General features: G+C 43.3%; 7 non-coding genes across 7 annotated transcripts; all 7 read left to right on the top strand.

Annotated features, from left to right (window-relative positions):
• The first annotated feature begins 29,016 nt into the window (after positions 1–29,016).
• TRNAF-GAA (transfer RNA phenylalanine (anticodon GAA)) lies at positions 29,017–29,089 on the top strand. Its single transcript has one exon. It is a non-coding gene; the product is annotated as a tRNA-Phe (tRNA).
• Positions 29,090–31,291: 2,202 nt separating this feature from the next.
• Positions 31,292–31,364, top strand: TRNAF-GAA (transfer RNA phenylalanine (anticodon GAA)). The gene has a single exon. It is a non-coding gene; the product is annotated as a tRNA-Phe (tRNA).
• Positions 31,365–32,548: 1,184 nt separating this feature from the next.
• Positions 32,549–32,631, top strand: TRNAL-CAG (transfer RNA leucine (anticodon CAG)). Its single transcript has one exon. It is a non-coding gene; the product is annotated as a tRNA-Leu (tRNA).
• Positions 32,632–35,833: 3,202 nt separating this feature from the next.
• On the top strand, positions 35,834–35,906 carry TRNAF-GAA (transfer RNA phenylalanine (anticodon GAA)). Its single transcript has one exon. It is a non-coding gene; the product is annotated as a tRNA-Phe (tRNA).
• A 1,177-nt stretch (positions 35,907–37,083) lies between these two features.
• Positions 37,084–37,166, top strand: TRNAL-CAG (transfer RNA leucine (anticodon CAG)). Its single transcript has one exon. It is a non-coding gene; the product is annotated as a tRNA-Leu (tRNA).
• A 25,873-nt stretch (positions 37,167–63,039) lies between these two features.
• On the top strand, positions 63,040–63,112 carry TRNAF-GAA (transfer RNA phenylalanine (anticodon GAA)). The gene has a single exon. It is a non-coding gene; the product is annotated as a tRNA-Phe (tRNA).
• A 1,184-nt stretch (positions 63,113–64,296) lies between these two features.
• TRNAL-CAG (transfer RNA leucine (anticodon CAG)) lies at positions 64,297–64,379 on the top strand. Its single transcript has one exon. It is a non-coding gene; the product is annotated as a tRNA-Leu (tRNA).
• Positions 64,380–72,089: the final 7,710 nt, after the last annotated feature.

The following is a 72,089-nucleotide window of genomic DNA, read 5'->3' as shown; positions in this document are numbered from 1 at the left end:
GCTTTTTTAAACAGAGTGTCTTCTGAGCAGTTTGTCAGCTTTTGGACACCTTTGCAGGTGTTTTCTATGTGTTTCTATGTGTTTTTGTTTGCCTGCCATTGGTTTTAACGGTGTTCGACGGTGTTCTAAGGTGTTCGACGAACAGTTCGACGAACAGTTCCTCGAACATCCCGGTGTTGGACGAACCGAACCGAACCCGAACACTACGGGGGTGGCTCAACACTAGTCATGTTGCAGGTAGTGCAGCAAGAAGGCACTTATGTGTCTTGCGCATCTCGGAGCCCCAAAATTATTTTCCGGGCTAGATGCAGCTAAAAATTATTATTAATTTTAAATCTGGTGGAGCTTAGTATAGATGGCCTAACAGGATCAGTGCTGCACACTGCTACAAAGCCCAAATTATTTTCCAGCCAAGATACAGATAAACATGATTAGTAATTTTAAATCTGGTGGAGCTTATTATAGATGGCCTAATAGAATCAGTGCTGCACACTGCTACAAAGCCCAAATTATTTTCCAGCCAAGATACAGATAAACATGATTAGTAATTTGAAAGCTTAAAACGGTTGGTAGGGTGATTTTAACCAATCATCAAGCTTTTACTCTCCCCAGGATGACACAGGGGTAGAAAAGTCGTTTCGGATCCATGATTTGTTCATCTTTATGAACGTGAGTCTGTCTACATTATCAGTGGAGAGCCGCGTGCGCTTATCTGTCAGCACACCACCAGCAGCGCTGAACACACGTTCAGACAGAACGCTGGCTGTGGGGCATGACAAGATCTCCAAGGCGTAAGTGGCTAGCTCCGGCCATTTATCCAGATTGGAAGCCCAAAAAGAGCAAGGGTCCAGTGACACAGTCATGGCTTCAATGTTTACTTGGAGATACTCCTGTACCATCGTCTCTAGGCGTTGAATATGTGTCAGACTTCTTGTCTCCTGTGGCCTTGCAAAGGATGGGCTAAAAAAGTGCTGAAATGATTCCGCAAAATTGATGTTACCAGCAGATACTGTGGTTCTGTTACGGTTTGAGTGCTGAACACTTGACGGTCCCACGGTTGGCAAGTTGGAACTGTGAGATTCACTACGTGCACCACTGGTGTTTTGTGGAAAAGCACATGTAAGATTCTGCAACAGTCTCTGCTGATACTCCTGCATGCGTGCATCCCTTTCTATGGCAGGAATAATTTCGGCAAATTTACTTTTGTACCGGGGATCTAACAGTGTGGCAAACCAGTAGTCAGGATTATTTCTAATTCTCACAATTCGAGGGTCATGTTGCAGGTAGTGCAGCAAGAAGGCACTCATGTGTGTTGCAATCCAGGAGCACCAAGTCCCTGTTGTGTTGGTGGCGAGGTAACAATCATGCTTCCTTCCTCTGTCCTCTCCCCCCAACCTCGCACAACAGAAATGTGATCAAGGTCTCCCTCATCTGATGAGTCTTCCATCAGTTCGTCCTCCACTTCTTCCTGGGCTCCTGCACCTTCCTCACTAGTTTGGCTGCTACCATGCACCCTGGTAAAACCATCTCCCCCACCCTCACATGCCTGCCGCCTTGGTGCTGCCGACCGTCTGGACCTTGCAGATGTTAGCCCTTCCGCATACAACTCCTCCTCTTCTACTTCCTCCACCTTCTCTTGTGCCACCACCTGACTCCGAATTCTGTTTAACATGTGCTCCAGCATGTAAATCACCGGAATAGTCATGCTGATAATGGCATCGTCAGCACTAAACATCTTCATCGCCATTTCAAAACTGTACAGAAGGGTGCATAGGTCCCTGATCTGAGACCACTCCTCCAGCGTGATTTGCCCCAACTCTGGATCTCGTTGGCTCAGGCTATACGTCAGAACGTAGTGCACCAGGGCTTGTCGGTGCTGCCACAGTCGCTGCAACATGTGCAGAGTTGAATTCCACCGGGTAGGCACATCGCATTTTAGCCGGTGAAGTGGCAGGCCCAACGACTTCTGTAGAGATGTAAGTCGCTGAGCTGCGGGATGCAAACGGCGGAAGTGAGCACACAGCGACCGTGCCCTCTGCAGAAGGCCATCTAGTCTGGGATAGTGGGCTAAAAATTGCTGGACCACCAGGTTCAACACGTGAGCCATACAAGGCACGTGTGTGACATTTCCGCGGCGAAGGGCCGCACCCAGGTTTGCAGCATTGTCGCACAGGGCCTTCCCTGGTTTCAGGTCCAGTAGAGACAACCATTCATGAAATTGGTTCTCCAGAGCTGACCACAACTCCTCAGCTGTGTGACTCACATTTCCCAGACATTTCAAAGTAAAAACCGCCTGATGACGTTGAGCCCTACTGCCAGCATAGTAAGGAGGTGTGCAGGATCCCTTCTGCGCAGTTAGAAAGCTTGTGGCATGACCAGACAGGCTTTGGGTGCAGGTGGAAGACCGAGAGGAGGTTGAGGAGGCAGAAGCAGTGGAGGAACTTTGACATAAAGAGGATCGACGCACAACTCGTGGGGATGGCAAGACTTGGACAGCAGCCCCTTGTCCTGCTGTCACCATATTTACCCAGTGCCCAGTCAGCGACATGTAACGCCCCTGTCCATGCCTACTCGTCCAAGTGTCTGTGGTGAAATGCACCCTGTCACACACAGAGTTTCTCAAAGAAGCGGTGATGTTGTGTGCGACATGCTGGTGGAGCGCAGGCACACCTTTCTTTGAGAAGTAGTGCCGACTGGGCATCCGGTACTGGGGCACTGCGACGGACATAAGGTCTCGAAAATCCTCTGTGTCCACCAGGCGGAAAGGCAGCATTTCTGTAGCCAAGAGCTTGCAGATGGTGAAATTCAACCTCTTAGCTTTCTCATGGCTAGAAGGAAATGGTCTTTTACTTGTCCACATCTGAGGGACCGAGGGCTGGCTATTGTGCTTAGACGGGGTTGATAAGGGTGTCCCCGGCAAACTGCCGGTCTGTGAGGAAGATGCAGGCGGTCATGTTAGGTTGCCTTGATCCAAAGGTGGTGCTATCGATGTCGGACAGCGCTCAACACCAGCTGGTGTTACCACCTCCAAAGAAAATGATGACCTGCCAATCACGCTGGCTGTTGCGGGTAAAGAGGTGGCAGGTCTGCACCCCAAAACAGGTTTGACTGCTGTCCCCCCAGTCACAGAGGATGAAGAGGCCGCGGATGCACAAGATATGGCAGACGGTGGTTGGCCCGGCCAGCTAGGCCGCATTGTAGCACACTGAGCTTCCCACTGCAACTTATGCTTCATGTCCATGTGCCGGTTCATGCATGAAGTACTCAAACTATGTATTTTTTGGCCTCTACTTAGCTTTTGCTGACAAATGTTACAGATAACACGAGTTTGGTCATCTTTATCGATCTGAAAAAATGCCCAGGCTATGCAAGGCTTAGCACCCATGCGACCTGAAGAGCCACCACGACTTGTGGTGAGAGGCAGAGTTGTGTTTGAGGATGCAGTTGTTGACGTGCTTCCAGTACTACGTCTCTGTCCAGGAAGGCACAACCTGACCTCGTCGTCACTAGCATCTTCCTCCACCTCCTCTGCTGACCTCATCTCTTGGCTGACTGTGGGTTGACAGTAAGTGGGATCTCCAATCTCATCATCATCACCCTGTGCGTTATCACACCCGTCGTCCTCAGAGCCAACCTGTTCCTGCCCTGACAAAAAACTAAAGTTGTCGCTCCAATCAGGTATTTGAGTCTCATCATCGTCTTCCTCATTGTCTCCACCAACAGGAGTTACAGTTTGGGAATGAGGGTCTACATTATGGTCAGAACCTTCTGCGTCTGGTCCTGGATCCGACTCATAAAGATTCTGGGCATCAGTGCAGATCATTTCCTCGTCTGGATTCACAGAAGCGCTGGAGTCGACCTCTGATTCCCAGGCTCTAGTATGAGTAAACAGCTCTGCAGACTCAACCATCTGTTCTACCTCATACTCAGACGGGCAGCTGGAGATTTGGGAGCTGTGAGGAAGCAAGTGCGATTGGAGTGACACCTTTGAGGACTGGAGTATTTGTGATGTTGAAGTTGATGTGGAGGAGAGCCCACTTAAAGGAGCACTTGATATCCGTTGAAGCACCTGCTGTTTTTGTGCATCATCTGGAATTTGTAGCGATTGGCGTGGCCGTAAGAAAGGGATCTTATCACATTGTCCGCTAAAAGAAGTAGACATTTTAGTTTGGCTGGAAGATGGTCTTTCTTCTGCAGATGTTACTGTTGCTTTAACACCTACCCCACGGACACAACTTTTTTCCCCTTCCCAACACGCCTATTCCCCTTTCCACCAGCAGCAGGCCTTTTTCCACTCATTTTGGTGGTTAACTAATTCACAACTCTGGAGTTGTTTGCACAAAAAAACAATGGATGGGAACCGAGCAGAGCTGAGTGGCCAAACTGTGGTATTAGGCCAAAACTATTGGCTGGGTTAGATGGAGAAAAAAATTATATTCGATTTGCAACCTGATGGAGGTCAGTATAGATGGACTAATAGAGAAAGTCCCACACACTGCTAGAAGGCAAAATATTTTTTCAGAGCTAGATGCAGATAAAAATTATATTCAATTTGCAGCCTGATGGAGGTCAGTATAGATGGACTAATAGAGAAAGTCCCACACACTGCTAGAAGGCCAAATATTTTTTCAGAGCTAGATGCAGACAACAAATTATTTTGAATTTGCAACCTGATGGAGGTCAGTATAGGTGGACTAATAGATCAAGTCCCACACACTGCTAGAAGGCCAAATATTTTTTCAGAGCTAGATGCAGAAAAAAATTATATTCAGTTTGCAACCTGATGGAGGTCAGTATAGATGGACTAATAGAACAAGTCCCACACACAGATAGAAGCCCAAATATTTTTTCAGAGGTAGATGCAGAAAAAAATTATATTCAGTTTGCAACCTGATGGAGGTCTGTATAGATGGATTAATAGAACAAGTCCCACACACAGCTAGAAGCCCAATATTTTTTCAGAGGTAGATGCAGATAAAAATTATTTTTAATTTGCAACCTGATGTAGGTCAGTATAGATGGACTAATAGAGAAAGTCCCACACACTGCTAGAAGGCCAAATATTTTTTCAGAGCTAGATGCAGATAAAAATTATTTTTAATTTGCAACCTGATGGAGGTCAGTATAGATGGACTAATAGAGAAAGTCCCACACACTGCTAGAAGGCCAAATATTTTTTCAGAGCTAGATGCAGATAAAAATTATTTTTAATTTGCAACCTGATGGAGGTCAGTATAGATGGACTAATAGAGAAAGTCCCACACACTGCTAGAAGGCCAAATATATTTTCAGAGCTAGATGCAGAAAAAAATTATATTCAGTTTGCAACCTGATAGAGGTCAGTATAGATGGACTAATAGAACAAGTCCCACACACAGCTAGAAGCCCAAATATTTTTTCAGAGGTAGATGCAAATAAAAATTATTTTTAATTTGCAACCTGATGGAGGTCAGTATAGATGGACTAATAGAGAAAGTCCCACACACTGCTAGAAGGCCAAATATTTTTTCAGAGCTAGATGCAGAAAAAAAATTATTTTTAATTTGCAACCTGATGGAGGTCAGTATAGATGGACTAATAGAGAAAGTCCCACACACTACTAGAAGTCAAAATATTTTTTCAGAGCTAGATGCAGAAAAAAATTATATTCAGTTTGCAACCTGATGGAGGTCAGTATAGATGGACTAATAGAACAAGTCCCACACACAGCTAGAAGCCCAATATTTTTTCAGAGGTAGATGCAGATAAAAATTACTTTTAATTTGCAACCTGATGGAGGTCAGTATAGATGGACTAATAGAGAAAGTCCCACACACTGCTAGAAGGCCAAATATTTTTTCAGAGCTAGATGCAGATAAAAATTATTTTTAATTTGCAACCTGATGGAGGTCAGTATAGATGGACTAATAGAGAAAGTCCCACACACTGCTAGAAGGCCAACTATTACTCAGAGCTAGATGCAGAAAAAAATTATATTCAGTTTGCAACCTGATGGAGGTCTGTATAGATGGATTAATAGAACAAGTCCCACACACAGCTAGAAGCCCAATATTTTTTCAGAGGTAGATGCAGAAAAAAATATATATTCAGTTTGCAACCTGATGGAGGTCAGTATAGATGGACTAATAGAGAAAGTCCCACACACTGCTAGAAGGCCAAATATTTTTTCATAGCTAGATGCAGAAAAAAATTATATTCAGTTTGCAACCTGATGGAGGTCAGTATAGATGGACTAATAGAAAAAAGTCCCACATACTGCTAGAAGGCCAACTATTTTTTCAGAGCTAGATGCAGATAAAAATTATTTTTAATTTGCAACCTGATGGAGGTCAGTATAGATGGACTAATAGAGAAAGTCCCACACACTACTAGAAGGCCAAATATTTTTTCAGAGCTAGATGCAGAAAAAAATTATATTCAGTTTGCAACCTGATGGAGGTCAGTATAGATGGACTAATAGAACAAGTCCCACACACAGCTAGAAGCCCAAATATTTTTTCAGAGGTAGATGCAGATAAAAATTATTTTTAATTTGCAACCTGATGGAGGTCAGTATAGATGGACTAATAGAGAAAGTCCCACACACTACTAGAAGGCCAAATATTTTTTCAGAGCTAGATGCAGAAAAAAATTATATTCAGTTTGCAACCTGATGGAGGTCAGTATAGATGGACTAATAGAACCAGTCCCACACACAGCTAGAAGCCCAAATATTTTTTCAGAGGTAGATGCAGATAAAAATTATTTTTAATTTGCAACCTGATGGAGGTCAGTATGGATGGACTAATAGAGAAAGTCCCACACACTGCTAGAAGGCCAAATATTTTTTCAGAGCTAGATGCAGATAAAAATTATTTTTAATTTGCAACCTGATGGAGGTCAGTATAGATGGACTAATAGAGAAAGTCCCACACACTGCTAGAAGGCCAACTATTTTTTCAGAGCTAGATGCAGAAAAAAATTATATTCAGTTTGCAACCTGATGGAGGTCTGTATAGATGGATTAATAGAACAAGTCCCACACACAGCTAGAAGCCCAATATTTTTTCAGAGGTAGATGCAGAAAAAAAATATATTCAGTTTGCAACCTGATGGAGGTCTGTATAGATGGATTAATAGAACAAGTCCCACACACAGCTAGAAGCCCAATATTTTTTCAGAGGTAGATGCAGAAAAAAAATATATTCAGTTTGCAACCTGATGGAGGTCAGTATAGATGGACTAATAGAGAAAGTCCCACACACTGCTAGAAGGCCAAATATTTTTTCAGAGCTAGATGCAGAAAAAAATTATATTCAGTTTGCAACCTGATGGAGGTCAGTATAGATGGACTAATAGAACAAGTCCTACACACTGCTAGAAGCCCAAATATTTTTTCAGAGCTAGATGCAGAAAAAAATTGTATTCAATTTGCAACCTGATGGAGGTCAGTATAGATGGACTAATAGAATGATGCTATGCCCAAAAGATTTTACTTCACTAGGTGCAGTAAAAAAAATTGGTATTCTATACACAGGTGGTATATCTTGCAACACAGATAGGCTACTCCACTGACTAACACACTCTGCAATAGGCCAAAAAGGATTAGCTTTGCTAGATTCAGCCAAATGCTGTGAAAAAAACTTGCACAGCACTGGCACAGACCTGCCTAGCAAAAACTGATAGGAACTGATGTAACCTAGTCGTGAAAAGGACTGCAATTACAATTAGTCTTTACTCCCATAATCTATCTATTTAAGAGCACAGACCTGCCTGATAAAAGTCGTAGGAAATGCTGTAACCTAGTCCTTAAAAGGACTGCAATTACAACTATTCCCTACTCCCAAGCTATCTGTAGATTTGTGCGAAAATTGGCTTGAAATTAGCAAGGTATAGCGCACACAGCAACAGCGGTGCCGTCTAACACGCAGCTGCAGCAGTGAGAAAATGGTGGCGACGGGGAAAATGGCTTGGTCTTATAAGGCAAGGACATGTGACATACACTGCCAATGACACATGCCCTTGCTTGTGTGAAAAACAGCAGTTCGCTCCATGTGTGCGCTGCTGATAGGCTGACAGACTGCACCTCCCCACTGCAAATGCGGGAAAGAGAAAAAAAAATGGAGATCTTCATTATTCCTGCAGAGATCCATCCCCTGCCCCTCCCCCCACCCCGCTGTACACTCAAACTGCGTATTAACATTAATTTTCATCATTACTGAGAAAAAATCCAGTTATGATTTTGGTGCACGAACAGTTATCGAACATAACCTCGAACAGCCGAATTTTTCTCAAATCGTTCGTGTTCGCCGAACGGCTCGAACACCGCCCAAAACAGCTCGAATTTGAGATTGGCGAACAGTTCGAGTAGAACAACGCTCATCTCTAGTTCCTATTCCTTAAACCTATCTGTCTATTTAAGAGCAAATTCGCTTGCAATTCACACAGTTACAAAATATAGCACCCACAGCAGCAGCGGTGCCGTCTAACACTCAGCTGCAGCAGTGAGAAAATGGTGGCGATGGGGAAAATGGCTGGGTCTTATAGGGCAAGGACATGTGACATACACAGCCAATGAGACATGCCCTTGCTTGTGTGAAAAAAAGCATTGATAGGCTGACAGACTGCAGCTCCCCACTGTAAATGCGGGAAAGAGAAAAAAAATGAAGATCTTCATTATTTCTGCAGAGATCCATCCCATGCCCCTCCCTCCGCACCGCTGTACGCTCAAACTGTGTATTAACATTTATTATCAGCATTACTGTGAAAAAATCCAGTTACGATTTTGGTGCACTAACAGTTATCGAACATAACCTCGAACAGCCTGATTTTTTTCAAATCGTTCGGGTTCGTTGAACGGCTCGAACACCGCCCAAAACAACTCGAATTTGAGATTGGCAAACAGTTCGATTCGAACACCGCTCATCTCTTCTTGTGAGTTGTGGACAGCTGTGAAAGAGCAGGCAGATCTGTGGCTGAGACCGCTGAACCTACATCCAGGCATGGTCTTGTGTGACAATGGCCGTAACCAGGTGGCGGCTCTGAGGCGAGGCGAGATCACACACGTACCATACCTGGCTCATGTGCTTAACCTCCTCGTTCAGCGGTTTCTTAAATCGTACCCTGAGTTGCCAGATCTGCTCGTCAAAGTACGCCGCCTGTCAGCTCATTTTTGCAAATCGGCTACAGCTTCCGCCGCCCTTGCTGTGTTGCAGCAGAGTTTGCAGCTTCTGGCACACTGACTGGTGTGTGATGTCCCCACACATTGGAACTCTACCCTCCACATGTTGCAAAGGATTTGTGAGCAGAAGAGAGCAGTTGTGGAGTACCAGCTGCAACAAGGCCGTCGATATTCAGGTCAGACTCCACACATAAGACCTCATGAGTGGACCTGGATGTCTGACATATGTACCATCCTGACAAACTTTGAGGAGGCCACCAAGATGGTGAGTGGCGATGACGCCATCATTAGTGTCAGCATCCCACTTGTCTGTCTTTTTCAACGCTCTCTGCAGAGAATTAAAGAGGAGGCATTGCAGCCAGAGTATGATGAGATGGATCAAGAAGCCATAGTGGGCGATTGCACACAGCCCAGCCTCTTCTCATCCCAATGTGCATTGGGAGACAATGAGGGAGAGGAGGAGAGAGAACAGGAGCAGTTATCATGCGCAGTAGACGGTAGTACCTGTACAAGTATCATACTGTCGGTTCAGCGTGGGTGGCCTGAGGACAGGGGGGAGGAGGAGGAGGAGGAGGAGAGCATGGTCAGTCGTCATCTTGGTGAGGACACGGAAATCTTTCCCGTTACCAGTTTGGCATGCATAGCTGACTATATGTTACGCTGCCTTAACCGTGACCCTCGCGTCGTCAAAATGTTGGGTGACATTTATTACTGGTTGGTGACACTTGTAGACCCCCGCTACAAGGAGAACTTTCACTCTCTTATTCCTGAGGTGGAGAGTAGTGTTGAGCCACCCCCGTAGTGTTCGAGTTCGGTTTGGTTCGTCGAACACCCGTTTGTTCGCCGAACTGTTCGTCGAACTGTTCGTCGAACCCCTTCGAACACCGTTAAAACCAATGGCAGGCAAACAAAAACACATAGAAACACATAGAAAACACCTTCAAAGGTGTCCAAAAGCTGACAAACTGCTCAGAAGACATAACTAACACATGGAAAAGTGACAAGTACATATAGTCATGCGAAAATAAAGGAGGTGGAGGAGTAAAAGGAGGGGGAGACACAGATATAGGCATGTCATGCCCTTCTAAAATCCAAAAAGTGAGAAGCCGACACGGCCAGTCCGCTCCTGCCCGTGCCACCTCCGTGTCGCCGGGTTTGTGCCAGAGCCGCGGTGAACCCTGATGGCCAGCCCCCCTCTCCCAATACTGGTGCCTGTCCGCTGGTGGGTCGAGCGAGCCCCCCTGTGGTGGAGGCAGCTCTAAGCTTTTTAATTTAAATTGTCTCTCTAATTTGAATGAATACACTTTAAATCCATTTACAAGGATCTATTGGAGGGCAAGTCTCATGCCAGCAGCCGCGTAATTCCAGCTCCAGTAGCGTCCACTAAAGCTGCTGCAGTTAAAAAGCTTTTATAAGGATCGAGCTCGGCTGTCCACCGCAAGGCATCCTACTGCCAGTCCCAGCCCCTATGCCTTGGGGTGCCTCCTGATGCTCTTCACTGAGTATCCCATGGTCCCGAAGCATTTCCTTTGAAAAAATTAAGTGTCTAAACTACAGGTGGTGTAGCTTGCTTAACAGCCGGGATAATCCGCTGACTAGCAGACACTGCTACTAGGCACAAAGTATTTCCTGGGCTAGATGCAGTTAAAAATTTGTAATTAGATACTCTCGTTGGATGCTGAGAAAGCATTCCATAGAGTCTCCTGGCACGCCATATATGATTCTCTTAAAAAGCTTGGGGTAGGGGTCTAGGGGACCCTTTTATAGCCAAAATCACGGCCCTGTATCACAATACGTCACCTAGGCTGAAGATAAATGGAACTGTAGCACCCTGAGGGCTCGGTTGCTACAGAGGTATTGCACCTCACCCAGAGGTGTGATATCTCACTCTCAGGTAAGGATGGAGTGTGGATCAGGACCCGACACCTGCATGCATTACACCACATTGCCGTGGGGCAGGGCGACCAATAAGCCTCTGAGATGGGCATGACAGTCCCTGTCCCTGGCTGAAGTGGGGGGAGGGAACACTGAGGAAGGGGAACCCTGTAGTGCAGGAGCAGGGAGGAAGCAGTTCCTGGGTGCATTGAGAAGGGAGTATAAAAGGTGGGCACCATCTTAGTTCAGTGCAGAGAAGTCTGAGCAGAAGTGGCAGGGAGCAGGGGCTCTGCATGAGCTCTGCTCCGGAGGCGGGCCTAGTAACAGAGGCCCAGGCCTGGAAGAGGGAGAAGGAAGGAAGTGGAGCAGAGAAGGCTCCAGGAACGAGGAATGAAGGGATCCCAGGGGTGCGGACGGGCGAGTCGCCACCGCACGCCCGAATCCACCTGCGTGGAGGGGTCAGGCCAAAGGGGAGACCGGTCCCCGAAACTAGTGGAGGCAGGAAACGACCCTCAGCTAGAAACTGGAGGCTGTGACATTTTATGTGGCGCAGCCCTTCGCTACACCCGCTAGGAAGGCACCACATAGGGTCAGGGAAACTGGCGCCAAGTTTACCAAGAGGAGGCCCGAGGCAGCCGGACAGAAGGGTTGGTAAGAAAGGCCAGACAAAGGACACACAAAGGGGGTCCTGTGAAGCGCTCCAAAGTTATCTGGGAGTTGACTGAGCCCCTCACCTGGTGAGCACAGTACGACGTGGGCAGCCGTTACCTGCAGACGTGGTCTGGATAATAAGAACTGTGAGTAAAGGCCCTGGACTGCATCACTGACTCCGTGTCGTTACTGCTGCTGCCCTGCACCATCACCCCCATCCTCCGCATACACTGCCCTGAGGCTATACTCCTCCCGTGGGGAGTTATGCTACGCTCTGCTGCACCCACAACACCAGCCTCAGCGGTCTGCCCTGCAGCGGCGGTTCACACTGACCGCAATCCATGGGTGGCGTAGTCGGACATTTAAACATCAAAACCACATAAATAGTTCCGCCACTGGTTTGACCACCCTGAGCCACGGAACCGGGTCGCCGCCACGAAGACTACAACCACCAGCATCCACCAAAAACGGTCCGGCTCCGGGTGTCCCAAGGCCCAGGGGGTGCATCAGAACATTTTCATCACCTTTCACAATCACCAATGGGACAAGGCAGGGATGTCCCCTGTCCCCTCTCTTATACATCCTAGTGACGGAGCACCTGCTCTCATCAACTCGCCATAACCCCAATATTAGGTGGATTGAGGTGGGAGGCACCGAGTAAAAGTGCTCTCTATTTGCTGATGATGTCCTAGTATATATCACTCAATCACATATATCCATCCATGCTGTTATGGCTGAAATAGATCACTTTGTTACATGGTCAAATTTTAAAATCAATGCAGCGAAGTCTGAGGCCCTCGATGTCTCCCTCCCCAAATCCATATAGGATTCCATCCAGTCCAACTCTCCCTTTGCCTGGCCCTCACAGGGTATCAAATACTTAGGAATTCCTATTCATAGAGACCTCTCCCATCTATGTTATCTTAATTTTGGGCCCTTTATTGAACAACTCCATACAGACCACGGTTGGCAAGTTAGAACTGTAAGATTCACTACGTGAACCACTGGTGTTTCGTGGAAAAGCACATGTACACTGCTTTCCAAATTATTATGCAAAAAGTGTTTAGGAGTGATAAGGGAAGAATTTGTTTGTTTGTCAGTTAAACTCATTGATGGTGATGTGTGTCAGGGCTCTTTATATCACTGTAAGCAATTGCAGACACCTGTGCTAATTAGTTTGGCAGGTGTGTCCAATGAAAGGCAAGACTACTTAAGAAGGCTGTCTCACATTATTAAGCAGCCTACATTTTCTGCCAAAATGGGAAAGAAAAAGGATGTGTCGGCTGCTGAGAAGCAACAAATTGTGGAGTGTTTAGGTCAAGGCATGACTACAATCAACATTGTGCGATGATCAGGATGAAGTGTCTTGGCAATCAAGAAGGATGTAGCTGATTCACAGTACACACGTGTGCGTGCTGATAAGGGCAAATTGAGGACTCTTTCCTACAGGCAATTACGTCAGGTTGAAAGAGCAGCGGCAAAAAAGCCTTGTCATAGCAGCAGACAAGTTTTTGAAGCTGCTTGTGCCTCCAACGTCCCCCGAACAACAAGATGCAGGGTCCTTCAGAGGTTTGCAGCTGTGCATACGCCATCCTGTCGACCTCCTCTATCCACTTCACACAAGCAGAAACGGCTCCAGTGGGCCAAACATTACATGAAGACTGATTTCAAAACTGTTTTGTTCACGGATGAGTGCCGTGCAGCGCTCGATGGTCCAGATGGATGGAGTGGAGGATGGCTGGTTGTTGGACACCCCATGCAAACACGGCTACAGCGCCAACAAGGAGGAGGTGGAGTAATGTTTTGGGCTGGAATCATGGGGAGAGAGATTGTCGGCCCCTTTAGGATCCCTGAAGGCGCTAAAGATGAACTCCATAATGTATGTGGATTTTCTCAAACAGCACTTCCTGCCATGGTTCAAGAAGAAGAACCGTGTATTTCACAGCAAGATCATTTTTCTGCATGATAATGCACCATCTCATTCTGCACATAAAACATCTGCATCTCTGGCTGATATGGGCATAAAAGGGGACAAACTTATGGTGTGACCCCCATGCTCCCCTGACCTGTACCCCATTCAGAACCTTTGGAGCATCATTAAAAGGAGTGTCTATGATGGCGGGAGGCAGTTCACATCTAAGCAACAGCTCTGGGAGGGTATTCTGTCCTCATGCAAAACAATTGAAGCAGAAACCATCCAAAACCTGACAAATTCAATGGACGAGAGAGTTCAGAAGCTCCTTTCGAACAAGGGGTCCTATGTGAAAATGTAACATCACCTAGAATAAAGTTTTGAGTTGAAAGCTGTTTGATTTCAGTTTCTAACAACCTGCTAATGCTTATAATTTCAAAAATGACCATTTTTTTGGTCTTTATTAAAATGAAAAGGTTGATCGAAAAGTTTGGGGGATCTAAGAGTGTGGCAACCCAGTAGTCATGATTACTTCGAATTCTGACAATATGAGGGTCATGCTGCAGGTAGTGCAGCAAGAAGGCACTTATGTGTCTTGCGCATCTCGGAGCCCCAAAATTATTTTCCGGGCTAGATGCAGCTAAAAATTATTATTAATTTTAAATCTGGTGAAGCTTTAGTATAGATGGCCTAATAGGATCAGTGCTGCACACTGCTACAAAGCCCAAATTATTTTCCAGTCAAGATACAGATAAACATGATTAGTAATTTTAAATCTGGTGGAGCTTATTATAGATGGCCTAATAGAATCAGTGCTGCACCTTGCTACAAAGCCCAAATTATTTTCCAGCCAAGATACAGATAAACATGATTGGTAATTTGAAAGCTTAAAACGGTTGGTAGGGTGATTTTAACCAATCATCAAGCTTTTACTCTCCCCAGGATGACACAGGGGTAGAAAAGTCATTTCGGATCCATGATTTGTTCATCTTTATGAACGTGAGTCTGTCTACATTATCAGTGGAGAGCCGCGTGCGCTTATCTGTCAGCACACCACCAGCAGCGCTGAACACACGTTCAGACAGAACGCTGGCTGCGGGGCATGACAAGATCTCCAAGGCGTAAGTGGATAGCTCCGGCCATTTATCCAGATTGGAAGCCCAAAAAGAGCAAGGGTCCAGTGACACAGTCGTGGCTTCAATGTTTACTTGGAGATACCCCTGTACCATCGTCTCTAGGCGTTGACTATGTGTCAGACTTCTTGTCTCCTGTGGCCTTGCAAAGGATGGGCTAAAAAAGTGGTGAAATGATTCCGCAAAATTGATGTTACCAGCAGATACTGTGGTTCTGTTACGGTTTGAGTGCTGAACACTTAACGGTCCCACGGTTGGCAATTTGGAACTGTGAGATTCACTACGTGCACCACTGGTATTTTGTGGAAAAGCACATGTAAGATTCTGCAACAGTCTCTGCTGATACTCCTGCATGCGTGCATCCCTTTCTATGGCAGGAATAATTTCTGCAAATTTACTTTTGTACCGGGGATCTAACAGTGTGGCAACCCAGTAGTCAGGATTATTTCTAATTCTCACAATTCGAGGGTCATGTTGCAGGTAGTGCAGCAAGAAGGCACTCATGTGTGTTGCGCATCCAGGAGCACCAAGTCCCTGTTGTGTTGGTGGCGAGGTAACAATCATGCTTCCTTCCTCTGTCCTCTCCAACCAACCTCGCACAACAGAAATGTGATCAAGGTCTCCCTCATCTGATGAGTCTTCCATCAGTTCGTCCTCCACTTCTTCCTGGGCTCCTGCACCTTCCTCACTAGTTTGGCTGCTACCATGCGCCCTGGTAAAACCATCTCCCCCACCCTCACATGCCTGCCGCCTTGGTGCTGCCGACCGTCTGGACCTTGCAGATGTTAGCCCTTCCGCATACAACTCCTCCTCCTCTACTTCCTCCACCTCCTCTTGTGCCACCACCTGACTCCGAATTCTGTTTAACATGTGCTCCAGCATGTAAATCACCGGAATAGTCATGCTGATAATGGCATCGTCAGCACTAAACATCTTCGTCGCCATTTCAAAACTGTGCAGAATGGTGTATAGGTCCCTGATCTGAGACCACTCCTCCAGCGTGATTTGCCCCACCTCTGAATCTCGTTGGCCCATGCTATACATCAGAACGTATTGCACCAGGGCTTGTCGGTGCTGCCACAGTCGCTGCAACATGTGCAGAGTTGAATTCCACCAGGTAGGCACATCGCATTTTAGCCGGTGAAGTGGCAGGCCCAACGACTTCTGTAGAGATGTAAGTCGCTGAGCTGCGGGATGCGAACGGCGGAAGTGAGCACACAGCGACCGTGCCCTCTGCAGAAGGCCATCTAGTCTGGGATAGTGGGCTAAAAATTGCTGGACAACCAGGTTCAACACGTGAGCCATACAAGGCACGTGTGTGACATTGCCCCGGCGAAGGGCCGCACCCAGGTTTGCAGCATTGTCGCACATGGCCTTCCCTGGTTTCAGGTCCAATGGAGACAACCATTCATGAAATTGGTTCTCCAGAGCTGACCACAACTCCTCAGCTGTGTGACTCACATTTCCCAGACATTTCAATGTAAAAACCGCCTGATGACGTTGAGCCCTACTGCCAGCATAGTAAGTAGGTGTGCAGGATCCCTTCTGCGCAGTTAGAAAGCTTGTGGCATGACCAGACAGGCTTTGGGTGCAGGTGGAAGACCGAGAGGAGGTTGAGGAGGCAGAAGCAGTGGAGGAACTTTGACATAAAGAGGATTGACGCACAACTCGTGGGGACGGCAAGACTTGGACAGCAGCCCCTTGTCCTGCTGTCACCATAGTTAAACAGTGCCCAGTCAGCGACATGTAACGCCCCTGTCCATGCCTACTCGTCCAAGTGTCTGTGGTGAAATGCACCCTGTCACACACAGAGTTTCTCAAAGAAGCGGTGATGTTGTGTGCGACATGCTGGTGGAGCGCAGGCACACCTTTCTTTGAGAAGTAGTGCCGACTGGACATCTTGTACTGGGGCACTGCGACGGACATAAGGTCTCGAAAATCCTCTGTGTCCACCAGGCGGAAAGGCAGCATTTCAGTAGCCAAGAGATTGCAGATGGTGAAATTCAACCTCTTAGCTTTCTCATAGCTAGGAGGAAATGGTCTTTTACTTGTCCACATCTGAGGGACCGAGGGCTGGCTATTGTGCTTAGACGGGGTTGATAAGGGTGTCCCCGGCAAACTGCCGGTCTGTGAGGAAGATGCAGGTGGACATGTTAGGTTGCCTTGATCCAACGGTGGTGCTATCGATGTCGGACAGCGCTCAACACCAGCTGGCGTTACCACCTCCAAAGAAAATGATGACCTGCCAATCACGCTGGCTGTTGCGGGTAAAGAGGTGGCAGGTCTGCGCCCCAAAACAGGTGTGACTGCTGTCCCCCCAGACACAGAGGATGAAGAGGCCGCGGATGCACAATATGTGGCAGACGGTGGTTGGCCCAGCCGGCTAGGCCACATTGTAGCACACTGAGCTTCCCACTGCAACTTATGCTTCATGTCCATGTGCCGGTTCATGCATGAAGTACTCAAACTATGTATTTTTTGGCCTCTACTTAGCTTTTGCTGACAAATGTTACAGATAACACGAGTTGGGTCATCTTTATCGATCTGAAAAAATGCCCAGGCTATGCAAGGCTTAGCACCCATGCGACCTGAAGAGCCACCACGACTTGTGGTGAGAGGCAGAGTTGTGTTTGAGGATGCAGTTGTTGACGTGCTTCCAGTACTACGTCTCTGTCCAGGAAGGCGCAACCTGACCTCGTCGTCACTAGCATCTTCCTCCACCTCCTCTGCTGACCTCATCTCTTGGCTGACTGTGGGTTGACAGTAAGTGGGATCTCCAACCTCATCATCATCACCCTGTGCGTTATCACACCCGTCGTCCTCAGAGCCAACCTGTTCCTGCCCTGACAAAAAACTAAAGTTGTCGCTCCAATCAGGTATTTGAGTCTTATCATTGTCTCCACCAACAGGAGTTACAGTTTGGGAATGAGGGTCTACATTATGGTCAGAACCTTCTGCGTCTGGTCCTGGATCCGACTCATAAAGATTCTGGGCATCAGTGCAGATCATTTCCTCGTCTGGATTCACAGAAGCGCTGGAGTTGACCTCTGATTCCCAGGCTATAGTATGAGTAAACAGTTCTGCAGACTCAACCATCTGTTCTACCTCATACTCAGACGGGCAGCTGGAGATTTGGGAGCTGTGAGGAAGCAAGTGCGATTGGGGTGACACCTTTGAGGACTGGAGTATTTGTGATGTTGAAGTTGATGTGGAGGAGAGCCCACTTAAAGGAGCACTTGATATCCGTTGAAGCACCTGCTGTTTTTGTGCCTCATCTGGAATTTGTAGCGATTGGCGTGGCCGTAAGAAAGGGATCTTATCACATTGTCCGCTAAAAGAAGTAGACATTTTAGTTTGGCTGGAAGATGGTCTTTCTTCTGCAGATGTTACTGTTGCTTTAACACCTACCCCACGGACACAACCTTTTTTCCCCTTCCCAACACGCCTATTCCCCTTTCCACCAGCAGCAGGCCTTTTTCCACTCATTTTGGTGGTTAACTAATTCACAACTCTGGAGTTGTTTGCACAAAAAAACAATGGATGGGAACCGAGCAGAGCTGAGTGGCCAAACTGTGGTATTAGGCCAAAACTATTGGCTGGGTTAGATGCAGAAAAAAATTATATTCAATTTGCAACCTGATGGAGATCTGTATAGATGGATTAATAGAACAAGTCCCACACACAGCTAGAAGCCTAATATTTTTTCAGAGGTAGATGCAGAAAAAAATATATTCAGTTTGCAACCTGATGGAGGTCTGTATAGATGGATTAATAGAACAAGTCCCACACACAGCTAGAAGCCCAATATTTTTTCAGAGGTAGATGCAGAAAAAAATATATTCAGTTTGCAACCTGATGGAGGTCTGTATAGATGGATTAATAGAACAAGTCCCACACACAGCTAGAAGCCCAATATTTTTTCAGAGGTAGATGCAGAAAAAAATATATTCAGTTTGCAACCTGATGAAGGTCTGTATAGATGGATTAATAGAACAAGTCCCACACACAGGTAGAAGCCCAATATTTTTTCAGAGCTAGATGCAGAAAAAAATATATTCAGTTTGCAACCTGATGGAGGTCTGTATAGATGGATTAATAGAACAAGTCCCACACACAGCTAGAAGCCCAATATTTTTTCAGAGGTAGATGCAGAAAAAAATATATTCAGTTTGCAACCTGATGGAGGTCTGTATAGATGGATTATAAGAACAAGTCCCACACACAGCTAGAAGCCCAATATTTTTTCAGAGCTACATGCAGAAAAAAATATATTCAGTTTGTAACCTGATGGAGGTCTGTATAGATGGATTAATAGAACAAGTCCCACACACAGCTAGAAGCCCATTATTTCTTCAGAGCTAGATGCAGAAAAAAATATATTCAGTTTGCAACCTGATGGAGGTCTGTATAGATGGATTAATAGAACAAGTCCCACACACAGCTAGAAGCCCAATATTACTTCAGAGGTAGATGCAGAAAAAAATATATTCAGTTTGCAACCTGATGGAGGTCTGTATAGATGGATTAATAGAACAAGTCCCACACACAGCTAGAAGCCCAATATTTTTTCAGAGGTAGATGCAGAAAAAAATATATTCAGTTTGCAACCTGATGGAGGTCTGTATAGATGGATTAATAGAACAAGTCCCACACACAGCTAGAAGCCCAATATTTTTTCAGAGGTAGATGCAGAAAAAAATATATTCAGTTTGCAACCTGATGAAGGTCTGTATAGATGGATTAATAGAACAAGTCCCACACACAGGTAGAAGCCCAATATTTTTTCAGAGCTAGATGCAGAAAAAAATATATTCAGTTTGCAACCTGATGGAGGTCTGTATAGATGGATTAATAGAACAAGTCCCACACACAGCTAGAAGCCCAATATTTTTTCAGAGGTAGATGCAGAAAAAAATATATTCAGTTTGCAACCTGATGGAGGTCTGTATAGATGGATTAATAGAACAAGTCCCACACACAGCTAGAAGCCCAATATTTTTTCAGAAGTAGATGCAGAAAAAATTATATTCAGTTTGCAACCTGATGGAGGTCTGTATAGATGGATTAATAGAACAAGTCCCACACACAGCTAGAAGCCCAATATTTTTTCAGAGGTAGATGCAGAAAAAAATATATTCAGTTTGCAACCTGATGGAGGTCTGTATAGATGGATTAATAGAACAAGTCCCACACACAGCTAGAAGCCCAATATTTTTTCAGAGCTAGATGCAGAAAAAAATTATATTCAATTTGCAACCTGATGGAGGTCAGTATAGATGGACTAATAGAATGATGCTATGCCCAAAAGATTTTACTTCACTAGGTGCAGTAAAAAAATTGGTATTCTATACACAGGTGGTATATCTTGCAACACAGATAGGCTACTCCACTGACTAACACACTCTGCAATAGGCCAAAAAGGATTAGCTTTGCTAGATTCAGCCAAATGCTGTGAAAAAAACTTGCACAGCACTGGCACAGACCTGCCTGGCAAAAACTGATAGGAACTGATGTAACCTAGTCCTGAAAAGGACTCCAATTACAATTAGTCTTTACTCCCACAATCTATCTATTTAAGAGCACAGACCTGCCTGATAAAAGTCGTAGGAAATGCTGTAACCTAGTCCTTAAAAGGACTGCAATCACAACTATTCCCTACTCCCAAGCTATCTGTAGATTTGTGCGAAAATTGGCTTGAAATTAACAAGGTATAGCGCACACAGCAACAGCGGTGCCGTCTAACACGCAGCTGCAGCAGTGAGAAAATGGTTGCGATGGGGAAAATGGCTTGGTCTTATAGGGCAAGGACATGTGACATACACTGCCAATGACACATGCCCTTGCTTGTGTGAAAAAAAGCACTTCGCTCGGTGTGTGCGCTGCTGATAGGCTGACAGATTGCACCTCCCCACTGCAAATGCGGGAAAGAGAAAAAAAAATGGAGATCTTCATTGTTCCTGCAGAGATCCATCCCCTGCCCCTCCCCCCACCCCGCTGTACACTCAAACTGCGTATTAACATTAATTTTCATCATTACTGAGAAAAAATCCAGTTATGATTTTGGTGCATGAACAGTCATCGAACATAACGTCGAACAGCCGAATTTTTCTCAAGTTGTTCGTGTTCGCCGAACGGCTCGAACACCGCCCAAAACAGATCGAATTTGAGATTGGAGAACAGTTCGAGTAGAACAACGCTCATCTCTAGTCGAGAGGTCTACAAAAATGGGCCAGTACCAGAAGGGCCTTGCTGCAGAACTGTTAAAAAAATTCCCATCTGAACACGCTAGCGACAGAGGTCACAGTTCGTTGACCAACCAAAGCGTACAAGCGAGAGAGAGGCAACTCCTATCCAGCAGAGGCAGTGGAACACTGTCAATGTTCTGGGACAGTTTTCTCAGACCCTCCCTTCGGACAGACCCTGAGGCGCTGGGTACTCTCACATAGAGTGGAAAGTTTCAAAAGATGGTTAGGGAGAACCTTGCCGACCGTACCAGCGTCCTCCATGATTCCTCTGTGCCTTTTAATTATTGGGAATCCAAGCTGGACACTTGGAATGAACTCGCTCTGTACGCCTTGGAGGTCCTGGCCTGCCCTGCTGCTAGCGTGTTATCGGAGCTTGTTTTTAGTGCCGCTGGGGGAATTATAACTGATAAGCGCACTCACCTGTCAACTGACAATGCTGACAAGCTGACCCTTATCAAAATGAACAAGGGCTGGATTGGGCCAGACTTCTCATCACCACCAAATGACAACAGAGTAACATAAAGTCAAATCCACTCTGTTATTTCGGGAGGTGTATTCATATGCACCGCTTCACACCCACACATGGGTATAGGCTTCCTCATTTCGGCTGTTTTATGTTCTTCTCCTTATCCTCAGCCTCCACCACCACTATACCACCAGGGTGACCGTGGTCCATGTTGCCATTATTGAAAGTTCCTCCGTCCTTATTTTTGTCAGCTTTTGCTTGGAAGGCATAAGCAAAGACTGTGGGAGACCCACTCCCCAATAATGGGAATAATATTTTTAAGATGCTGTACTGTGTGGCTCTTGTAAGGGGCATTAAAACCGTCTTGTTATACGCCTCTGACCTCCACGTCTCTTCTGAGGGGCATTAAACCGTCTTGTTATACCACTCTGGCCTCCACGTCTCTTCTGAGGGGCATTAAAAGCATCTTGTTATACTACTCTGACCTCCACGTCTCTTTTAATGGGCATTAAAAGCATCTTGTTATACCACTCTGACCTCCACGTCTCTTGTAAGGGGCATTAAAAGCATGTTGTTATACCACTCTAAACTCCACGTCTGTTGTAAGGGGCATTAAAAGTATCTTGTTATACCACTCTGACCTCCACATCTCTTGTAAGGGGCATTAAAAGCGTCTTGCTATACCACTCTGACCTCCACGTCTCTTGTAAGGGGCATTAAAAGCATCTTGTTATACCACTCTGACCTCCACGTCTCTTGTAAGCAGCATTAAAACCGTCTTGTTATACCACTCTGACCTCCACGTCTCTTCTGAGGGGCATTAAAAGCGTCTTGTTATACCACTCTGACCTCCACGTCTCTTCTGAGGGGCATTAAAAGCGTCTTGTTATACCACACTGACCTCCACGTCTCTTCTGAGGGGCATTAAAAGCATCTTGTTATACCACTCTGACCTCCACGTCTCTTGTAAGGGGCATTAAAAGCGTCTTGTTATACCACTCTGACCTCCACGTCTCTTGTAAGGGGCATTAAAAGCTTCATGTTATATCACTCTGACCTCCACGTCTCTTGTAATGGGCATTAAAAGTGTCTTGTTATACCACTCTGACCTCCACGTCTCTTGTAAGGGGCATTAAAAGCGTCTTGTTATACCACTCTGACCTCCACGTCTCTTCTGAGGGGCATTAAAAGCATCTTGTTATACCACTCTGACCTCCACGTCTTTTGTAAGGGGAATTAAAACCGTCTTGTTAAGCTACTGGGACCTCCATGAGTCTTCGAACGGGCATTGCATTTCCTTCTAATTTTTTGAAGCTTTTGCTTGGAAGGCATAAGCAAATACTATGGGAGACCCACTCCCCAATAATGGGACTTATGTTTTTAATATGCTGTACTGCATGGCTCTTGTAAGGGGCATTGCAAGTTGCTCCGTCTTAATTTTTTGAAGCTTTTGCTTGGAAGGCATAAGCAAATACTATGGGAGACCCACTCCAGAATAATGGGACTTATGTTTGTAATATGCTGTACTGCATGGCTTTTGTAAGGGGCATTGCAAGTTGCTCCATCTTAATTTTTGGAATCTTTTGCTTGGAAGGCATAAGCAAATACTATGGGAGACCCACTCCCAAATAATGGGACTTATGTTTGTAATATGCTGTACTGCATGGCTCTTGTAAGGGACATTGCAAGTTGCTCCATCCTAATTTTTGGAAGCTTTTGCTTGGAAGGCATAAGCAAAAACTATGGGAGACACACTCCCCAATAATGGGAATAATGTTTGTAATATGCTGTACTACATGGCACTTGTAAGGTGCATTGCAAGTTGCTCCGTCCTAATTTTTGGTAGCTTTTGCTTGGAAGGCATAAGTAAATACTATGGGAGACCCGCTCCCCAATAATGGGAATAATATTTGTAATATGCTGTACTGCATGGCTCTTGTAAGGGGCATTGCAAGTTGCTCCGTCTTAATTTTTGGAAGCTTTTGCTTGGAAGGCATAAGCAAATACTATGGGAGACCCACTCCCCAATAATGGGACTTATGTTTGTAATATGCTCTACTGCATGGCTCTTGTAAGGGGCATTTCAAGTTGCTCCGTCCTAATTTTCGGAAGCTTTTGCTTGGAAGGCATGAGCAAATACTATGGGAGACCCACTCCCCAATAATGGGAATAATATTTTTAAGATGCTGTACTGTATGGCTCTTGTAAGGGGCATTATAAGTGTATTGTTAAGCTACTGTGAGCTCCACGTCTATTCCAAGGGGCATTCAAACCATCTTGTTAAGCTACTGGGACCTCCACGTCTTTTCCGAGCGGCATTAAAACCCTCTTGTTAAGCTACTGCGACCTCCACCACTTTTCCGAGGGGCATTAAAACCGTCTTTTTAAGCTTCTGTGACCTCCACGTCTCTTCCAAGGGGCATTCAAACCATCTTGTTAAGATACTGGGACCTCCACGTCTTTTCCGAGGGGCATTAAAACCGTCTTGTTAAGCTACTGTGAGCTCCACGTCTCTTCAAAGGGGCATTAAAATCATCTTATTAAGCCACTCTGAACTCCACAGCTCTTCCAAGGGCCATTGAAATGTTGTTTTTAATTACCTCTAACGTCCACGAATCTTCCAACGGGCATTGCATTTCCTCCTAATTTTAGTCAGTTTTTGCTTTTCAATGCAAAGGCGAAAACTAAGGGAGACCCACTCCCCAATAATGGGTAGAAGGTTTTTAATAAGCTGTAATCCACGTCTGTTTCATGGGGCATTGCAGTTCCTCATAATTTTTGGAAAGCCTTCCATTCACTGCTTAGGCCAACAGTGTACAGGACATCCAGTTGCTATAAATGGAAAAAACGGTTTAGTTAGGGCCCTCTGACGTCCATGTCATTTCCAAGGGGCATTGGAGTGCCTCAAAATTTTTGGTAGGCATTGCACTCACTGTATGCCCTATAACTGTGTTGCCGAACTGCTCCTTTTGTTACTGAAACATATCCTACAAGACATATGTGGTTGACTGGCCTGATATTGATATGAATGGTCCCTGTTTCTCCTCCTCTTTCTCCTTTGCCACTACCTCATCCATCATTTATCACCTGAAGCTTTGTTTTAAAGGGAGTCATAGAACTGGAATAGTAGCAGGAAAACATCCAGCAATCCTCAGAGGAGGTAGGATATGCACCAAAACGCTGACCACCTCAGGCCTAGCCGCTACTACATACATGCGCTTGCATTCCAAGAAAACAAAGCAGATGATAACTTGTATCATCATCATCATGGTCCTCACCTTGGCACTCTCAACTCCCCTGATGGAGAAGCCAGGGCCCACCGGAGTAGTCTGGTTCTCTGGTGGGCTTGTCCAATGCTGCCCTAAAGCAGGCCGGGCTAAGAAAAGTGTGTGGGGGGATGTTCCAAGGAGAAATAAGGGTGGCTGGGGACCGTTTATGGACACCCGGCTGCCCCCAGGCGGCTGGGGATCGTGTGTGGACAACCGGCTGCAGGGCGGCTGGGGACCGAGTGTGGACACCCGGGGATAGTTGCAAGTCTGCATCTTCTGATGCGGCAAGGATGACTTCTGATGGGCACACTTTTAGGCAGTGACCTGGGTGTAAGAGATGCTTACAGGGGTCTTCCCCATGCTGTTCCCATATCTTTTCAGCACTGTATGCATGTGTCACACAGCACATGGCCAGATAAGGTTGTAAAATGTTAAAATTACATTTCCCGGTGAATGCATTTGTCACGGTTGAAAGCAATACAAAAGTGCAAAAACGCATAAAAAATGATACTTGTGAACATAGCCCAAGGTGTGGAGGAGTATTTTTTTTGGGGGGGGGGTTATTTATTTTACCTTATACACAAGTTTTTACCCTGGAAAGGAAGTTCCTTAACATATTTCACAGGAAAGCAGTTTCAGTTTCATTTTTGAACGTTTTATTGTGAGCCCTTAAAAGTGGCTTACTACCTCTGACCACGTTGTTGAGAGCAGTGACCTGGGCATCAGAAATGCTTCCTGGGGCGATCCCCATGCTGTCCCCATGTCATTTGAGCACTGTCACTATTGTTTTGGGCACTTGTTAGGCTTTTAAAAGACTGCCGGGGGTGTGACGCCAAAAATGCTCGGGTCTCCCTTAGACTAACATTGGCCTCGTTGCTCGGGACGAGCACCCGAGTATCACGGCGAGCTCGGCCCAAGCTTCGAGCACCCAAACATTTTAGTGCTCGATCAACACTAGCTGTAACTAATAGGTTACGAATCAATATTAAAATAAAAGAAATCATGGTATATTTCCTTTCATCACAAGTAATGCTCATCTTTGTACTGCTTAGCTTAGAAAGAGTTAAATCACAAAATGCCAGAAGAAGTCAGGTTGCTGAGCGGTCTAAAGCGCTGCGTTCAGGTCACAGTCTCTACTGGAGGCATGGGATCGAATAACACTTCTGACATTAGCATTTTCTTTCAAGAAATTGTACAGCTTCACTCCTGTTACTGATTAGTTGGGGGTCTGCTTTATTGGCGGCAATCTCAAACCGAAAACTAAAAGTGACGGGGCTTAGCAAAACCAATTCTCAACGTTAGCACTTTGGCAGTATTCCTGGGGGTCCTTGAGGCAAATGTTAAATGTCCTGAATTTGTGCTTTCACAAAAGAAAAATACTGTGGATATTAAAATGGGAGGGACTATTTCATCTCTATGTGTTCTCTGTCCCTATTACGGCGGAGAGTGAACGTTATAAGGTGCTGTCGTGGAAGATTCCTAGAAACTTAATTACCTGTAAGTCTAATTTCAGATTTTTCTACCTCAGGCATAAATAGACTATAAATATACTTAATAAACAAAAGCTAAAAGAGCAGATGAACATAGTCTAACAAGTCTGAAATGCGCATGTGATACTGACATCAAAGTTTCACCACATTTTGGGACAAATGTTTTCACTTTCAACATTAACAATCAGTAGAATATTTTCTCTAAATTTGCATCTCCTTTCTTCACTCCAATTGTTTGCACCTAAGAAAAAATAAATCTTGATGCAACATTATGCTTACAAATTGTGTTTTATGCTCAATCATCACCTCTCCTACAGAGACACAGTCAGAATTACCCTGGCGAATTGAGTAAATTTTAATATGTAAAAAAAATGCAGAATTGCTGTTTTTTTCTATTCATTCACAAAGAGTTAATGAAAGTTCTTAAATATGTACGCAAAATAGCGTGACTTTCAAATATAGATCATCTTGCAAAAACAAGTCAAAGTAAAAATAAAAACATCCAGTTGTGACATCTACAGTGTGTTGAACATTCGTGAAACTAAATGATTCCAGCTGAAATAGCTCAGCTGGGAGAGCGTTAGACTGAAGATCTAAAGGTCCCAGGTTTCGGCAAAAGTTTTTTTCTTCACCCATTAAATTTTAAGCAGAAAATAAACAAAGAATATGGACTGACTGTTTACAGAGAATGTAAAAGTCCTAATCATTATAACTATCTACAGGAAATAAAATGATAGAACTTGAGAACTAAACACTTTTAACTTTTGAGGAAAATAATATTTTTTGAAATTTTTTCTTCATTCTGGACGTCATCATTTTGTTTTATTTTAGTTTGACTTATCTGTATGAGGATTTAAAGGAAACCTGATAGCTAATACGGGCAGCATGTATCAGACACTAGCTGAATGATTTCAGCCATGTATGTTTGACTATGAATCGCTGTGGCATTACTGAGACAAATATGCTTCAAAAATATGCCATGACCAAAGTTGTTTGGGGAAAAAGTCAGAAAGGCAAAAAACACAAGCCCCAACTCAGGACCGTCATCTTTCATTCTAAAAATAGGGGGTTTCCACGTTAATGGTAAGACAAAGAATCCACAGATTTGGCATTTCTCTAGCGAGGAACGCCCACTTAAAATGTATGGGATGCTTGTCTCCATAAGCTCAAGCTGGGCACTATCTGGCTTATTTGCAATTCTGGATATTGCAGAGTGAAAACACCTGTTGGACAAAAATAGTAATTACCAGTGTTGATGAATTCATTGTGAGGAGTAATTTATAAAATGGGATCACTTTGGAGGGGTTTCTGCTGTTTTGGTACTTTTGGAACTCCGCAAAAGTCACCCTCAAAATATTCTTGCAAAATCTGCGTTCCCAAAACCCAAATAGCGCTCTTACTTTCAAAGCCCTGCTGTGTGACCAAACAGTAGTTTCTGAAGACATATGGGGCATCACCGCATTTCCATGAAATTGAGCAACTTTAGATATTTTCACAAGAAAAACGAAATATTTATTGACCTAAATTTACCATTAATATAAAGTACAATGTGTTACAAAATAACACTATCAGAATCACGGGGATATGTTAAGCATTCCCGTGTTATTGCCACATAAAGTGATACATGTCAGATTTAAAAAACGGTGCTTGGTCATGAAGCTTAAAATTGGCTGTAACTAATAGGTTACGAATCAATATTAAAATAAAATAAATCATGGTATATTTCCTTTCATCACAAGTAATGCTCATCTTTCTACTGCTTAGCTTAGAAAGAGTTAAATTACCAAAGCCCAAGAAGTCAGGGTGGCCGAGTGGTCTAAGGCGCTGCGTTCAGATTGCAGTCTCTCCCGAAGGCTTGGGTTTGAATCCCACTTCGGACATTAGAATTTTCTTTCAAGAAATTTTACTGCTTCACTCCTGTTACTGATTAGTTGGGGGTCCGCTCTATTGGTGGCAATCTCAAATCGAAAACTAAAAGTGATGGGGCTTAGCAAAACCCATTCTCAACGTTGGCACTTTGGCAGTATTCCTTGGGGTCCTTGAGGCAAATGTTAAATGTCCTGAATTTGTGCTTTCACAAAAGACTTCTGGGAACATCAAATAGTTTCTTTGCGCATATGTTAGTTGTTGCTTTGGCATCGGAAAAATACTGTGGATAGGAAAATGGGAGGGACTATTTCATCTCTATGTGTTCTCTGTCCCTATTAGGGCAGAGAGTGAACCTCCTAAGGTGCTGTCGTGGAAGATTCCTAGAAACCAAATTACCAGTAAGTCTAATTTCAGATTTTTTTACCTCAGGCATCAATAGACTATAATTATACTTAATAAACAAAAGCTAAAAGAGCAGATGAACATAGTTTAACAAGTCTGAAATGCGCATGTGATACTGACATCAAAGTTTCACCACATTTTGGGACAAATGTTTTCACTTTCAACATTAACAATCAGTAGAATATTTTCTCTAAATTTGCATCTCCTTTCTTCACTCCAATTGTTTGCACCTAAGAAAAAAATAAAGCTTGATGCAGCATTATGCTTACAAATTGTGTTTTATGCTCAATCATCACCTGTCCTACAGAGACACAGTCAGAATTACCCTGGCGAATTGATTAAATTTGAAAATGTAAAAAAAATGCAGAATTGCTGTTTTTTTCTATTCATTCACAAAGAATTAATGTAAGTTCTTAAATATGTACGCAAAATAGCGGGACTTTCAAATATAGATAATCTTGCAAAAACAGGTCAAAGTAAAAATAAATACATCCAGTTGTGACATCTACAGTGTGTTGAACATTCCTGAATCTAAATGTGTCCTGCCGAAATAGCTCAGTTGGGAGTGTGTTAGACTGAATATCTAAAGGTCCCCAGTTCAATCCTGGGTTTCGGCATAAGATTTTTTCTTCACCCATTAAATTTTAAGCAGAAAAGAAACAAAGCATATGGACTGACTGTTTACAGAGAATGTAAAAATCCTAATCATTATAACTATCTACAGGAAATAAAATGATAGAAACTTGAGAACTGAACACTTTTAACTTTTGAGGAAAATAATATTTTTTGTAATTTTTCCTTCATTCTGGACATCATCACTTTGTTTTATTTTAGTTTGACTTAGCTGTATGAGGATTTAAAGGAAACCTGATAGCTAATACGGGCAGCATGTATCAGACACTAGCTGAATGATTTCAGCCATTTATGTTTGACTATGAATCGCTGTGGCATTACTGAGACAAATATGCTTAAAAAATATGCCAGGAACAAAGCTGTTTGGGGAAAAAGCCAGGAAGGCAAAAAACACAAGCCCCAACTCAGGACCGTCATCTTTCATTCTAAAAATAGGGGTTTCCACGTTAATGGTAAGACAAAGAATCCACAGATTTGGCATTTCTCTTGCGAGGAGAGCCCACTTAAAATGTACGGGGTGCTTGTCTCCATAAGCGCAAGCTGGGCACTAGACTGGCTTATTTGCAATTCTGGATGTTGCAGAGTGAAAATACCTGTTGGACAATAATAGTAATTGCTGGCATTGATGAATTCATTGTGAGGAGTAATTTATAAAATGGGATCACTTTGGAGGGGTTTCTGCTGTTTTGGTACTTTTGCAAATCCGCAAATGTCACCCTCAAAATATTCTTGCAAAATCTGCATTCCCAAAACCCAAATAGCGCTCTTACTTTCAAAGCTCTGCTGTGTGACCAAACAGTAGTTTCTGAAGACATATGCGGCATCACCGCATTTCAATGAAATTGTGCAACTTTAGATATTTTCACAAGAAAAACTAAATATATATTGACCTAAATTTACCATTAATATAAAGTACAATGTGTAACAAAATAACACTATCAGAATCACGGGGATATGTTAAGCATTCCAGTGTTATTGCCACATAAATTGATACATGTCAGATTTAAAAAACTGTGCTTGGTCATGAAGCTCAAAATTGGCTGTAACTAATAGGTTACAAATCAATATTAAAATAAAAGAAATCATGGCATATTTCCTTTCATCACAAGTAATGCTCATCTTTCTATTGCTTAGCTTAGAAAGAGCTAAATTACAAAAGCCAGAAGAAGTCTGGATGTCCAAGTGGTCTAAGTCGCTGCGTTCAGGTCGCAGTGTCTCCTGGAGGCGTGGGTTCGAATCCCACTTCTGACATTAGAATTTTCTTTCAAGAAATTTTACTGCTTCACTCCTGTTACTGATTAGTTGGGGGTCCCCTCTATTGGTGGCAATCTCAAATCGAAAACTAAAAGTGATGGGGCTTAGCAAAACCAATTCTCAACGTTGGCACTTTGGCAGTATTCCTTGGGGTCCTTGAGGCAAATGTTAAATGTCCTGAATTTGTGCTTTCACAAAAGACTTCTGGGAACATCAAATAGTTTCTTTGTGCATATGTTAGTTGTTGCTTTGGCATCGGAAAAATACTGTGGATAGGAAAATGGGAGGGACTATTTCATCTCTATGTGTTCTCTGTCCCTATTAGGGCAGAGAGTGAACCTCCTAAGGTGCTGTCGTGGAAGATTCCTAGAAACCAAATTACCAGTAAGTCTAATTTCAGATTTTTTTACCTCAGGCATCAATAGACTATAATTATACTTAATAAACAAAAGCTAAAAGAGCAGATGAACATAGTTTAACAAGTCTGAAATGCGCATGTGATACTGACATCAAAGTTTCACCACATTTTGGGACAAATGTTTTCACTTTCAACATTAACAATCAGTAGAATATTTTCTCTAAATTTGTATCTCCTTTCTTCACTCCAATTGCTTGCACCTAAGAAAAAAATAAAGCTTGATGCAGCATTATGCTTACAAATTGTGTTTTATGCTCAATCATCAACTGTCCTACAGAGACACAGTCAGAATTACCCTGGCGAATTGATTAAATTTGAAAATGTAAAAAAAATGCAGAATTGCTGTTTTTTTCTATTCATTCACAAAGAATTAATGTAAGTTCTTAAATATGTACGCAAAATAGCGGGACTTTCAAATACAGATAATCTTGCAAAAACAGGTCAAAGTAAAAATAAATACATCCAGTTGTGACATCTACAGTGTGTTGAACATTCCTGAATCTAAATGTGTCCTGCTGAAATAGCTCAGTTGGGAGAGTGTTAGACTGAAGATCTAAAGGTCCCTGGTTCAATCCCGGGTTTCGGCATAAGTTTTTTTCTTCACCCATTGAATTTTAAGCAGAAAATAAACAAAGCATATGGACTGACTGTTTACAGAGAATGTAAAAATCCTAATCATTATAACTATCTACAGGAAATAAAATGATAGAAACTTGAGAACTGAACACTTTTAACTTTTGAGGAAAATAATATTTTTTGTAATTTTTCCTTCATTCTGGACGTCATCACTTTGTTTTATTTTAGTTTGACTTAGCTGTATGAGGATTTAAAGGAAACCTGACAGCTAATACGGGCAGCATGTATCAGACACTAGCTGAATGATTTCAGCCATTTATGTTTGACTATGAATCGCTGTGGCATTACTGAGACAAATATGCTTCAAAAATATACCAGGAACAAAGCTGTTTGGGGAAAAAGCCAGGAAGGCAAAAAACACAAGCCCCAACTCAGGACCGTCATCTTTCATTCTAAAAATAGGGGTTTCCACGTTAATGGTAAGACAAAGAATCCACAGATTTGGCATTTCTCTAGCGAGGAGAGCCCACTTAAAATGTATGGGGTGCTTGTCTCCTTAAGCGCAAACTGGGCACTAAACTGGCTTATTTGCAATTCTGGATGTTGCAGAGTGAAAACACCTGTTGGACAATAATAGTAGTTGCTGGCATTGATGAATTCATTGTGAGGAGTAATTTATAAAATGGGATCACTTTGGAGGGGTTTCTGCTGTTTTGGTACTTTTGCAACTCCGCAAATGTCACCCTCAAAATATTCTTGCAAAATCTGCATTCCCAAAACCTAAATAGCGCTCTTACTTTCAAAGCCCTGCTGTGTGACCAAACAGTAGTTTCTGAAGACACATGCGGCATCACCGCATTTCAATGAAATTGTGCAACTTTAGATATTTTCACAAGAAAAACTAAATATATATTGACCTAAATTTACCATTAATATAAAGTACAATGTGTAACAAAATAACACTATCAGAATCACGGGGATATGTTAAGCATTCCAGTGTTATTGCCACATAAATTGATACATGTCAGATTTAAAAAACTGTGCTTGGTCATGAAGCTCAAAATTGGCTGTAACTAATAGGTTACAAATCAATATTAAAATAAAAGAAATCATGGCATATTTCCTTTCATCACAAGTAATGCTCATCTTTCTATTGCTTAGCTTAGAAAGAGTTAAATTACAAAAGCCAGAAGAAGTCAGGATGGCCAAGCGGTCTAAGGCGCTGCATTCAGGTCGCAGTGTCTCCTGGAGGCGTGGGTTCGAATCCCACTTCTGACATTAGAATTTTCTTTCAAGAAATTTTACTGCTTCACTCCTGTTACTGATTAGTTGGGGGTCCGCTCTATTGGTTGCAATCTCAAATCGAAAACTAAAAGTGATGGGGCTTAGCAAAACCAATTCTCAACGTTGGCACTTTGGCAGTATTCCTTGGGGTCCTTGAGGCAAATGTTAAATGTCCTGAATTTGTGCTTTCACAAAAGACTTCTGGGAACATCAAATAGTTTCTTTGTGCATATGTTAGTTGTTGCTTTGGCATCGGAAAAATACTGTGGATAGGAAAATGGGAGGGACTATTTCATCTCTATGTGTTCTCTGTCCCTATTAGGGCAGAGAGTGAACCTCCTAAGGTGCTGTCGTGGAAGATTCCTAGAAACCAAATTACCAGTAAGTCTAATTTCAGATTTTTTTAACTCAGGCATCAATAGACTATAATTATACTTAATAAACAAAAGCTAAAAGAGCAGATGAACATAGTTTAACAAGTCTGAAATGCGCATGTGATACTGACATCAAAGTTTCACCACATTTTGGGACAAATGTTTTCACTTTCAACATTAACAATCAGTAGAATATTTTCTCTAAATTTGTATCTCCTTTCTTCACTCCAATTGTTTGCACCTAAGAAAAAAATAAAGCTTGATGCAGCATTATGCTTACATATTGTGTTTTATGCTCAATCATCAACTGTCCTACAGAGACACAGTCAGAATTACCCTGGCGAATTGATTAAATTTGAAAATGTAAAAAAAATGCAGAATTGCTGTTTTTTTCTATTCATTCACAAAGAATTAATGTAAGTTCTTAAATATGTACGCAAAATAGCGGGACTTTCAAATATAGATAATCTTGCAAAAACAGGTCAAAGTAAAAATAAATACATCCAGTTGTGACATCTACAGTGTGTTGAACATTCCTGAATCTAAATGTGTCCTGCCGAAATAGCTCAGTTGGGAGAGTGTTAGACTGAAGGTCCCCAGTTCAATCCCCAGTTTCGGCATAAGTTTTTATCTTCACCCATTGAATTTTAAGCAGAAAATAAACAAAGCATATGGACTGACTGTTTACAGAGAATGTAAAAATCCTAATCATTATAACTATCTACAGGAAATAAAATGATAGAAACTTGAGAACTGAACACTTTTAACTTTTGAGGAAAATAATATTTTTTGTAATTTTTCCTTCATTCTGGACGTCATCACTTTGTTTTATTTTAGTTTGACTTAGCTGTATGAGGATTTAAAGGAAACCTGACAGCTAATACGGGCAGCATGTATCAGACACTAGCTGAATGATTTCAGCCATTTATGTTTGACTATGAATCGCTGTGGCATTACTGAGACAAATATGCTTCAAAAATATACCAGGAACAAAGCTGTTTGGGGAAAAAGCCAGGAAGGCAAAAAACACAAGCCCCAACTCAGGACCGTCATCTTTCATTCTAAAAATAGGGGTTTCCACGTTAATGGTAAGACAAAGAATCCACAGATTTGGCATTTCTCTAGCGAGGAGAGCCCACTTAAAATGTATGGGGTGCTTGTCTCCTTAAGCGCAAACTGGGCACTAAACTGGCTTATTTGCAATTCTGGATGTTGCAGAGTGAAAACACCTGTTGGACAATAATAGTAGTTGCTGGCATTGATGAATTCATTGTGAGGAGTAATTTATAAAATGGGATCACTTTGGAGGGGTTTCTGCTGTTTTGGTACTTTTGCAACTCCGCAAATGTCACCCTCAAAATATTCTTGCAAAATCTGCATTCCCAAAACCTAAATAGCGCTCTTACTTTCAAAGCCCTGCTGTGTGACCAAACAGTAGTTTCTGAAGACACATGCGGCATCACCGCATTTCAATGAAATTGTGCAACTTTAGATATTTTCACAAGAAAAACTAAATATATATTGACCTAAATTTACCATTAATATAAAGTACAATGTGTAACAAAATAACACTATCAGAATCACGGGGATATGTTAAGCATTCCAGTGTTATTGCCACATAAATTGATACATGTCAGATTTAAAAAACTGTGCTTGGTCATGAAGCTCAAAATTGGCTGTAACTAATAGGTTACAAATCAATATTAAAATAAAAGAAATCATGGCATATTTCCTTTCATCACAAGTAATGCTCATCTTTCTATTGCTTAGCTTAGAAAGAGTTAAATTACAAAAGCCAGAAGAAGTCAGGATGGCCAAGCGGTCTAAGGCGCTGAATTCAGGTCGCAGTGTCTCCTGGAGGCGTGGGTTCAAATCTCACTTCTGACATTAGAATTTTCTTTCAAGAAATTTTACTGCTTCACTCCTGTTACTGATTAGTTGGGGGTCCGCTCTATTGGTGGCAATCTCAAATCGAAAACTAAAAGTGATGGGGCTTAGCAAAACCAATTCTCAACGTTGGCACTTTGGCAGTATTCCTTGGGGTCCTTGAGGCAAATGTTAAATGTCCTGAATTTGTGCTTTCACAAAAGACTTCTGGGAACATCAAATAGTTTCTTTGTGCATATGTTAGTTGTTGCTTTGGCATCGGAAAAATACTGTGGATAGGAAAATGGGAGGGACTATTTCATCTCTATGTGTTCTCTGTCCCTATTAGGGCAGAGAGTGAACCTCCTAAGGTGCTGTCGTGGAAGATTCCTAGAAACCAAATTACCAGTAAGTCTAATTTCAGATTTTTTTATCTCAGGCATCAATAGACTATAATTATACTTAATAAACAAAAGCTAAAAGAGCAGATGAACATAGTTTAACAAGTGTGAAATGCGCATGTGATACTGACATCAAAGTTTCACCACATTTTGGGACAAATGTTTTCACTTTCAACATTAACAATCAGTAGAATATTTTCTCTAAATTTGTATCTCCTTTCTTCACTCCAATTGTTTGCACCTAAGAAAAAAATAAAGCTTGATGCAGCATTATGCTTACATATTGTGTTTTATGCTCAATCATCAACTGTCCTACAGAGACACAGTCAGAATTACCCTGGCGAATTGATTAAATTTGAAAATGTAAAAAAAATGCAGAATTGCTGTTTTTTTCTATTCATTCACAAAGAATTAATGTAAGTTCTTAAATATGTACGCAAAATAGCGGGACTTTCAAATATAGATAATCTTGCAAAAACAGGTCAAAGTAAAAATAAATACATCCAGTTGTGACATCTACAGTGTGTTGAACATTCCTGAATCTAAATGTGTCCTGCCGAAATAGCTCAGTTGGGAGAGTGTTAGACTGAAGATCTAAAGGTCCCCGGTTCAATCCCCAGTTTCGGCATAAGTTTTTATCTTCACCCATTGAATTTTAAGCAGAAAATAAACAAAGCATATGGACTGACTGTTTACAGAGAATGTAAAAATCCTAATCATTATAACTATCTACAGGAAATAAAATGATAGAAACTTGAGAACTGAACACTTTTAACGAAAATAATATTTTTTGTAATTTTTCCTTCATTCTGGACGTTATCACTTTGTTTTATTTTAGTTTGACTTAGCTGTATGAGGATTTAAAGGAAACCTGATAGCTAATACGGGCAGCATGTATCAGACACTAGCTGAATGATTTCAGCCATTTATGTTTGACTATGAATCGCTGTGGCATTACTGAGACAAATATGCTTCAAAAATATGCCAGGAACAAAGCTGTTTGGGGAAAAAGCCAGGAAGGCAAAAAACACAAGCCCCAACTCAGGACCGTCATCTTTCATTCTAAAAATAGGGGTTTCCACGTTAATGGTAAGACAAAGAATCCACAGATTTGGCATTTCTCTAGCGAGGAGAGCCCACTTAAAATGTATGGGGTGCTTGTCTCCATAAGCGCAAGCTGGGCACTAAACTGGCTTATTTGCAATTCTGGATGTTGCAGAGTGAAAACACCTGTTGGACAATAATAGTAATTGCTGGCGTTGATGAATTCATTGTGAGGAGTAATTTATAAAATGGGATCACTTTGGAGGGGTTTCTGCTGTTTTGTTACTTTTGGAACTCCGCAAATGTCACCCTCAAAATATTCTTGCAAAATCTGCATTCCCAAAACCCAAATAGCGCTCTTACTTTCAAAGCCCTGCTGTGTGACCAAACAGTAGTTTCTGAAGACATATGCGGCATCACCGCATTTCAATGAAATTGTGCAACTTTAGATATTTTCACAAGAAAAACTAAATATATATTGACCTAAATTTACCATTAATATAAAGTACAATGTGTAACAAAATAACACTATCAGAATCACGGGGATATGTTAAGCATTCCAGTGTTATTGCCACATAAATTGATAAATGTCAGATTTAAAAAACGGTGCTTGGTCATGAAGCTCAAAATTGGCTGTAACTAATAGGTTACAAATCAATATTAAAATAAAAGAAATCATGGCATATTTCCTTTCATCACAAGTAATGCTCATCTTTCTATTGCTTAGCTTAGAAAGAGTTAAATTACAAAAGCCAGAAGAAGTCAGGATGGCCGAGCGGTATAAGGCCCTGTGTTCAGGTCGCAGTCTCTCCTGGATGCGTGGGTTCGAATCCCACTTCTGACTAGTGCTGAGCCACCCCCGTAGTGTTTGAGTTCGGTTCGGTTCGTCAAACACCTTTGAACACCGTTAAAACCAATGGCAGGCAAACAAAAACACATAGAAAACACTTTCAAAGGTGTCCAAAAGCTGACAAACTGCTCAGAAGACATAACTAACACATGAAAAAGTGATAAGTACATATAGTCATGCGAAAATAAAAGAGGTGGAGGAGTAAAAGGAGGGGGAGACACAGATATAGGTATGTCATGCCCTTCTAAAATCCAAAAAGTGAGAAGCCGACACAGCCAGTCCGCTCCTGTCCGTGTCGCCGGGTTTGTGCCAGAGCCGCGGTGAACCCTGACGGCCAGCCCCCCTCTCCCAATACTGGTGCCTGTCCGCTGGTGGGTTGAGTGAGCCCCCCTGTGGTGGAGGCAGCTCTAAGCTTTTTAATTTAAATTGTCTCTCTAATTTGAATGAATACACTTTAAATCCATTTACAAGGATCTATTGGAGGGCAAGTCTCATGCCAGCAGCCGCGTAATTCCAGCTCCAGTAGCGTCCACTAAAGCTGCTGCAGTTAAAAAGCTTTTATAAGGATCGAGCTCGGCTGTCCACCGCAAGGCATCCTACTGCCAGTCCCAGCCCCTATGCCTTGGGGTGCCTCCTGATGCTCTTCATTGAGTATCCCATGGTCCCGAAGCATTTCCTTTGAAAAAATTAAGTGTCTAAACTACAGGTGGTGTAGCTTGCTTAACAGCCGGGATAATCCGCTGACTAGCAGACACTGCTACTAGGCACAAAGTATTTCCTGGCTAGATGCAGTTGAAAATGTGTAATTAGATACTCTCGTTGGATGCTGATAAAGCATTCCATAGAGTCTCCTGGCACGCCATATATGATTCTCTTAAAAAGCTTGGGGTAGGGGTCTAGGGGACCCTTTTATAGCCAAAATCACGGCCCTGTATCGCAATACGTCACCTAGGCTGAAGATAAATGGAACTGTAGCACCCTGAGGGCTCGGTTGCTACAGAGGTATTGCACATCACCCAGAGGTGTAATATCTCACTCTCAGGTAAGGATGTAGTGTGGATCAGGACCCGACACCTGCATGCATTACACCACATTGCCGTGGGGCAGGGCGACCAATATGCCCCTGAGATGGGCAAGACAGTCCCTGTCCCTGGCTGGAGTGGGGGGAGGGAACACTGAGGAAGGGGAATCCTGTAGTGCAATAGCAGGGAGGAAGCAGTTCCTGAGTGCATTGAGAAGGGAGTATAAAAGGTGGGCACCATCTTAGTTCAGTGCAGAGAAGTCTGAGCAGAAGTGGCAGGGAGCAGGGGCTCTGCATGAGCTCTGCTCCTTAGGCGGGCCTAGTAACAGAGGCCCAGGCCTGGAAGAGGGAGAAGGAAGGAAGAGGAGCGGAGAAGGCTCCAGGAACGAGGAACGAAGGGATCCCAGGGGTGCGGACGGGCGAGTCGCCACCGCACGCCCGAATCCACCTGCGTGGAGGGGTCAGGCCAAAGGGGGAGACCGGTCCCCAAAACTAGTGGAGGCAGGAAACGACCCTCAGCTAGAAACAGGAGGCCGTGACATTTTATGTGGATCAGCCCCTCGCTACACCCGCTAGGAAGGCACCACATAGGGTCAGGGAAACTGGCGCCAAGTTTACCAAGAGGAGGCCCGAGGCTGCCGGACAGAAGGGTTGGTAAGAAAGGCCAGACAAAGAACACACAAAGGGGGTCCTGTGAAGCGCTCCAAAGTTATCTGGGAGTTGTCTGAGCCCCTCACCTGGTGAGCACAGTACGACGTGGGCAGCCGTTACCTGCAGACGTGGTCTGGATAATAAGAACTGTGAGTAAAGGCCCTGGACTGCATCACTGACTCCGTGTCGTTACTGCTGCTGCCCTGCACCATCACCCCATCCTCCGCATACACTGCCCTGAGGCTATACTCCTCCCGTGGGGAGTTATGCTACGCTCTGCTGCACCCACAACACCAGCCTCAGCGGTCTGCCCTGGAGCGGCGGTTCACTCTGACCGCAATCCACGGGTGGCGTAGTCGGACATTTAAACATCAAAACCACATAAATAGTTCCGCCACTGGTTTGACCGCCCTGAGCCACGGAACCGGGTCGCCGCCACGGAGACTACAACCACCAGCATCCACCAAAAAGGGTCTGGCTCCGGGTGTCCCAAGGTCCAGGGGGCGCGTCAGAACATTTTCATCACCTTTCACAATCACCAATGGGACAAGGCAGGGATGTTCTCTGTCCCCTCTCTTTTACATCCTAGTGACGGAGCACCTGCTCTCATCAATTCGCCATAACCCCAATATTAGGTGGATTGAGGTGGGAGGCACCGAGTACAAGTGCTCTCTATTTGCTGATGATGTCCTAGTATATATCACTCAATCACATATATCCATCCATGCTGTTATGGCTGAAATAGATCACTTTGTTACATGGTCAAATTTTAAAATCAATGCAGCGAAGTCTGAGGCCCTCGATGTCTCCCTCCCCAAATCCATATAGGATTCCATCCAGTCCAACTTTCCCTTTGCCTGGCCCTCACAGGGTATCAAATACTTAGGAATTCCTATTCATAGCCACCTCTTCCATCTATGTTATCTTAATTTTGTGCCCTTTATTGAACAACTCCATACAGACCACGGTTGGCAAGTTAGAACTGTAAGATTCACTACGTGAACCACTGGTGTTTTGTGGAAAAGCACATGTACACTGTGTTCCAAATTATTATGCAAAAAGTGTTTAGGAGTGATAAGGGAAGAATTTGTTTGTTTGTCAGTTAAACTCATTGATGGTGATGTGTGTCAGAGCTCTTTATATCACTGTAAGCAATTGCAGACACCTGTGCTAATTAGTTTGGCAGGTGTGTCCAATGAAAGGCAAGACTACTTAAGAAGGCTGTCTCACATTATTAAGCAGCCTACATTTTCTGCCAAAATGGGAAAGAAAAAGGATGTGTCGGCTGCTGAGAAGCAACAAATTGTGGAGTGTTTAGGTCAAGGCATGACTACAATCAACATTGTGCGATGATCAGGATGAAGTGTCTTGGCAATCAAGAAGTATGTAGCTGATTCACAGTACACACGTGTGCGTGCTGATAAGGGCAAATTGAGGACTCTTTCCTACAGGCAATTACGTCAGGTTGAAAGAGCAGCGGCAAAAAAGCCTTGTCATAGCAGCAGACAAGTTTTTGAAGCTGCTGGTGCCTCCAACGTCCCTCGAACAACAAGATGCAGGGTCCTTCAGAGGTTTGCAGCTGTGCATACGCCATCCTGTCGACCTCCTCTATCCACTTCACACAAGCAGAAACGGCTCCAGTGGGCCAAACATTACATGAAGACTGATTTCAAAACTGTTTTGTTCACGGATGAGTGCCGTGCAGCGCTCGATAGTCCAGATGGATGGAGTGGAGGATGGCTGGTTGATGGACACCCCACGCAAACACGGCTACAGCACCAACAAGGAGGAGGTGGAGTAATGTTTTGGGCTGGAATCATGGGGAGAGAGATTGTCGGCCCCTTTAGGATCCCTGAAGGCGCTAAAGATGAACTCCATAATGTATGTGGATTTTCTCAAACAGCACTTCCTGCCATGGTTCAAGAAGAAGAACCGTGTATTTCTCAGCAAGATCATTTTTTTGCATGATAATGCACCATCTCATGCTGCACATAAAACATCTGCATCTCTGGCTGATATGGGCATAAAAGGGGACAAACTTATGGTGTGACCCCCATGCTCCCCTGACCTCTACCCCATTCAGAAGCTTTGGAGCATCATTAAAAGGAGTGTCTATGATGGCGGGAGGCAGTTCACATCTAAGCAACAGCTCTGGGAGGGTATTCTGTCCTCATGCAAAACAATTGAAGCAGAAACCATCCAAAACCTGACAAATTCAATGGACGAGAGAGTTCAGAAGCTCCTTTCGAACAAGGGGTCCTATGTGAAAATGTAACATCACCTAGAATAAAGTTTTGAGTTGAAAACTGTTTGATTTCAGTTTCTAACAACCTGCTTATGCTTATAATTTCAAAAATGACCATTTTTTTGGTCTTTATTAAAATGAAAAGGTTGATCGAAAAGTTTGGGGGATCTAAGAGTTTGGCAACCCAGTAGTCATGATTACTTCGAATTCTGACAATATGAGGGTCATGCTGCAGGTAGTGCAGCAAGAAGGCACTTATGTGTCTTGCGCATCTCGGAGCCCCAAAATTATTTTCCGGGCTAGATGCAGCTAAAAATTATTAATAATTTTAAATCTGGTGAAGCTTTAGTATAGATGGCCTAATAGGATCAGTGCTGCACACTGCTACAAAGCCCAAATTATTTTCCAGTCAAGATTCAGATAAACATGATTAGTAATTTTATATCTGGTGGAGCTTATTATAGATGGCCTAATAGAATCAGTGCTGCACACTGCTACAAAGCCCAAATTAATTTCCAGCCAAGATACAGATAAACATGATTAGTAATTTGAAAGCTTAAAACGGTTGGTAGGGTGATTTTAACCAATCATCAAGCTTTTACTCTCCCCAGGATGACACAGGGGTAGAAAAGTTGTTTCAGATCCATGATTTGTTCATCTTAATGAACGTGAGTCTGTCTACATTATCAGTGGAGAGCCGCGTGCGCTTATCTGTCAGCACACCACCAGCAGCGCTGAACACACGTTCAGACAGAACGCTGGCTGCGGGGCATGACAAGATCTCCAAGGCGTAAGTGGCTAGCTCCGGCCATTTATCCAGATTGGAAGCCCAAAAAGAGCAAGGGTCCAGTGACACAGTCGTGGCTTCAATGTTTACTTGGAGATACTCCTGTACCATCGTCTCTAGGCGTTGACTATGTGTCAGACTTCTTGTCTCCTGTGGCCTTGCAAAGGATGGGCTAAAAAAGTGGTGAAATGATTCCGCAAAATTGATGTTACCAGCAGATACTGTGGTTCTGTTACGGTTTGAGTGCTGAACACTTGACGGTCCCATGGTTGGCAATTTGGAACTGTGAGATTCACTACGTGCACCACTGGTATTTTGTGGAAAAGCACATGTAAGATTCTGCAACAGTCTCTGCTGATACTCCTGCATGCGTGCATCCCTTTCTATGGCAGGAATAATTTCTGCAAATTTACTTTTGTACCGGGGATCTAACAGTGTGGCAACCCAGTAGTCAGGATTATTTCTAATTCTCACAATTCGAGGGTCATGTTGCAGGTAGTGCAGCAAGAAGGCACTCATGTGTGTTGCGCATCCAGGAGCACCAAGTCCCTGTTGTGTTGGTGGCGAGGTAACAATCATGCTTCCTTCCTCTGTCCTCTCCCCCCAACCTCGCGCAACAGAAATGTGATCAAGGTCTCCCTCATCTGATGAGTCTTCCATCAGTTCGTCCTCCACTTCTTCCTGGGCTCCTGCACCTTCCTCACTAGTTTGGCTGCTACCATGCGCCCTGGTAAAACCATCTCCCCCACCCTCACATGCCTGCCGCCTTGGTGCTGCCGACCGTCTGGACCTTGCAGATGTTAGCCCTTCCGCATACAACTCCTCCTCCTCTACTTCCTCCACCTCCTCTTGTGCCACCACCTGACTCCGAATTCTGTTTAACATGTGCTCCAGCATGTAAATCACCAGAATAGTCATGCTGATAATGGCATCGTCAGCACTAAACATCTTCGTCGCCATTTCAAAACTGTGCAGAAGGGTGCATAGGTCCCTGATCTGAGACCACTCCTCCAGCGTGATTTGCCCCACCTCTGGATCTCGTTGGCCCAGGCTATATGTCAGAACGTATTGCACCAGGGCTTGTCGGTGCTGCCACAGTCGCTGCAACATGTGCAGAGTTGAATTCCACCGGGTAGGCACATCGCATTTTAGCCGGTGAAGTGGCAGGCCCAACGACTTCTGTAGAGATGTAAATCGCTGAGCTGCGGGATGCGAACGGCGGAAGTGAGCACACAGCGGCCGTGCCCTCTGCAGAAGGCCATCTAGTCTGGGATAGTGGGCTAAAAATTGCTGGACAACCAGGTTCAACACGTGAGCCATACAAGGCACGTGTGTGACTTTGCCCCGGCGAAGGGTTTGCAGCATTGTCGCACACGGCCTTCCCTGGTTTCAGGTCCAGTGGAGACAACCATTCATGAAATTGGTTCTCCAGAGCTGACCACAATTCCTCAGCTGTGTGACTCACATTTCCCAGACATTTCAATGTAAAAACCGTCTGATGACGTTGAGCCCTATTGCCAGCATAGTAAGGAGGTGTGCAGGATCCCTTCTGCGCAGTTAGAAAGCTTGTGGCATGACCAGACAGGCTTTGGGTGCAGGTGGAAGACCGAGAGGAGGTTGAGGAGGCAGAAGCAGTGGAGGAACTTTGACATAAAGAGGATTGACGCACAACTCGTGGGGACGGCAAGACTTGGACAGCAGCCCCTTGTCCTGCTGTCACCATAGTTACCCAGTGCCCAGTCAGCGACATGTAACGCCCCTGTCCATGCCTACTCGTCCAAGTGTCCGTGGTGAAATGCACCCTGTCACACACAGAGTTTCTCAAAGAAGCGGTGATATTGTGTGCGACATGCTGGTGGAGCGCAGGCACACCTTTCTTTGAGAAGTAGTGCCGACTGGGCATCTGGTACTGGGGCACTGCGACGGACATAAGGTCTTGAAAATCCTCTGTGTCCACCAGGCGGAAAGGCAGCATTTCTGTAGCCAAGAGCTTGCAGATGGTGAAATTCAACCTCTTAGCTTTCTCATGGCTAGGAGGAAATGGTCTTTTACTTGTCCACATCTGAGGGACCGAGGGCTGGCTATTGTGCTTAGACGGGGTTGATAAGGGTGTCCCCGGCAAACTGCCGGTCTGTGAGTAAGATGCAGGCGGACATGTTAGGTTGCCTTGATCCAAAGGTGGTGCTATCGATGTCGGACAGCGCTCAACACCAGCTGATGTTACCACCTCCAAAGAAAATGATGACCTGCCAATCACGCTGGCTGTTGCGGGTAAAGAGGTGGCAGGACTGCGCCCCAAAACAGGTGTGACTGCTGTCCCCCCAGTCACAGAGGATGAAGAGGCCGTGGATGCACAAGATATGGCAGACGGTGGTTGGCCCGGCCGGCTAGGCCGCATTGTAGCACACTGAACTTCCCACTGCAACTTATGCTTCATGTCCATGTGCCGGTTCATGCATGAAGTACTCAAACTATGTATTTTTTGGCCTCTACTTAGCTTTTGCTGACAAATGTTACAGATAACACGAGTTGGGTCATCTTTATCGATCTGAAAAAATGCCCAGGCTATGCAAGGCTTAGCACCCATGCGACCTGAAGAGTAGAGATGAGCGTTGTTCTACTCGAACTGTTCGCCAATCTCAAATTCGAGCTGTTTTGGGCGGTGTTCGAGCCGGTCGGCGAACACGAACAATTTGAGAAAAATTCGGCTGTTCGAGGTTATGTTCGATAACTGTTCGTGCACCAAAATCATAACTGGATTTTTTCTCAGTAATGATGAAAATTAATGTTAATACGCAGTTTGAGTGTACAGCGGGGCGGGGGGAGGGGCAGGGGATGGATCTCTTCAGGAACAATGAAGATCTCCATTTTTTTTTCTCTTTCCCGCATTTGCAGTGGGGAGGTGCCATCTGTCAGCCTATCAGCAGCGCACACACGGAGCGAAGTGCTTTTTTTCACACAAGCAAGGGCATGTGTGATTGGCAGTGTATGTCACATGTCCTTGCCCTATAAGACCAAGCCATTTTCCCCGTCGCCACCATTTTCTCACTGCTGCAGCTGCGTGTTAGACGGCACCGCTGTTGCTGTGTGCGCTATACCTTGTTAATTTCAAGATAATTTTCGCACAAATATACAGATAGCTTGGGAGTAGGGAATAGTTGTGATTGCAGTCCTTTTAAGGACTAGGTTACAGCATTTCCTACGACTTTTATCAGGCAGGTCTGTGCTCTTAAATAGATAGATTGTGGGAGTAAAGACTAATTGTAATTCGAGTCCTTTTCAGGACTAGGTTACATCAGTTCCTATCAGTTTTTGCCAGGCAGGTCTGTGCCAGTGCTGTGCAAGTTTTTTTCACAGCATTTGGCTGAATCTAGCAAAGCTAATCCTTTTTGGCCTATTGCAGAGTGTGTTAGTCAGTGGAGTAGCCTATCTGTGTTGCAAGATATACCACCTGTGTATAGAATACCAATTTTTTTACTGCACCTAGTGAAGTAAAATCTTTTGGGCACAGCATCATTCTATTAGTCCATCTATACTGACCTCCATCAGGTTGCAAACTGAATATAATTTTTTTCTGCATCTAGCTCTGAAAAAATATTTGGGCTTCTAGCAGTGTGTGGGACTTGGTCTATTAGTCCATCTATACTGACCTCCATCAGGTTGCAAATTAAAAATAATTTTTTTCTTCATTTAGCTCTGAAAAAATATTTGGGCTTCTAGAAGTGTGTGGGACTTGTTCTATTAGTCCTTCTATACTGACCTCCAGCAGGTTGCAAATTGAATATAATTTTTTTCTGCATCTAGCTCTGAAAAAATATTTGGGCTTCTAGCGGTGTGTGGGACTTGGTCTATTAGTCCATCTATACTGACCTCCATCAGGTTGCAAATTAAAAATAATTTTTTTCTGCATCTAGCTCTGAAAAAATATTTGGGCTTCTAGCAGTGTGTTGGACTTGGTCTATTAGTCCATCTATACTGACCTCCATCAGGTTGCAAATTAAAAATAATTTTTTTCTTCATTTATCTCTGAAAAAATATTTGGGCTTCTAGCAGCGTGTGGGACTTGTTCTATTAGTCCATCTATACTGACCTCCATCAGGTTGCAAATTAAAAATAATTTTTTTCTGCATCTAGCTCTGAAAAAATATTTGGGCTTCTAGCAGTGTGTGGGACTTGGTCTATTAGTCCATCTATACTGACCTCCATCAGGTTGCAAATTGAATAAAAAAAATTTCTGCATCTAGCTCTGAAAAAATATTTGGGCTTCTAGCGGTGTGTGGGACTTGGTCTATTAGTCCATCTATACTGACCTCCATCAGGTTGCAAATTAAAAATAATTTTTTTCTGCATCTAGCTCTGAAAAAATATTTGGGCTTCTAGCAGTGTGTGGGACTTGGTCTATTAGTCCATCTATACTGACCTCCATCAGGTTGCAAATTAAAAATAATTTTTTTCTTCATTTAGCTCTGAAAAAATATTTGGGCTTCTAGCAGTGTGTGGGACTTGTTCTATTAGTCCTTCTATACTGACGTCCAGCAGGTTGCAAATTGAATATAATTTTTTTCTGCATCTAGCTCTGAAAAAATATTTGGGCTTCTAGCGGTGTGTGGGACTTGGTCTATTAGCCCATCTATACTGACCTCCATCAGGTTGCAAATTAAAAATAATTTTTTTCTGCATCTAGCTCTGAAAAAATATTTGGGCTTCTAGCAGTGTGTGGGACTTGGTCTATTAGTCCATCTATACTGACCTCCATCAGGTTGCAAATTAAAAATAATTTTTTTCTGCATCTAGCTCTGAAAAAATATTTGGGCTTCTAGCAGTGTGTGGGACTTGGTCTATTAGTCCATCTATACTGACCTCCATCAGGTTGCAAATTGAATAAAAAAATTTTCTGCATCTAGCTCTGAAAAAATATTTGGGCTTCTAGCGGTGTGTGGGACTTGGTCTATTAGTCCATCTATACTGACCTCCATCAGGTTGCAAATTAAAAATATTTTTTTTCTGCATCTAGCTCTGAAAAAATATTTGGGCTTCTAGCAGTGTGTGGGACTTGGTCTATTAGTCCATCTATACTGACCTCCATCAGGTTGCAAATTAAAAATAATTTTTTTCTGCATCTAGCTCTGAAAAAATATTTGGGCTTCTAGCAGTGTGTGGGACTTGGTCTATTAGTCCATCTATACTGACCTCCATCAGGTTGCAAATTGAATAAAAAAATTTTCTGCATCTACCTCTGAAAAAATATTTGGGTTTCTAGCGGTGTGTGGGACTTGGTCTATTAGTCCATCTATACTGACCTCCATCAGGTTGCAAATTAAAAATAATTTTTTTCTGCATCTCACTCAGACAATAGTTTTGGCCTAATACCACAGTTTGGCCACTCAGCTCTGCTCGGTTACCATCCATTGTTTTTTTGTGCAAACAACTCCAGAGTTGTGAATTAGTTAACCACCAAAATGAGTGGAAAAAGGCCTGCTGCTGGTGGAAAGGGGAATAGGCGTGTTGGGAAGGGGAAAAAAGGTTGTGTCCGTGGGGTAGGTGCAGAAGAAAGACCATCTTCCAGCCAAACTAAAATGTCTACTTCTTTTAGCGGACAATGTGATAAGATCCCTTTCTTACTGCCACGCCAATCGCTACAAATTCCAGATGAGGCACAAAAACAGCAGGTGCTTCAAGGGATATCAAGTGCTCCTTTAAGTGGGCTCTCCTCCACATCAACTTCAACATCACAAATACTCCAGTCCTCAAAGGTGTCACCCAAATCGCACTTGCTTCCTCACAGCTCCCAAATCTCCAGCTGCCCGTCTGAGTATGAGGTAGAACAGATGGTTGAGTCTGCAGAGCTGTTTACTCATACTATAGCCTGGGAATCAGAGGTCGACTCCAGCGCTTCTGTGAATCCAGACGAGGAAATGATCTGCACTGATGCCCAGAATCTTTATGAGTCGGATCCAGGACCAGACGCAGAAGGTTCTGACCATAATGTAGACCCTCATTCCCAAACTGTAACTCCTGTTGGTGGAGACAATGAGGAAGACGATGATAAGACTCAAATACCTGATTGGAGCGACAACTTTAGTTTTTTGTCAGGGCAGGAACAGGTTGGCTCTGAGGACGACGGGTGTGATAACGCACAGGGTGATGATGATGAGGTCGGAGATCCCACTTACTGTCAACCCACAGTCAGCCAAGAGATGAGGTCAGCAGAGGAGGTGGAGGAAGATTCTAGTGATGACGAGGTCAGGTTGCGCCTTCCTGGACAGAGACGTAGTACTGGAAGCACGTCAACAACTGCATCCTCAAACACAACTCTGCCTCTCACCACAAGTCGTGGTGTCTCTTCAGGTCGCATGGGTGCTAAGCCTTGCATAGCCTGGGCATTTTTTCAGATCGATAAAGATGACCCAACTCGTGTTATCTGTAACATTTGTCAGCAAAAGCTAAGTAGAAGCCAAAAAATACATAGTTTGAGTACTTCATGCATGAACCGGCACATGGACATGAAGCATAAGTTGCAGTGGGAAGCTCAGTGTGCTACAATGCGGTCTAGCCGGCCGGGCCAACCACCGTCTGCCATATCTTGTGCATCCGCGGCCTCTTCATCCTCTGTGACTGGGGGGACAGCAGTCACACCTGTTTTGGGGCGCAGACCTGCCACCTCTTTACCCGCAACAGCCAGCGTGATTGGCAGGTCATCATTTTCTTTGGAGGTGGTAACACCAGCTGGTCTTGAGCGCTGTCCGACATCGATAGCACCACCTTTGGATCAAGGCAACCTAACATGTCCGCCTGCATCTTCCTCACAGACCGGCAGTTTGCCGGGGACACCCTTATCAACCCCGTCTAAGCACAATAGCCAGCCCTCGGTCCCTCAGATGTGGACAAGTAAAAGACCATTTCCTCCTAGCCATGAGAAAGCTAAGAGGTTGAATTTCACCATCTGCAAGCTCTTGGCTACAGAAATGCTGCCTTTCTGCCTGGTGGACACAGAGGATTTTCGAGACCTTATGTCCGTCGCAGTGCCCCAGTACCAGATGCCCAGTCGGCACTACTTCTCAAAGAAAGGTGTGCCTGCGCTCCACCAGCATGTCGCACACAACATCACCGCTTCTTTGAGAAACTCTGTGTGTGACAGGGTGCATTTCACCACAGACAATTGGACGAGTAGGCATGGACAGGGGCGTTACATGTCGCTGACTGTGCACTGGGTAACTATGGTGACAGCAGGACAAGGGGCTGCTGTCCAAGTCTTGCCGTCCCCACGAGTTGTGCGTCAATCCTCTTTATGTCATTTTTCCTCCACTGCTTCTGCCTCCTCAACCTCCTCTCGGTCTTCCACCTGCACCCAAAGCCTGTCTGGTCATTCCACAAGCTTTCTAACTGCGCAGAAGGGATCCTGCACACCTCCTTACTATGCTGGCAGTAGGGCTCAACGTCATCAGGCGGTTTTTACATTGAAATGTCTGGGAAATGTGAGTCACACAGCTGAGGAGTTGTGGTCAGCTCTGGAGAACCAATTTCATGAATGGTTGTCTCCACTGGACCTGAAACCAGGGAAGGCCGTGTGCGACAATGCTGCAAACCTGGGTGCGGCCCTTCGCCGGGGCAATGTCACACACGTGCCTTGTATGGCTCACGTGTTGAACATGGTTGTCCAGCAATTTTTAGCCCACTATCCCAGACTAGATGGCCTTCTGCAGAGGGCATGGTCGCTGTGTGCTCACTTCCGCCGTTCGCATCCCGCAGCTCAGCGACTTACATCTCTACAGAAGTCGTTGGGCCTGCCACTTCACCGGCTAAAATGCGATGTGCCTACCCGGTGGAATTCAACTCTGCACATGTTGCAGCGACTGTGGCAGCACCGACAAGCCCTGGTGCAATACGTTCTGATGTATAGCCTGGGCCAACGAGATTCAGAGGTGGGGCAAATCACGCTGGAGGAGTGGTCTCAGATCAGGGACCAATGCAGCCTTCTGCACAGTTTTGAAATGGCGACGAAGATGTTTAGTGCTGACGATGCCATTATCAGCATGACTATTCCGGTGATTTACATGCTGGAGCACATGTTAAACAGAATTCGGAGTCAGGTGGTGGCACAAGAGGAGGTGGAGGAAGTAGAGGAGGAGGAGTTGTATGCGGAAGGGCTAACATCTGCAAGGTCCAGACGGTCGGCAGCACCAGGGCGGCAGGCATGTGAGGGTGGGGGAGATGATTTTACCAGGGCGCATGGTAGCAGCCAAACTAGTGAGGAAGGTGCAGGAGCCCAGGAAGAAGTGGAGGACGAACTGATGGAAGACTCATCAGATGAGGGAGACCTTGATCACATTTCTGTTGTGCGATGTTGGGGGGAGAGGACAGAGGAAGGAAGCATGATTGTTACCTCGCCACCAACACAACAGGGACTTGGTGCTCCTGGATGCGCAACACACATGAGTGCCTTCTTGCTGCACTACCTGCAACATGACCCTCGAATTGTGAGAATTAGAAATAATCCTGACTACTGGGTTGCCACACTGTTAGATCCCCGGTACAAAAGTAAATTTGCAGAAATTATTCCTGCCATAGAAAGGGATGCACGCATGCAGGAGTATCAGCAGAGACTGTTGCAGAATCTTACATGTGCTTTTCCACAAAACACCAGTGGTTCACGTAGTGAATCTTACAGTTCTAACTTACCAACCGTGGTCTGTATGGAATTGTTCAATAAAGGGCCCAAAATTAAGATAACATAGATGGGAGAGGTCTCTATGAATAGGAATTCCTAAGTATTTGATACCCTGTGAGGGCCAGGCAAAGGGAAAGTTGGACTGGATGGAATCCTATATGGATTTAGGGAGGGAGACATCGAGGGCCTCAGACTTCGCTGCATTGATTTTAAAATTTTACCATGTAACAAAGTGATCTATTTCAGCCATAACAGCAGGGATGGATATATGTGATTGAGTGATATATACTGGGACATCATCAGCAAATAGAGAGCACTTGTACTCGGTGCCTCCCACCTCAATCCACCTAATATTGGGGTTATGGCGAATTGATGAGAGCAGGTGCTCCGTCACTAGGATGTATAAGAGAGGGGACAGAGGACATCCCTGCCTTGTCACATAGGTGATTGTGAAAGGTGATGAAAATGTTCTGACGCACCCCCTGGGCCTTGGGACACCCGGAGCCGGACCCTTTTTGGTGGATGCTGGTGGTTGTAGTCTTCGTGGCGGCGATCCGGTTCCGTGGCTCAGGGCGGTCAAACCAGTGGCGGAACTATTTATGTGGTTTTGATGTTTAAATGTCCGACTACGCCACCCGTGGATTGCGGTCAGAGTGAACCGCCGCTACAGGGCAGACCGCTAAGGCTGGTGTTGTGGGTGCAGCAGAGCGTAGCATAACTCCCCACGGGAGGAGTATAGCCTCAGGGCAGTGTATGCGGAGGATGGGGGTGATGGTGCAGGGCAGCAGCAGTAACGACACGGAGTCAGTGATGCAGTTCAGGGCCTTTACTCACAGTTCTTATTATCCAGACCACGTCTGCAGGTAACGGCTGCCCACGTCGTACTGTGCTCACCAGGTGAGGGGCTCAGACAACTCCCAGATAACTTTGGAGCGCTTCACAGGACCCCCTTTGTGTGTCCTTTGTCTGGCCTTTCTTACCAACACTTCTGTCCGGCTGCATCGGGCCTCCTCTTGGTAACTTGGCGCCAGTTTCCCTGACCCTATGTGGTGCCTTCCTAGCGGGTGGAGCAAGGGGCTGCGCCACATAAAATGTCAGAGCCTCCGGTTTCTAGCTGAGGGTCGTTTCCTGCCTCCACTAGTTCGGGGACCGGTCTCCCCCTTTGGCCTGACCCCTCCACGCAGGTGGATTCGGGCGTGCGGTGGCGACTCGCCCGTCCGCACCCCTGGGATCCCTTCATTCCTCGTTCCTGGAGCCTTCTCCGCTCCTCTTCCTTCCTTCTCCCTCTTGCAGGCCTGGGCCTCTGTTACTAGGCCCGCCTCCGGAGCAGAGCTCATGCAGAGCCCCTGCTCCCTGCCACTTCTGCTCAGACTTCTCTGCACTGAACTAAGATGGTGCCCACCTTTTATACTCCCTTCTCAATGCACCCAGGAACTGCTTCCTCCCTGCTCCTGCACTGCAGGGTTCCCCTTCCTCAGTGTTCCCTCCCCCCACTCCAGCCAGGGACAGGGACTGTCGTGCCCATCTCAGGGGCATATTGGTCGCCCTGCCCCACGGCAATGTGGTGTAATGCATGCAGGTGTCGGGTCCTGATCCACACTCCATCCTTATCTGAGAGTGAGATATCACACCTCTGGGTGAGGTGCAATACGTCTGTAGCAACCGAGCCCTCGGTGCTACAGTTCCATTTATCTTCAGCCTAGGTGACGTATTGTGATACAGGGCCGTGATTTTGGCTATAAAAGGGTCCCCTAGACCCCTACCCCAAGCTTTTTAAGAGAATCATATATGGCGTGCCAGGAGACTCTATGGAATGCTTTCTCAGCATCCAACGAGAGTATCTACTTACAAATTTTTAACTGCATCTAGCCCAGGAAATACTTTGTGCCTAGTAGCAGTGTCTGCTAGTCAGCGGATTATCCCGGCTGTTAAGCAAGCTACACCACCTGTAGATTGGACACTTAATTTTTTCAAAGGAAATGCTTCGGGACCACGGGATACTTAGTGAAGAGCATCAGGAGGCACCCCAAGGCATAGGGGCTGGGACTGGCACTAGGATGCCTTGCGGTGGACAGCCGAGCTCGATCCTTATAAAAGCTTTTTAACTGCAGCAGCTTTAGTGGACGCTACTGGAGCTGGAATTACGCGGCTGCTGGCATGAGACTTGCCCTCCAATAGATCCTTGTAAATGGATTTAAAGTGTATTCATTCAAATTAGAGGGACAATTTAAATTAAAAAGCTTAGAGCTGCCTCCACCACAGGGGGGCTCTCTCGACCCACCAGCGGACAGGCACCAGTATTGGGAGAGGGGGGCTGGCCGTCAGGGTTCACCGCGGCTCTGGCACAAACCCGGCGACACGGAGGTGGCACGGGCAGGAGCGGACTGGCCGTCTCGGCTTCTCACTTTTTGGATTTTAGAAGGGCATGACATGTCTATATCTGTGTCTCCCCCTCCTTTTACTCCTCCACCTCTTTTCTTTTCGCATGACTATATGTACTTGTCACTTTTCCATGTGTTAGTTGTGTCTTCTGAGCAGTTTGTCAGCTTTTGGACACATTTGAAGGTGTTTTCTATGTGTTTCTATGTGTTTTTGTTTGCCTGCCATTGGTTTTAACGGTGTTCGAAGGTGTTCGACGAACAGTTCGACGAACAGTTCGGCGAACACACGGGTGTTCGACGAACCGAACCGAACTCGAACACTACGGGGGTGGCTCAACACTACTGAAGAGCCACCACGACTTGTGGTGAGAGGCAGAGTTGTGTTTGAGGATGCAGTTGTTGACGTGCTTCCAGTACTACGTCTCTGTCCAGGAAGGTGCAACCTGACCTCGTCGTCACTAGCATCTTCCTCCACCTCCTCTGCTGACCTCATCTCTTGGCTGACTGTGGGTTGACAGTAAGTGGGATCTCCAACCTCATCATCATCACCCTGTGCGTTATCACACCCGTCGTCCTCAGAGCCAACCTGCTCCTGCCCTGACAAAAAACTAAAGTTGTCGCTCCAATCAGTTATTTGAGTCTTATCATCGTCTTCCTCATTGTCTCCACCAACAGGAGTTACAGTTTGGGAATGAGGGTCTACATTATGGTCAGAACCTTCTGCGTCTGGTCCTGGATCCGACTCATAAAGATTCTGGGCATCAGTGCAGATCATTTCCTCGTCTGGATTCACAGAAGCGCTGGAGTCGACCTCTGATTCCCAGGCTAAAGTATGAGTAAACAGCTCTGCAGACTCAACCATCTGTTCTACCTCATACTCAGACGGGCAGCTGGAGATTTGGGAGCTGTGAGGAAGCAAGTGCGATTGGGGTGACACTTTGAGGACTGGAGTATTTGTGATGTTGAAGTTGATGTGGAGGAGAGCCCACTTAAAGGAGCACTTGATATCCGTTGAAGCACCTGCTGTTTTTGTGCCTCATCTGGAATTTGTAGCGATTGGCGTGGCCGTAAGAAAGGGATCTTATCACATTGTCCGCTAAAAGAAGTAGACATTTTAGTTTGGCTGGAAGATGGTCTTTCTTCTGCAGATGTTACTGTTGCTTTAACACCTACCCCACGGACACAACCTTTTTTCCCCTTCCCAACACGCCTATTCCCCTTTCCACCAGCAGCAGGCCTTTTTCCACTCATTTTGGTGGTTAACTAATTCACAACTCTGGAGTTGTTTGCACAAAAAAACAATGGATGGGAACCGAGCAGAGCTGAGTGGCCAAACTGTGGTATTAGGCCAAAACTATTGGCTGGGTTAGATGCAGAAAAAAGTTATATTCAATTTGCAACCTGATGGAGGTCAGTATAGATGGACTAATAGAACAAGTCCCACACACAGCTAGAAGCCAAAATATTTTTTCAGAGGTAGATGCAGAAATTTTTTTTATTCAGTTTGCAACCTGATGGAGGTCTGTATAGATGGATTAATAGAACAAGTCCCACACACAGCTAGAAGCCCAATATTTTTTCAGAGGTAGATGCAGAAAAAAAATATATTCAGTTTGCAACCTGATGGAGGTCAGTATAGATGGACTAATAGAGAAAGTCCCACACACTGCTAGAAGGCCAAATATTTTTTCAGAGCTAGATGCAGACAAAAAATTATTTTTAATTTGCAACCTGATGGAGGTCAGTATAGGTGGACTAATAGAACAAGTCCACACACTGCTAGAAGGCCAAATATTTTATCAGAGCTAGATGCAGAAAAAAATTATATTCAGTTTGCAACCTGATGGAGGTCTGTATAGATGGAGTAATAGAACAAGTCCCACACACAGCTAGAAGCCCAAATATTTTTTCAGAGGTACTGTAGATGCAGATAAAAATTATTTTTAATTTGCAACCTGATGGAGGTCAGTATAGATGGAGTAATACAACAAGTCCCACACACAGCTAGAAGCCCAATATTTTTACAGAGGTAGATGCAGAAAAAAATATATTCAGTTTGCAACCTGATGGAGGTCAGTATAGATGGAGTAATAGAACAAGTCCCACACACAGCTAGAAGCCCAAATATTTTTTCAGAGGTAGATGCAGATAAAAATTATTTTTAATTTGCAACCTGATGGAGGTCAGTATAGATGGACTAATAGAGAAAGTCCCACACACTGCTAGAAGGCCAAATATTTTTTCAGAGCTAGATGCCGATAAAAATTATATTCAATTTGCAACCTGATGGAGGTCAGTATAGATGGACTAATAGAGAAAGTCCCACACACTGCTAGAAGGCCAAATATTTTTTCAGAGCTAGATGCAGATAAAAATTATATTCAATTTGCAACCTGATGGAAGTCAGTATAGATGTACTAATAGAACAAGTCCCACACACAGCTAGAAGCCCAAATATTTTTTCAGAGGTACTGTAGATGCAGATAAAAATTATTTTTAATTTGCAACCTGATGGAGGTCAGTATAGATGGACTAATAGAGAAAGTCCCACACACTGCTAGAAGGCCAAATATTTTTTCAGAGCTAGATGCAGAAAAAAGTTATATTCAGTTTGCAACCTGATGGAGGTCAGTATAGATGGACTAATAGAGAAAGTCCACCAGACTGCTAGAAGGCCACATATTTTTTCAGAGGTAGATGCAGAAAAAAATATATTCAGTTTGCAACCTGATGGAGGTCTGTATAGATGGAGTAATACAACAAGTCCCACACACAGCTAGAAGCCCAATATTTTTACAGAGGTAGATGCAGAAAAAAATATATTCAGTTTGCAACCTGATGGAGGTCAGTATAGATGGAGTAATAGAACAAGTCCCACACACAGCTAGAAGCCCAAATATTTTTTCAGAGGTAGATGCAGATAAAAATTATTTTTAATTTGCAACCTGATGGAGGTCAGTATAGATGGACTAATAGAGAAAGTCCCACACACTGCTAGAAGGCCAAATATTTTTTCAGAGCTAGATGCCGATAAAAATTATATTCAATTTGCAACCTGATGGAGGTCAGTATAGATGGACTAATAGAGAAAGTCCCACACACTGCTAGAAGGCCAAATATTTTTTCAGAGCTAGATGCAGATAAAAATTATATTCAATTTGCAACCTGATGGAAGTCAGTATAGATGTACTAATAGAACAAGTCCCACACACAGCTAGAAGCCCAAATATTTTTTCAGAGGTACTGTAGATGCAGATAAAAATTATTTTTAATTTGCAACCTGATGGAGGTCAGTTTAGATGGACTAATAGAGAAAGTCCCACACACTGCTAGAAGGCCAAATATTTTTTCAGAGCTAGATGCAGAAAAAAGTTATATTCAGTTTGCAACCTGATGGAGGTCAGTATAGATGGACTAATAGAGAAAGTCCCACAGACTGCTAGAAGGCCACATATTTTTTCAGAGGTAGATGCAGAAAAAAATATATTCAGTTTGCAACCTGATGGAGGTCTGTATAGATGGAGTAATACAACAAGTCCCACACACAGCTAGAAGCCCAATATTTTTTCATAGGTAGATGCAGAAAAAAATATATTCAGTTTGCAACCTGATGGAGGTCAGTATAGATGGAGTAATAGAACAAGTCCCACACACAGCTAGAAGCCCAAATATTTTTTCAGAGGTAGATGCAGATAAAAATTATTTTTAATTTGCAACCTGATGGAGGTCAGTATAGATGGACTAATAGAGAAAGTCCCACACACTGCTAGAAGGCCAAATATTTTTTCAGAGCTAGATGCAGATAAAAATTATATTCAATTTGCAACCTGATGGAGGTCAGTATAGATGGACTAATAGAGAAAGTCCCACACACTGATAGAAGGCCAAATATTTTTTAAGAGCTAGATGCAGATAAAAATTATATTCAATTTGCAACCTGATGGAGGTCAGTATAGATGGACTAATAGAACAAGTCCCACACACAGCTAGAAGCCCAAATATTTTTTCAGAGGTACTGTAGATGCAGATAAAAATTATTTTTAATTTGCAACCTGATGGAGGTCAGTATAGATGGACTAATAGAACAAGTCCCACACACAGCTAGAAGCCCAAATATTTTTTCAGAGGTACTGTAGATGCAGAAAAAAAATATATTCAGTTTGCAACCTGATGGAGGTCAGTATAGATGGACTAATAGAGAAAGTCCCACACACTGCTATAAGGCCACATAATTTTTCAGAGGTAGATGCAGAAAAAAATATATTCAGTTTGCAACCTGATGGAGGTCTGTATAGATGGATTAATAGAACAAGTCCCACACACAGCTAGAAGCCCAATATTTTTTCAGAGTTAGATGCAGAAAAAAATATATTCAGTTTGCAACCTGATGGAGGTCTGTATAGATGGATTAATAGAACAAGTCCCACACACAGCTACAAGCCCAATATTTTTTCAGAGGTAGATGCAGAAAAAAATATATTTAGTTTGCAACCTGATGGAGGTCTGTATAGAAGGATTAATAGAACAAGTCCCACACACAGCTACAAGCCCAATATTTTTTCAGAGGTAGATGCAGAAATAAAAATATATTCAGTTTGCAACCTGATGGAGGTCAGTATAGATGGACTAATAGAGAAAGTCCCACACACTGCTAGAAGGCCAAATATTTTTTCAGAGCTAGATGCAGACAAAAAATTATATTCAGTTTGCAACCTGATGGAGGTCAGTATAGATGGACTAATAGAGAAAATCCCACACACTGCTAGAAGGCCACATATTTTTTCAGAGGTAGATGCAGAATAAAATATATTCAGTTTGCAACCTGATGGAGGTCAGTATAGATGGACTAATACAACAAGTCCCACACACAGCTAGAAGCCCAATATTGTTTCAGAGGTAGATGCAGAAAAAAATATATTTAGTTTGCAACCTGATGGAGGTCTGTATAGATGGATTAATAGAACATGTCCCACACACAGCTACAAACCCTATATTTTTTCAGAGGTAGATGCAGAAAAAAAATATATTCAGTTTGCAACCTGATGGAGGTCAGTATAGATGGACTAATATAGAAAGTCCCACACACTGCTAGAAGGCCAAATATTTTTTCAGAGGTAGATGCAGACAAAAAATTATTTTTAATTTGCAACCTGATGGAGGTCAGTATAGATGGACTAATAGAGAAAGTCCCACACACTGCTAGAAGGCCAAATATTTTTTCAGAGCTAGATGCAGATAAAAATTATATTCAATTTGCAACCTGATGGAGGTCAGTATAGATGGACTAATAGAGAAAGTTCCACACACTGCTAGAATGCCAAATATTTTTTCAGAGCTAGATGCAGATAAAGATTATATTCAATTTGCAACCTGATGGAGGTCAGTATAGATGGACTAATAGAACAAGTCCCACACACAGCTAGAAGCCCAAATATTTTTTCAGAGGTACTGTAGATGCAGATAAAAATTATTTTTAATTTGCAACCTGATGGAGGTCAGTATAGATGGACTAATAGAGAAAGTCCCACACACTGCTAGAAGGCCAAATATTTTTTCAGAGCTAGATGCAGAAAAAAATTATATTCAGTTTGCAACCTGATGGAGGTCAGTATAGATGGACTAATAGAGAAAGTCCCACACACTGCTAGAAGGCCACATATTTTTTCAGAGGTAGATGCAGAAAAAAATATATTCAGTTTGCAACCTGATGGAGGTCTGTATAGATGGATTAATAGAACAAGTCCCACACACAGCTAGAAGCCCAATATTTTTTCAGAGGTAGATGCAGAAAAAAATATATTCAGTTTGCAACCTGATGGAGGTCTGTATAGATGGATTAATAGAACAAGTCCCACACACAGCTAGAAGCCCAATATTTTTTCAGAGGTAGATGCAGAAAAAAATATATTTAGTTTGCAACCTGATGGAGGTCTGTATAGATGGATTAATAGAACAAGTCCCACACACAGCTACAAGCCCAATATTTTTTCAGAGGTAGATGCAGAAAAAATATATATTCAGTTTGCAACCTGATGGAGGTCAGTATAGATGGACTAATAGAGAAAGTCCCACACACTGCTATAAGGCCAAATATTTTTTCAGAGCTAGATGCAGACAAAAAAATATTTTGAATTTGCAACCTGATGGAGGTCAGTATAGGTGGACTAATAGAACAAGTCCCACACACTGCTAGAAGGCCAAATATTTTTTCAGAGCTAGATGCAGAAAAAAATTATATTCAGTTTGCAACCTGATGGAGGTCTGTATAGATGGATTAATAGAACAAGTCCCACACACAGCTAGAAGCCCAAATATTTTTTCAAAGGTAGATGCAGATAAAAATTATTTTTAATTTGCAACCTGATGGAGGTCAGTATAGATGGACTAATAGAGAAAGTCCCACACACTGCTAGAAGGCCAAATATTTTTTTCACAGCTAGATGCAGATAAAAATTATTTTTAATTTGCAACCTGATGGAGGTCAGTATAGATGGACTAATAGAGAAAGTCCCACACACTGCTAGAAGGCCACATATTTTTTCAGAGGTAGATGCAGAATAAAATATATTCAGTTTGCAACCTGATGGAGGTCTGTATAGATGGATTAATAGAACAAGTCCCACACACAGCTAGAAGCCCAATATTTTTTCAGAGGTAGATGCAGAAAAAAATATATTCAGTTTGCAACCTGATGGAGGTCAGTATAGATGGACTAATACAACAAGTCCCACACACAGCTAGAAGCCCAATATTGTTTCAGAGGTAGATGCAGAAAAAAATATATTTAGTTTGCAACCTGATGGAGGTCTGTATAGATGGATTAATAGAACATGTCCCACACACAGCTACAAGCCCAATATTTTTTCAGAGGTAGATGCAGAAAAAAAATATATTCAGTTTGCAACCTGATGGAGGTCAGTATAGATGGACTAATAGAGAAAGTCCCACACACTGCTAGAAGGCCAAATATTTTTTCAGAGGTAGATGCAGACAAAAAATTATTTTTAATTTGCAACCTGATGGAGGTCAGTATAGATGGACTAATAGAGAAAGTCCCACACACTGCTAGAAGGCCAAATATTTTTTCAGAGCTAGATGCAGATAAAAATTATATTCAATTTGCAACCTGATGGAGGTCAGTATAGATGGACTAATAGAGAAAGTTCCACACACTGCTAGAAGGCCAAATATTTTTTCAGAGCTAGATGCAGATAAAGATTATATTCAATTTGCAACCTGATGGAGGTCAGTATAGATGGACTAATAGAACAAGTCCCACACACAGCTAGAAGCCCAAATATATTTTCAGAGGTACTGTAGATGCAGATAAAAATTATTTTTAATTTGCAATCTGATGGAGGTCAGTATAGATGGACTAATAGAGAAAGTCCCACACACTGCTAGAAGGCCAAATATTTTTTCAGAGCTAGATGCAGAAAAAAATTATATTCAGTTTGCAACCTGATGGAGGTCAGTATAGATGGACTAATAGAGAAAGTCCCACACACTGCTTGAAGGCCACATATTTTTTCAGAGGTAGATGCAGAAAAAAATATATTCAGTTTGCAACCTGATGGAGGTCTGTATGGATGGATTAATAGAACAAGTCCCACACACAGCTAGAAGCCCAATATTTTTTCAGAGGTAGATGCAGAAAAAAATATATTCAGTTTGCAACCTGATGGAGGTCTGTATAGATGGATTAATAGAACAAGTCCCACACACAGCTAGAAGCCCAATATTTTTTCAGAGGTAGATGCAGAAAAAAATATATTTAGTTTGCAACCTGATGGAGGTCTGTATAGATGTATTAATAGAACAAGTCCCACAAACAGCTACAAGCCCAATATTTTTTCAGAGGTAGATGCAGAAAAAAAATATATTCAGTTTGCAACCTGATGGAGGTCAGTATAGATGGACTAATAGAGAAAGTCCCACACACTGCTAGAAGGCCAAATATTTTTTCAGAGCTAGATGCAGACAAAAAAATATTTTGAATTTGCAACCTGATGGAGGTCAGTATAGGTGGACTAATAGAACAAGTCCCACACACTGCTAGAAGGCCAAATATTTTTTCAGAGCTAGATGCAGAAAAAAATTATATTCAGTTTGCAACCTGATGAAGGTCTGTTTAGATGGATTAATAGAACAAGTCCCACACACAGCTAGAAGCCCAATATTTTTTCAGAGCTAGATGCAGAAAAAATTTTTATTAAATTTGCAACCTGATGGAGGTCAGTATAGATGGACTAATAGAATGATGCTATGCCCAAAAGATTTTACTTCACTAGGTGCAGTAAAAAAATTGGTATTCTATACACAGGTGGTATATCTTGCAACACAGATAGGCTACTCCACTGACTAACACACTCTGCAATAGGCCAAAAAGGATTAGCTTTGCTAGATTCAGCCAAATGCTGTGAAAAAACTTGCACAGCACTGGCACAGACCTGCCTGGCAAAAACTGATAGGAACTGATGTAACCTAGTCCTGAAAAGGACTCCAATTACAATTAGTCTTTACTCCCACAATCTATCTATTAAAGAGCACAGACCTGCCTGATAAAAGTCGTAGGAAATGCTGTAACCTAGTCCTTAAAAGGACTGTAATCACAACTATTCCCTACTCCCAAGCTATCTGTAGATTTGTGCGAAAATTGGCTTGAAATTAACAAGGTATAGCGCACACAGCAACAGCGGTGCCGTCTAACACGCAGCTGCAGCAGTGAGAAAATGGTGGCGTCGGGGAAAATGGCTTGGTCTTATAGGGCAAGGACATGTGACATACACTGCCAATGACACATGCCCTTGCTTGTGTGAAAAAAAGCACTTCGCTCCGTATGTGCGCTGCTGATAGGCTGACAGATTGCACCTCCCCACTGCAAATGCGGGAAAGAGAAAAAAAAATAGAGATCTTCATTGTTCCTGCAGAGATCCATCCCCTGCCCCTCCACCCACCCCGCTGTACACTCAAACTGCGTATTAACATTAATTTTCATCATTACTGAGAAAAAATCCAGTTATGATTTTGGTGCACGAACAGTTATCGAACATAACCTCGAACAGCGAATTTTTCTCAAATTGTTCGTGTTCGCCGAACGGCTCGAACACCGCCCAAAACAGCTCGAATTTGAGATTGGCGAACAGTTCGAGTAGAACAACGCTCATCTCTACTTCTGACATTAGAATTTTCTTTCAGTAAATTGTACAGCTTCACTCCTGTTACTGATTAGTTGGGGGTCCGCTCTATTGGTGGCAATCTCAAATCGAAAACTAAAAGTGATGGGGCTTAGCAAAACCAATCCTCAACGTTGGCACTTTGGCAGTATTCCTTGGGGTCCTAGAGGCAAATCTTAAATGTCCTGAATTTGTGCTTTCAAAAAAGACTTCTGGGAACATCAAATAGTTTCTTTGTGCATATGTTAGTTGTTGCTTTGGCATCGGAAAAATACTGTGGATAGGAAAATGGGAGGGACTATTTCATCTCTATGTGTTCTCTGTCCCTATTAGGGCAGAGAGTGAACCTCCTAAGGTGCTGTCGTGGAAGATTCCTAGAAACCGAACTACCAGTAAGTCTAATTTCAGATTTTTTTACCTCAAGGCATCAATAGACTATATATATACTTAATAAACAAAAGCTAAAAGAGCAGATGAACATAGTTTAACAAGTCTGAAATGCGCATGTGATACTGACATCAATGTTTCACCACATTTTGGGACAAATGTTTTCACTTTCAACATTAACAATCAGTAGAATATTTTCTCTAAATTTGCATCTCCTTTCTTCACTCCAATTGTTTGCAGCTAAGAAAAAATAAAGCTTGATGCAACATTATGCTTACAAATTGTGTTTTATGCTCAATCATCACCTGTCCTACAGAGACACAGTCAGAATTACCCTGGTGAATTGAGTAAATTTGAAAATGTAAATAAATGCAGAATTGCTGTTTTTTCTATTCGTTCACAAAGAATTAATGTAAGTTCTTAAATATGTACGCAAAATAGCGGGACTTTCAAATATAGATAATCTTGCAAAAACAAGTCAAAGTAAAAATAAATACATCCAGTTGTGACATCTACAGTGTGTTGAACATTCCTGAATCTAAATGTGTCCTGCCGAAATAGCTCAGTTGGGAGAGCGTTATACTGAATATCTAAAGGTCCCTGGTTCAATCCCAGGTTTCGGCTTAAGTTTTTTTCTTCACCCATTAAATTTTAAGCAGAAAATAAACAAAGCATATGGACTGACTGTTTACAGAGAATGTAAAAATCCTAATCATTATAACTATCTACAGAAAATAAAATGATGGAAACTTAAGAACTGAACACTTTTAACTTTTGAGGAAAATAATATTTTTTGTAATTTTTCCTTCATTCTGGACGTCATCACTTTGTTTTATTTTAGTTTGACTTAGCTGTATGAGGATTTAAAGGAAACCTGATAGCTAATACGGGCAGCATGTATCAGACACTAGCTGAATAATTTCAGCCATTTATTTTTGACTATGAATCGCTATGGCATTACTGAGACAAATATGCTTCAAAAATATGCCAGGAACAAAGCTGTTTGGGGAAAAAGCCAGGAAGGCAAAAAACACAAGCCCCAACTCAGGACCGTCATCTTTCATTCTAAAAATAGGGGTCTCTACGTTAATGGTAAGACAAAGAATCCACAGATTTGGCATTTCTCTAGCGAGGAGAGCCCACTTAAAATGTATGGGGTGCTTGTCTCCATTAGCGCAAGCTGGGCACTAAACTGGCTTATTTGCAATTCTGGATGTTGCAGAGTGAAAACACATGTTGGACAATAATAGTAATTGCTGGTGTTGATGAATTCATTGTGAGGAGTAATTTATAAAATGGGATCACTTTGGAGGGGTTTCTGCTGTTTTGGTACTTTTGGAACTCCGCAAATGTCACCCTCAAAATATTTTTGCAAAATCTGCATTCCCAAAACCCAAATAGCGCTCTTACTTTCAAAGCCCTGCTGTGTGACCAAACAGTAGTTTCTGAAGACATATGGGGCATCACCGCATTTCAATGAAATTGTGCAACTTTAGATATTTTCACAAGAAAAACTAAATATATATTGACCTAAATTTACCATTAATATAAACTACAATGTCTTACAAAATAACACTATCAGAATCACGGGGATATGTTAAGCATTCCAGTGTTATTGCCACATAAATTGATAAATGTCAGATTTAAAAAACGGTGCTTGGTCATGAAGCTCAAAATTGGCTGTAACTAATAGGTTACAAATCAATATTAAAATAAAAGAAATCATGGCATATTTCCTTTCATCACAAGTACTGCTCATCTTTCTATTGCTTAGCTTAGAAAGAGTTAAATTACAAAAGTCAGAAGAAGTCAGGATGGCCAAGCGGTCTAAGGCGCTGCGTTCAGGTCGCAGTGTCTCCTGGAGGCGTGGGTTCGAATCCCACTTCTGACATTAGAATTTTCTTTCAAGAAATTTTACTGCTTCACTCCTGTTACTGATTAGTTGGGGGTCCGCTCTATTGGTGGCAATCTCAAATCGAAAACTAAAAGTGATGGGGCTTAGCAAAACCAATTCTCAACGTTGGCACTTTGGCAGTATTCCTTGGGGTCCTTGAGGCAAATCTTAAATGTCCTGAATTTGTGCTTTCAAAAAAGACTTCTGGGAACATCAAATAGTTTCTTTGTGCATATGTTAGTTGTTGCTTTGGCATCGGAAAAATACTGTGGATAGGAAAATGGGAGGGACAATTTCATCTCTATGTGTTCTCTGTCCCTATTAGGGCAGAGAGTGAACCTCCTAAGGTGCTGTCGTGGAAGATTCCTAGAAACCGAATTACCAGTAAGTATAGATGAGCGTTGTTCTACTCGAACTGTTCGCCAATCTCAATTTCGATCTGTTTTGGGCGGTGTTCGAGCCGTTCGGCGAACACGAACGATTTGAGAAAAATTCGGCTGTTTGAGGTTATGTTCGATAACTGTTCGTGCACCAAAATGATAACTGGATTTTTTCTCAGTAATGATGAAAATTAATGTTAATACGCAGTTTGAGTGTACAGCGGGGTGGGGGGAGGGGCAGGGGATGGATCTCTGCAGGAACAATGAAGATCTCCATTTTTTTTTCTCTTTCCCGCATTTACAGTGGGGAGGTGCAATCTGTCAGCCTATCAGCAGCGCACACAATGAGCGAAGTGCTTTTTTTCACACAAGCAAGGGCTTGTGTCACTGGCAGTGTGTGTCACATGTCCTTGCCCTATAAGACCAAGCCATTTTCCCCGTCGCCACCATTTTCTCACTGCTGCAGCTGCGTGTTAGACGGCACCGCTGTTGCTGTGTGCGCTATACCTTGTTAATTTCAAGCCAATTTTCGCACAAATCTACAGATAGCTTGGGAGTAGGGAATAGTTGTGATTGCAGTCCTTTAAAGGACTAGGTTACAGCATTTCCTACGACTTTTATCAGGCAGGTCTGTGCTCTTAAATAGATAGATTGTGGGAGTAAAGACTAATTGTAATTGCAGTCCTTTTCAGGACTAGGTTACATCAGTTCCTATCAGTTTTTGCCAGGCAGGTCTGTGCCAGTGCTGTGCAAGTTTTTTTCAGAGCATTTGGCTGAATCTAGCAAAGCTAATCCTTTTTGGCCTATTGCAGAGTGTGTTAGTCAGTGGAGTAGCCTATCTGTGTTGCAAGATATACCACCTGTGTATAGAATACCAATTTTTTTACTGCACCTAGTGAAGTAAAATCTTTTGGGCATAGCATCATTCTATTAGTCCATCTATACTGACCTCCATCAGGTTGCAAATTGAATATAATTTTTTTCTGCATCTAGCTCTGAAAAAATATTTGGGCTTCTAGCAGTGTGTGGGACTTGTTCTATTAGTCCATCTATACTGACCTCCATCAGGTTGCAAACTGAATATAATTTTTTTCTGCATCTAGCTCTGAAAAAATATTTGGCCTTCTAGCAGTGTGTGGGACTTGTTCTATTAGTCCATCTATACTGACCTCCATCACGCTGCAAATTCAAAATAATTTTTTGTCTGCATCTAGCTCTGAAAAAATATTTGGCCTTCTAGCAGTGTGTGGGACTTTCTCTATTAGTCCATCTATACTGACCTCCATCAGGTTGCAAATTAAAAATAATTTTTATCTGCATCTACCTCTGAAAAAATATTTGGGCTTCTAGCTGTGTGTGGGACTTGTTCTATTAGTCCATCTATACTGACCTCCATCAGGTTGCAAACTGAATATAATTTTTTTCTGCATCTAGCTCTGAAAAAATATTTGGCCTTCTAGCAGTGTGTGTGACTTTCTCTATTAGTCCATCTATACTGACCTCTATCAGGTTGCAAATTAAAAATAATTTATATCTGCATCTAGCTCTGAAAAAATATTTGGCCTTCTAGCAGTGTGTGGGACTTTCTCTATTAGTCCATCTATACTGACCTCCATCAGGTTGCAAATTAAAAATAATTTATATCGGCATCTAGCTCTGAAAAAATACTTGGCCTTCTAGCAGTGTGTGGGACTTTCTCTATTAGTCCATCTATACTGACCTCCATCAGGCTGCAAATTAAAAATAATTTTTATCTGCATCTACCTCTGAAAAAATATTTGGCCTTCTAGCTGTGTGTGGGACTTGTTCAATTAGTCCATCTATACTGACCTCCATCAGGTTGCAAACTGAATATAATTTTTTTCTGCATAAAGCTCTGAAAAAATATTTGGCCTTCTAGCAGTGTGTGGGACTTTCTCTATTAGTCCATCTATACTGACCTCCATCAGGTTGCAAATTCAAAATAATTTTTTGTCTGCATCTAGCTCTGAAAAAATATTTGGCCTTCTAGCAGTGTGTGGGACTTACTCTATTAGTCCATCTATACTGACCTCCATCAGGTTGCAAATTAAAAATAATTTTTTGTCTGCATCTAGCTCTGAAAAAATATTTGGCCTTCTAGCAGTGTGTGGGACTTACTCTATTAGTCCATCTATACTGACCTCCATCAGGTTGCAAACTGAATATATTTTTTTTCTGCATCTAGCTCTGAAAAAATATTTGGCCTTCTAGCAGTGTGTGGGACTTTCTCTATTAGTCCATCTATACTGACTGTTATGTTCTGCTACCAGAGCTAAGGAAAGAGAGGAGATCTGTCCCTACGATAGAACTCAGCTGAATCCCTACGATGTAACAGGGAACCTGATCCTGCGATCAGACCTGCTAAAGTCCTAAGCTAGTCTGTACGGAGACCTATAGATGTGGGGAAGGAATCCCTACAAGTACTAAGGACTGGGAGGAATATGGGACACCTCCTAACAGAAATAGTAGCAGACAAACGAACAAACAAAATATATAGAACATAGAGGTCCGTAGACCAAGCAAACTAACAGAGTTAGATACAGAGCACAGGCTAGCTAGAAAGTAGAAATACAATGAAGTCCAGCAAAGCCAGAAGGGCGGAGCAGGATTAAATAGGCCAACAAGGTCATGTGACCAGCAAAGGAAAAAAAAAAAACCTAAGAGCAAGGTTCTAACAGTACCCCCCCTTCTAAGAGGATCCTCCGGATCCCCTAGGACCAGGCTTATCAGGAAATCTCCTGTGAAACGCTCTGATAAGTCTGGACGTGGAAACATCATCCGACCTCACCCAAGAGTTATCCTCGGGACCGAAACCTTTCCAGGCCACAAGATACTGCAAACTACCTCTATACCGTCTAGAGTTAAGGATGCGAGAAATTTCATATTCCCCATCCTCCACCACTGGAGGAACAGAGGCAGAGGCGTCACAATCCGATACAACAGCTTTTTTTTTATTTCTTCATACGAAGCTCACAGTCTTTAATTAAATGACCAGATTTTCCGCAATAGAAACACAAGCCTTCAGAAAATCGATGGTGTTTTTCTTGAGAGCGAGGTGCCATCACTCCAATCTCCATCGATTCACCACTGTTAGTACACACATTCTCATAACCAGAAACTGACATAGCAGAGGATTTGCTCTCATTAACCCTTGCACGCAGTCTCCTATCCACCCGTATAGCTAATTGCATAGCCTGTTGCAAATCTTCAGGTGTAGGATAAGCAATTAGCAGGTCTTTAACCCTTTCATTGAGCCCAGCAAGAAATAGACTTTTCAGAGCAGAATCATTCCACCCTGTTTGAGTAGACCAACGACGGAAATGAGTACAATATTTTTCCACATTACCTGATCCCTGTTTCAAACGTCTCAACTCAGTCTCAGCTGATGCGACACAGTCAGGATCATCATATAATAGTCCCAAAGCAGAAGAAAAACTATCCACTGATCTGAAGCATGTATCACTAGGTTGCAAAGAAAAAGCCCACTCCTGAGGCTCTTTGTGCAAAAGTGACATTATGAACCCTATGCGCTGGGATTCATCCCCAGAGGACTTGGGTCTCAAACGAAAATACAATAAGCAAGCATTTTTAAATGAAAAAAATTCTCGGTGTTCACCAAAAAATAAATCCGGCAAACATACCTTAGGCTCCAAGAAATGTGCTCCAGGACAGTTACTCACGTGCTGACGGAGCTCGGCCACCTCCAGAGAGAGTCCCTGCAGGCGATGAGCCAAATCCTGAACCGACACCATGATGGAACAGAAAAATCTTTCCTTAGAGAATTTGCTGGCTGGACTTACTGTTATGTTCTGCTACCAGAGCTAAGGAAAGAGAGGAGATCTGTCCCTACGATAGAACTCAGCTGAATCCCTACGATGTAACAGGGAACCTGATCCTGCGATCAGACCTGCTAAAGTCCTAAGCTAGTCTGTAGGGAGACCTATAGATGTGGGGAAGGAATCCCTACAAGTACTAAGGACTGGGAGGAATATGGGACACCTCCTAACAGAAATAGTAGCAGACAAACGAACAAACAAAATATATAGAACATAGAGGTCCGTAGACCAAGCAAACTAACAGAGTTAGATACAGAGCACAGGCTAGCTAGAAAGTAGAAATACAATGAAGTCCAGCAAAGCCAGAAGGGCGGAGCAGGATTAAATAGGCCAACAAGGTCATGTGACCAGCAAAGGAAAAAAAAAAAACCTAAGAGCAAGGTTCTAACACTGACCTCCATCAGGTTGCAAATTAAAAATATTTTTTATCTGCATCTAGCTCTGAAAAAATATTTGGCCTTCTAGCAGTGTGTGGGACTTTCTCTATTAGTCCATCTATACTGACCTCCATCAGGTTGCAAATTCAAAATAATTTTTTGTCTGCATCTAGCTCTGAAAAAATATTTGGCCTTCTAGCAGTGTGTGGGACTTTCTCTATTAGTCCATCTATACTGACCTCCATCAGGTTGCAAATTCAAAATAATTTTTTGTCTGCATCTAGCTCTGAAAAAATATTTGGCCTTCTAGCAGTGTGTGGGACTTTCTCTATTAGTCCATCTATACTGACCTCCATCAGGTTGCAAATTAAAAATAATTTTTTGTCTGCATCTAGCTCTGAAAAAATACTTGGCCTTCTAGCAGTGTGTGGGACTTTCTCTATTAGTCCATCTATACTGACCTCCATCAGGTTGCAAACTGAATATATTTTTTTTCTGCATCTACCTCTGAAAAAATATTGGGCTTCTAGCTGTGTGTGGGACTTGTTCTATTAATCCACCTATACAGACCTCCATCAGGTTGCAAACTGAATATAATTTTTTTCTGCATCTACCTCTGAAAAAATATTTGGGCTTCTAGCTGTGTGTGGGTCTTGTTCTATTAGTCCATCTATACTGACCTCCATCAGGTTGCAAATTAAAAATAATTTTTATCTGCATCTAGCTCTGAAAAAATATTGGCCTTCTAGCAGTGTGTGGGACTTTCTCTATTAGTCCATCTATACTGACCTCCATCAGGTTGCAAATTAAAAATAATTTTTTGTCTGCATCTAGCTCTGAAAAAATATTTGGCCTTCTAGCAGTGTGTGGGACATTCTCTATTAGTCCATCTATACTGACCTCCATCAGGCTGCAAATTAAAACTAATTTTTTTCTGCATCTACCTCTGAAAAAATATTTGGGCTTCTAGCTGTGTGTAGGACTTGTTCTATTAGTCCATCTATACTGACCTCCATCAGGTTGCAAACTGAATACAATTTTTTTCTGCATCTACCTCTGAAAAAATATTTGGGCTTCTAGCTGTGTGTCGGACTAGTTCTATTAGTCCATCTATACTGACCTCCATCTGGTTGCAAATTGAATATAATTTTTTTCTGCATCTAACCCATCCAGTAGTTTTGGCCTAATACCACAGTTTGGCCACTCAGCTCTGCTCGGTTCCCATCCATTGTTTTTTTGTGCAAACAACTCCACAGTTGTGAATTAGTTAACCACCAAAATGAGTGGAAAAAGGCCTGCTGCTGGTGGAAAGGGGAATAGGCGTGTTGGGAAGGGGAAAAAAGGTTGTGTCCGTGGGGTAGGTGTAAAAGCAACAGTAACATCTGCAGAAGAAAGACCATCTTCCAGCCAAACTAAAATGTCTACTTCTTTTAGCGGACAATGTGATAAGATCCCTTTCTTACGGCCACGCCAATCGCTACAAATTCCAGATGAGGCACAAAAACAGCAGGTGCTGCAACGGATATCAAGTGCTCCTTTAAGTGGGCTCTCCTCCACATCAACTTCAACATCACAAATACTCCAGTCCTCAAAGGTGTCACCCCAATCGCACTTGCTTCCTCACAGCTCCCAAATCTCCAGCTGTCCGTCTGAGTATGAGGTAGAAAAGATGGTTGAGTCTGCAGAGCTGTTTACTCATACTATAGCCTGGGAATCAGAGGTCGACTCCAGCACTTCTGTGAATCCAGACGAGGAAATGATCTGCACTGATGCCCAGAATCTTTATGAGTCGGATCCAGGACCAGACGCAGAAGGTTCTGACCATAATGTAGACCCTCATTCCCAAACTGTAATTCCTGTTGGTGGAGACTAGTGTTGAGCCACCCCCGTAGTGTTCGAGTTCGGTTCGGTTCGTCGAACACCCGTGTGTTCGCCGAACTGTTCGTCGAACTGTTCGTCGAACACCTTCGAACACCGTTAAAACCAATGGCAGGCAAACAAAAACACATAGAAACACATAGAAAACACCTTCAAAGGTGTCCAAAAGCTGACAAACTGCTCAGAAGACACAACTAACACATGGAAAAGTGACAAGTACATATAGTCATGCGAAAAGAAAAGAGGTGGAGGAGTAAAAGGAGGGGGAGACACAGATATAGGCATGTCATGCCCTTCTAAAATCCAAAAAGTGAGAAGCCGAGACGGCCAGTCCGCTCCTGCCCGTGCCACCTCCGTGTCGCCGGGTTTGTGCCAGAGCCGCGGTGAACCCTGACGGCCAGCCCCCCTCTCCCAATACTGGTGCCTGTCCGCTGGTGGGTCGAGAGAGCCCCCCTGTGGTGGAGGCAGCTCTAAGCTTTTTAATTTAAATTGTCCCTCTAATTTGAATGAATACACTTTAAATCCATTTACAAGGATCTATTGGAGGGCAAGTCTCATGCCAGCAGCCGCGTAATTCCAGCTCCAGTAGCGTCCACTAAAGCTGCTGCAGTTAAAAAGCTTTTATAAGGATCGAGCTCGGCTGTCCACCGCAAGGCATCCTAGTGCCAGTCCCAGCCCCTATGCCTTGGGGTGCCTCCTGATGCTCTTCACTAAGTATCCCGTGGTCCCGAAGCATTTCCTTTGAAAAAATTAAGTGTCCAAACTACAGGTGGTGTAGCTTGCTTAACAGCCGGGATAATCCGCTGACTAGCAGACACTGCTACTAGGCACAAAGTATTTCCTGGGCTAGATGCAGTTAAAAATTTGTAAGTAGATACTCTCGTTGGATGCTGAGAAAGCATTCCATAGAGTCTCCTGGCACGCCATATATGATTCTCTTAAAAAGCTTGGGGTAGGGGTCTAGGGGACCCTTTTATAGCCAAAATCACGGCCCTGTATCACAATACGTCACCTAGGCTGAAGATAAATGGAACTGTAGCACCGAGGGCTCGGTTGCTACAGACGTATTGCACCTCACCCAGAGGTGTGATATCTCACTCTCAGATAAGGATGGAGTGTGGATCAGGACCCGACACCTGCATGCATTACACCACATTGCCGTGGGGCAGGGCGACCAATATGCCCCTGAGATGGGCACGACAGTCCCTGTCCCTG

Source organism: Phyllobates terribilis, unplaced genomic scaffold, assembly GCF_046119375.1.
Source record: "Phyllobates terribilis strain yellow unplaced genomic scaffold, ASM4611937v1 Scaffold_12__6_contigs__length_324123572, whole genome shotgun sequence".
In the NCBI taxonomy this organism is placed as follows: domain Eukaryota; kingdom Metazoa; phylum Chordata; class Amphibia; order Anura; family Dendrobatidae; genus Phyllobates; species Phyllobates terribilis.
Note: the sequence above shows the minus strand (reverse complement) of the source record. Positions and strands in the feature narration are given on the sequence as shown.